Source organism: Alligator mississippiensis, chromosome 1 (assembly GCF_030867095.1).
Source record: "Alligator mississippiensis isolate rAllMis1 chromosome 1, rAllMis1, whole genome shotgun sequence".
In the NCBI taxonomy this organism is placed as follows: Eukaryota; Metazoa; Chordata; order Crocodylia; family Alligatoridae; genus Alligator; species Alligator mississippiensis.
Window position 1 is genome coordinate 288,566,325 of NC_081824.1, and position 72,089 is coordinate 288,638,413.

General features: G+C 44.2%; 2 long non-coding RNA genes across 2 annotated transcripts; both read right to left on the bottom strand.

Moving 5' to 3' along the window:
• Positions 1 to 4,070: 4,070 nt before the first annotated feature.
• LOC109280349 (uncharacterized) lies at positions 4,071 to 46,650 on the bottom strand. Its single transcript, XR_009461736.1, has 4 exons — positions 46,573 to 46,650; positions 12,605 to 12,678; positions 10,807 to 10,959; positions 4,071 to 5,091 (listed from the first exon to the last, which is right to left on the bottom strand). It is a non-coding gene; the product is annotated as an uncharacterized LOC109280349 (long non-coding RNA).
• Positions 46,651 to 53,483: 6,833 nt separating this feature from the next.
• Positions 53,484 to 64,704, bottom strand: LOC106738275 (uncharacterized). Its single transcript, XR_009459061.1, has 3 exons — positions 64,646 to 64,704; positions 61,179 to 61,260; positions 53,484 to 58,864 (listed from the first exon to the last, which is right to left on the bottom strand). It is a non-coding gene; the product is annotated as an uncharacterized LOC106738275 (long non-coding RNA).
• Positions 64,705 to 72,089: the final 7,385 nt, after the last annotated feature.

The following is a 72,089-nucleotide window of genomic DNA, read 5'->3' on the forward strand; positions in this document are numbered from 1 at the left end:
TCTCCCCTCCTTTTACCTTGCTGTCCACTATCACACATGGAAGTAGTGGTGTTGATTTAGAGGCTGGCTACATAGCAGATTTATGCCCTTTAGAGAATTCCCATCAGGAAAATTCACAGATGAGAAAATATGGTATGGAGAAACTGGCCCTTAGGATTCAATGCTGCACGGGAAAGATTCAATAGGATAGATGTAATTTTAGAAAACTGAGTTTCATTGCTTTGGTATGAGTTACATATGAAAAAATAAAGATGATAAAGATAAATTAGAAATTGAAAAATAGACACAACTGAGCAGAATATAAGATGCTATATATTTCATACATCATTTAGATACAGTCATTTACATTTAGGATAAGTCAGTGTCATGATGGTTAATATGATTTCATAGAAATGGAATGTTTGTAAAGCCCAAAATAGCATTGATCCTGTGCAACAAGTGTTATAATTACTTTGCTTAGGCAGTATACTTCCTCAAATTTAGTCCTCAAAATATGTTAAATTGTTAAAAAAGTTAATGAAGGCATTAGAAGGAAGTTGTGGTTCCTGATTTCTTACCTCTTGGCAATGAAAAAACAAAACAGACCCACTGGAAGCTTAAGCTGCGTAAATCAAGTACTTGATTTACATGATATTTCTGTAAGCAGAAGATGCAGTTCTTTTACACATCAAACACAAGGTGCCACTCTTTACTTTCAATGTCCTGTGTTGCCTATCATAATCTTCTGTCTTATCCCTCTCATTCACTATTCCTAGATTGACTCCCACCTCTCATTGGACCATAATACTAGCCTCCATGGCTTACTTGTTCAAATAGGATATATTCACACATCTTCCCATGCTGCCCCTTATGTTGCAACTGCTTCAGGGTAGAGATTGAAGCACCAGGACAGAGACTTGAGCTTGTGTAGGGGTTTTTGTAGAGAACTAACAATGGCTCAAGGGAGAACACTAGGTTTTCTGAACTGAACCTATAAGTCTCTGTAATAACTGTTTGGCTATTTTTTTACCAAGCAACTGGAGTGTGTGTGTGTGTGTGTGTGTGTGTACATACACACACACACACACACACACATATGCACACACACAGAAAATGATGAAATCTGAATAATAAGAAATTTAGAAATGTCATCACATTGTCTTATGGGAGTTGTAATTCAGCTTTTTTTCTTGCACATGACTACAGTCGCTTGGTAAAAAAATGGCCAAACAATTATTACAGAGACTTATAGGTTCAGTTGACTATCTTACAAGAAGAGCTGGTTTGATTTTACTGAATTGACAGGTCCACTACATTTTGTGGAGAAATTTGAGATTCTTGGTTTTGGTTCTGATAGAAACCCCCTACTGCTAGGTTCTCTAGAAACGCAGGACAACATTTCAATCTCTACCCTGAAGCAGTTGCAACATAAGGGGGAGAGAGAGAGAAAGAGAGAGAGAGAGAAATTGCCTTTTTGGTGGAAAACAGATTTTTTTATGACAATTTGTTTAGTAAATACCTAGTATGACTAGGATTGTAGGTTGCAGCAAGGCTTGTGGAAAGGTTGGTTAAGTCCTCTTAAAAGAAGAAAGAATTCAAGCAGAGTTAGAGAGACCACTGAGAATCTCTCCTTGATAAAGCAGAAATACATCTTTAGGCTTGTTTTGCATTTTCAAGTTCTCTTCCTTCTCCTCTCAAGGTAGCAAACCAGTGAAATCGGAGAAAATCTGGACTGGGGCAAGGGAATCTCCAGGAAGATAAATCTTCCTTTACTTGCCTTGAAACAACTCTGCTTCTTATAATTAATGATTAAAACAACAATTAAAGAAATTAGAAGAAGAATTACAATAGTAAAAGTTGAGTGTGTTAGGAAACGTCAAGAACATAGTTATTTAAATGTGGCAGGCAAAACTTATCTGGGATGTTTTTGGTTAGCCTAATGTGGTCTAATGTGCCAATTTATTAGGAAATCCAATTTATGTTTTTGCAGGTAAAAATCAGGCTTAGCACAAGAACTGGATGTTTGAGGGGAAGAACTAGATGGCAGAGTATTCATCTTGGACAAGTATTTGACCCAGCTCTTTGTGATGAAACATCCAGGAACAGACGAAGGGAAGGGTGTGAGAGGGGTATGGAGGCTTTGGGCAGTGGAATCTGTTTCTGAACAGACCCATCGATTCTTCTGGTTCCCTCCTTGCTGGCTTTCCTGAAGCAATCTATTTCAGCCCTCAGTTACACAACTCTCCTGTGGCCTTTGGAGTACAATTTCTTCCCCTAAAGCTTGAGTTCAGGTGCCCAGTGCCCAGCCTCCCTATTCAAGCCAAATACTGTGAATAAAAATTCGCTCTTAGTTTTTAGGTCATCACCATGGCTGCATTTCTTATGGAACTATATAATTTCTTAAATAAAGGAAACATATCCATTTTTCCAATATTCAGCATTGGATTGAATTAAAAAGAAATTTAAAAGATATTGTGGTGAAAAGAAGAATCAACCATTCATTTTCTGGGAAATTACTAATGGAAACACACATCAAAATAAAAAAGGAACCAAAATTAAAACCGGAAATTATGTCTGTGTATTTTCTTTGAAACAATGTGGAAGTAGTCAAGACATGGTCAAACTGAAAGTGCTGCCTCATTTTCTAGGATTCTATGATTCTACGTGGATCATGGCATACGGACACCATACTCTCCCCATCAACTGGAACATCCCTCCTCAGTCTCAGTGCAAGGGGCATTGGCCATGAGCTACTCCACTAATTCAATGGTAAATTTCTCAGTGAGAAACTGGGAAGCATTTCAGAATCCCTTATAGCCCCTTCAAGATGCCAGTCAGTAAGGGGTAAAGGGATTATCAGACTACAAACAATTAGTCTCAAAACTACTGGTTTCCCACACTATTTTGCAAACTGTTGAAATATAAGTTTGCAAATGAGTGGCTCACTGAAATCTCCTGCAGAATGGGAACTGTGATGCTCTTCTAACAAACTCCTCTCCAGGAGGAGTTTTTCTAACAAAAACAAATGAACAAAAACCTGATTTTTATTATTTTGTTTTGTTTTTACAGATACATATTTTGAGGAAGCAGAAATATTATTTTACCCAGCAGGGAATGCAGAGTAATTTGACTCTTCGTATAATGTTTCAGAGACAAAGTGATTTAAGTCTAATATATCACCAGGCTCCAGGTTTTCTCTGTTTAAAAATTGTAGCTTCTCTGACAAAAATAGCAAGTTCTCTGATTAAAACCCCCCAAATCAGCATTTTTCCATGATGAAAATGAAACATCCATATATATTTGCACACATATACACATACACACACACATATATACATATACACACACATATCTGTGTGTGTATGTTTGTATATGTGTATGTGTATATGTATATAGGTATCAGCTGAATATAATGTTTTATTAATATTGTTACCAGATTTGCCCATCACTTTGGGCTGTGCTCATTTACTAGGGGTATGTTTCTGGCCTCTCTGTAATTCTGTAAATGTGCTGCTTGTGTTACTTGTATTTCTATACAGAGCTGTATATCTCCCTTCTGCAAGTCCTCATCCCCAATGGAGCTACCTTGCAGGACTCAGTTTCAATGGGGCTGGGTTCCTCCAGTCACCAAATCAGTCAAATACACACATACACACACAGATTAACGTGACATGCCTGACCCAGCCGGGTTGATCAGCATGGACAGGCTGACACCCTCATATCAATTCATTAAGGTAACAACAAAATGCAGTCAGACACAAGCACAGATAAACAGAATACCTCCGAACCTAGCTGGGTGTCCAGCTGACAACCTCATGGGCCAACATTCAGTTCGTTAGGGCACGTCTGAGCCAAACTGGGTCAATCAGGCTGTACAAGCTGATCGATCCCCTTATGTGTCTCAAACTCAGCATGTTCCAGTCCTTTGCCCTAACTGTCTTAGTAGTAACCCCCTTGATGAGCACCCACTGTGGTTTTGGGCATTACAGGGATCTTTGGCTTGGGTAAAAGAAGCATTGCTGCAGAGCAAAGTGGGAGGTCTTGGGGAAGAAAGAGTAGGTGAGGTGCATAGAAAAAGTATAGCAACCAGCTTGACCATAAAAGCTATTTATTGCCAGGTATATGAACTTATGATGAAACCAGAATAATAGCCATACAAGAGAGAGACAAATAAACAGTTACAATATTACACAGTTTCAGTTAGGGTTTTGGGGAAGTCTAGCTCAAGTTTGACTAGCAAAAGGCAGGTTTAGAAAGCTGTGCCTGGAGTAAGAGAATAAAAGTCAGGGTCCTGGAGTCAGAGAAAGAGAGAGAGAGAGAGAGAGAGTTGGAGTCTCACCACTCAGCGAAGCTTGAACCAGTCAAGGTTCCCAGGTATTTGTTGGAGTTTGTAGACATGCAGAGTCTTCAGCGCGACCAGTGGAGGGATTCTAAGCAGAAAAGGAGTGGAACTGGTGCAGCTTTTGGATCCAAGCACCAGGACAGAAACTTGAGCTTGTGTAAGGGTTTTTGTAGAGAACTAACAATGGCTCAAGGGAGAACACTAGGTTTTTTTTTAGGGGTAAACAGTGGTTCATATGCTGGATAATAGGAATTGATCACTGCTGGCTATAGGTGGCATTACTCTGAGAGAGCTCACAATACAGACAGGAAAACTCAGTGTTTGGGATACCAATAGAGGAGTCATTACTAGAATTGGTCTGATAAATGCTGAGCTGGGTGTGTGTAGATATGGGTTGATTAGCATTTGGAGCAAGGATTCCCCATCATTCAGTGCTCCCCTGCTTTTCTGATCCCAGAATTCAGTGCGGTCCTTGCCTTGGAATCTCTGTTCTCCATCCTGAATGCTAATGAAGGTGCTTTCCTGCCCCGTCTCCCATTTAAATGAGTTGTCATCTGGTTCCATCTTGGATGCAATTGAGACCAGGGGAGTTGCTTCATTCTTATCACCCTTGTCTGGAGGGCTTTAGGTGCATCTCCCACTGCATCTTCTTTGTCTTCTGTTATTCCTTCCTCTAATCAGTTCTTGTTCAGGCAGAGGTGGGGAGGGGGAGAGCTCTTTGTGAGTCAGACAGGCTGCATTTTGTGCCAGGCTTCCCCAGGAACACGGAGCTGAGAGGTAACAATATATTTACAATTTTAAAGCAGTTTGGAAGTCTGCAAGGCCTCAATCACTACAATAAAATAATTTCTAAATGCCTGTGCATTTTGGAATTTGATTTGGGGTTTTTTTCATGGAAAATCAGAGCTCCTTTTACCCCCTTGGCTCACCAGGATGTGGGTCCAGCTTTGGTTGTCCCCACACTTCTTTGTGATGCTAAGCAGCCATGATATGCCAGTGCCCTACCCATGCCATTGCCCCTCACTGAAAACCCCCAGCCACCTGGACCTACCAGTGCCCTTCACTCAGGACCCCCAGCCCTCCAGCCCTGCCAGTGCCCCTCACTCCACACCTACAGCCCCCTGGCTCTGCTGGTGCCTTTCACTCTCCACGCACAGCTCCTTGACCCTCCCAGCCTTGCTGGGGGCTGGGACCAGTTGCTAGGGTTATGGGGTCAGGAACCCAGGTCCACAGCCCTCTGCTCCCACCAGTAGCACCCAAGGCCCAACTGCCACCCATGGGAGGAAGAGGTGGTTGCTGTGGCTGGAGCAGAGCATGGAGCAGAGTGCTCTCCTTCCCCCATGGGTGGCATGGCTTGAGTGGAGCCTGTGGCAGGGGGGCATATTCAGGATGTCCACTGTGGGCTCAGGGATCCCCACCCTGCTGTACTTCCACTGGGGCCCTCTTCAGCCAAGTGGCTGGGACCCACCATAGCAGGGCAGAGCAGGGCAAGGAGGCTCACTGCCACTTTTGGGAGCCCCACATCACCATGGTGAAGTGCCACCTGCCCACCTGGCAGCAATACAGGGCACAACTCCATGTCACCATCCCCACTGCTGACAGGCAGGCAAGGAGTGCCTCATCAAGGTGGCACAGGGCTCCCTTCTGTAGCACCAAGCCTCCCCGCCCATGCTGCCTTGTCATGTCTGGTCCCACCCACTGGGTTGCAGAGGCCCTGGAGGGAGGGCAGCAGGCCAGGGAGCCCTGAGCCTGCAGTGAGCAGCCTGCCCCGCCATGAACAAATCTGGGGGGCATGTGCCCCCAGTGCCTTCCCTAGGAGTATGCACAGTGGTGAGGAGCCAGCCTCCCACTGCCTCCTGGATGAGTAACCCACTCCCCACCTGGGCCCTGCAGCTGCACATTCTCACCCCAGCCCTGGACCCCAAGCTCCATGCGTTGTCCCAGCTGGACAGCACCACTAGGCGCCAGCCCTGCTCAACTCCTTCCCTCATTATAGGGGCCTCAACTGCCCCACCTCTGACTTATCTGCGGGGAGCTGCTCTCCATGCTGCCTTGCTGCCATGTACATGTGCGGGTGCACATGACACATCACATTCCCTGCCTGTTCACTGTCCTCCTGCTCCCCACAGCCCCTTGCAGGCTGGAATTCTGCCAGCCTGCAAGGGAAAGCCTGCAGTTTCCTGTATTTTTCCCCTTAAAAGAGAAAATCTGTTTTTCTCCTTAAAATGAGAAAATTCACATTTTTCCACCTTTTTCTGTTGCAAATGGAAAGCCTAGATCCCTGGTTATAACTACTACTTAGAAGGTGAGATATGACAACTTTTCAGTACAGGTTTTCATTTCTGAATGAACTAATAATGTTTGTACTAAAACTCTATGCTGGTCTGATCCATCACACAGCATGCTATTTTAGCACACATTGAAACTTTAAAAATTTTTAAAGTCATAGCCTCATAAGTGGAAAATGGAAAGGCTCTATCTCAGTGGCAGCTTCCAGGAGCATTCTGGTGGCCCCAATAAAGAATCAATTAAATTAAACAATCCTAACATTTTGTATAAATACCACTGAGTTCTATCATCTGCTTTTAGTAGTTGCTGCTACTATACACTAGAGATGATTTTAATGAATGAAGTAAGGTATTTGAGATGAAAAAAATGAACTATTTCAGCTCCAAACTGAACATTTTCAATTTGGATCAGCCACTGGGATTCCTCCAGGGAGCTGTCACTTGAAGGACTCACATACTCAATCCTCCTCCAGAGATGAGCTACCCTTGTCAGCCTAAATTTCCCACAGTGCATCACAGTTTCCCCTCTAGGGAGCCCAGTCCATAAAGGGACCACGAGCATAGGGCATAACTGACCTACAACTCCCATTCAGCATCATGTTGATATGTCCCATTTGAAAATATGAAAAAAAATGTTCGTGAATATCAGCCAAAACCCATAATATTTCATTTAAAAAACAAAATGTATCAAACGGTACATATCAACATGATGCTGAATGGGAATTGTAGTTCAGTTATGTCCTGTGCTTGTGGTCCCTTTATGGATTGGGCTCCCCAGAGAAGAAACTAGGCAAACATTTTTTTTGTTTTCATATTTTTAGTTAAACTTTTATACAGAAGGCATACTTTTTATTTTTAAGTAAAAAATCCCCTTTTTCAGTACCAAATCAGTTTCAATGGAAATTAAAAAAAAAAAAAAACTACTATAAAATCACAGTGAACATAGTATTATAATTTTATTTAAACATTAAAAAAGAAAACAATAGATTTGGAATGACTTACTACACCATCTGTGCTGAAGAAGAAACAATCATTTGCTATTATTTAAAGAAATAATGCTTGTGATTGCGAACTAACAGACTGTGCAATTAATCAAAACTGACAGTTCTCATAAGATGGAAAAACTGGAGGCCCAACTTTGCATGAAGGAATAAGAGTCTGTATGTGCAACTTTGGCCCTACTGATCAGATCAGGACATCATTTAAGCTAATGTCTACATGGCATCAGAAGAGCATGAACACTCACTTAAGTGTTATCCTGAACAGTGATACGCTCCTGAATCAGGGACTAGAATAGGAAAAAGAAAATATTCCAATTAGAAATAAACCTTAATAGAAAAGTTTAGATGTGAAATAGGAATGGGATTTTCATTTTTTGAAAATCCATGGAAATTAGACTCGCTGCCAGCCTTTGCCCCATTGTAAAATAACAGCTCTCTCAATGCCAGGGTTTTAATGATGGCAGAACACTATCATGGCCTTCTTTGCACAAGTGAACCTCAGTATCTATGGAGAAGATACATTTCTTTAGTAAGTGCAGACCCTGGATCTTTGTGTGAAGTTTCTCTTTTGACATTTCTAATATCTTTGATCCTAACAATGAAAAAAGCAGCCTGTCATGAAAAACATGTCAGCGTTTAAATACTGCATTTGTTATTTGCAAAGGGAAACTTTTACACAAGTATTTTGTAATATGCGGTTTAATTTTACCAAACCTTTACAGTTTGGAAAACTGTTTAGTTTTCTATGCTTGATTACCTATTACATTAAACTGTTCCAGTCCATGTGATTTCACCACTGTTTTAGAAACTATATTTCTTGACACACATTTTAAATGAAAGGCACGCATACACACATAGATACATACAAACATGGATAGGTGTGCCAATACTATTGGCAAATGCACAGCACTAATCAATGTAGAAAAACTCCAATTTCCCATTATATTTCTTACAAAGCCCCTGAAGTATTTTCAAATCAACCCCTTTGGTTTTCCTGATTATTGGAAACAGGTAGAGGTTCCCAAAGCTCTTTATTCTATGTCTTCAGCATCTGCTATATACCCTAAAACTTGATAACTTCTTATAGGGTAACATTTTCAAGAGTCTAAGGCTAGGGACAGACATTCAAAAAGCATGAGCCTGAATTGATCCAATCTTTGCAGGTTAGTCTAACCTGGCTAGGATGAATTGGTTTTGTAACCAGACAGATATCCCAGCAGAGCAGACACATGCCTGCCGTGGCTCAGGCTAGAAGCCCAGGGGCGCTAGAGCAGCCCTCCTTTCCTTCCACAATACTAAGCTGAGGGGGGCACAGCCAGGCCCCGGCAAGATGCTCTGATTAGGGAGGGGTTCCCCCCTTTCTGAGCAGCCCAGCAGGGAATGTTTATCACCTCTAAGTCCGTGTTTATCACCCCTTTAAGAAAACAGAGCAACATTACCAGCTATCTGTTGATTCTGCCTTTGTCCCGTGTGCCACAGCTCGGAGGTAGCCAGCATGTGGTCTGCTGGCTAATGCTGATATGTCTGTGAGGGACGGGGAATGCCTGCTTAGCAGAGAGCTGTGGGGAGGGAAACAGAAGCCAGGCAAGTGGGGAGGGGCCAGCCCAGAAAGCATGCTGGGATGCTGGGGGAGTCTGAAGTAATTTAAACCAGCAAGGGGTCTGAGACAGACATTGCATAAACCAGTTTGAGCCAAATCAGTTAAGTCTGATACTACATTCAACCAGGTTTATCTCAAGCTGGTTTCAGCCATTCTCAAACTGGTTTAGGTGCACTGAACATCTGTTCTGTTACAGATTTAAACCAGTTTCTGATCACTTAATCCAGTTTATGTGTAATGTCTGTCCCTAACCTAAGGGATTTACTGCCTAAGTCTCAGTGAAATTCAACAAGAACTGAGTTGCTAACTCATTCAGTCCACTCAAAAAAGCCCAGTTTTCTTAACTGCATATTGATAGCTAGAGATGGAGCAAAATCTTGTTTGGGCCTCTCAGTGCCTCAAGGAAGCTGGCTTTCCTTCTTCACAGGGCATCTTTTGCTGGCAATAGCAACACTGCCAAATTTGCTAAGCACAGCTGGAAAAAGAGTGCATCTGTATGCAAGTCAACAGTGCTAATCCATACTGGGTAGGTGAAAACTGGATGTATATGTGCACACAAAACACACACATTATGTGCCATGTATGTTATTTTCTTATTTTCTAAGATGGCATCTTTCTTTCCCAGGTCATCTTTAAACAAGCATTGTTTCAGTGGCTAACTGCTAATCATTCACTATGATAACTGATAAGTCTGTGTAATGACCCTTTTCCATCTCTTTGTAAATTATTTATCCCACAGAGTCAGAGTTAATTTTGCTATTTTTGTCCTTATTTAAGCACCCAGTTTCAGAGGGTTCTAAGCCTCCTCTGCATTTGCTTAACCTCAGTTCCCTATACTGTCTTTCCCCCTAAAGCTCTATTATGAACTCCTGCTTTAGAACTCATTGGAAAAATGGAACTAATGAGCGTTTCTTTTCTTCTAATTTTCTAAAATCAAATCAGGACCTTTACAAATCTCCTTCCAGTCTCTCATACAAAAATGGCTTCTGGAAAGGGGCCAGACCCTTTTTAGGAGACAAGCCAGAAGAGGCATAATCTTTAATTACATTAAAAAAAAAACACCTGTACAGTTCCCAGCTGTTCTGATTGTTACTTTCCCACATTAATCAATCCAACAAAACCTGAGCGATACAGGATGCTGCATCTAAAGCCAGAGAGCTATGTTTTGTTTTACTTCTAAATCAGAGGTGGATTAGGGCTTTGCAAAAAGAGGTTATTTTCATAGACAGGACAAGCATAAGATTTGTATTTTTTAACTTCAGGTGAGAAACTGTAAAATACAATTCAGAAGAATTCTTTTTAAAATAAACTGTTATGATGATCCCAGAATAAGACAGCCTGTTGGAATGTAAACAATGATATAGGCTAGAGAGAAACAAACATAAGACAGATTCCCCCCGCCACTTTCATAATACCCCACAATCTCAAACTTGTATTATTCCTCCAGAATTTCAGGTATCTGAGTCCCTGCTCTAATAATGCTTCTCCAAAAGTGTTCCTCTTACCCTGGGGATCCTGCAGTTACAGATCCCACATCCTGTCTAAATGAGTTCAACTTATAAATGATCACAAGATGCTGGGGAAAAGGTCACTTACATAATACTGCAGGAGGCTCTGAAGTAGGATGGGCTGTGGGAGCATGTAGAAAGTCACAATCTTCCTCAGGTGACCTTAGTTCCAGAAGGAATAAGTGGCCAGCTTTCTCTAGGATACACTTCCTAGACAGTTCAAGAGGCAGAAGTTCACCACCTTTTGGAAAAGAAAGACATGGATTCTTGGAGCAGGTGTTGAGGGACAAGCAAGAGGTTCCAAGGTAATATGGAGGTGGTCCATTCTGGATAGGAACCAGACAAAGTATGCTAGGACTTCTGGAGGAAACACAGGGACCAGGTGTCCAGCTTTGATTCCTAGCAGCAAGTATTGTTTTGCCTGCTCAATGAAAGACTCTCAGCTTCTCCCCAGACAGGAGGGTCAGTGATCTGTCCTAGCACCAGTCTTAGCTTAGGCTAATCCAAAGGGATTGTCCCTGATTCCTGATGGCAGGTGAGAACCTATCAATGGTACAAGGAGGAACCTGGGACTGTTAACATCCTAAGCCCAGGCTTTCTTTTCAGATTACTGGGAAACAAACTCTAAACCAGGAGTTCATCTATTACATCTGGCCTAATACATCCCTATCCCACTGAGGTCAGGGGGATAGCCCTATAGCAGACCATGTTAAGGGAAGGAAGAAAGAGCATTTGCTCTCTTATACGTGTCAGAGTAAAGCATTTTTCCCCCACCTACAGGTACTTAGGCAGTGGACTATCAACATCTCCTCTTGAAGGTTCTCCAGGAATATGAATTTAACAAGAATATTTAATATTTATAGATTCATAGATTCATAGATGTTAGGGTCGGAAGGGACCTCAATAGATCATCAAGTCCGACCCCCTGCATAAGCAGGAAAGAGTGCTGGGTCTAGATGACCCCAGCTAGATGCTCATCTAACCTCCTTTTGAAGACCCCCAGGGTAGGGGAGAGCACCACCTCCCTTGGGAGCCCGTTCCAGACCTTGGCCACTCTCACTGTGAAGAAGTTCTTCCTAATGTCCAATCTAAATCTGCTCTCTGCTAGCTTGTGGCCATTGTTTCTTGTAACCCCCGGGGGCGCCTTGGTGAATAAAACCTCACCAATTCCCTTCTGTGCCCCCGTGATGAACTTATAGGCAGCCACAAGGTCGCCTCTCAACCTTCTCTTGCGGAGGCTGAAAAGATCCAGTTTCTTTTTTGTTCAGTTGGGGACTGGGACACCTATCTTTTTATTTCCCAGGAAAATGTCTTAACTGTCATAGTCTACAATCATTCTTACAATGCCTATGCTCACACTTATACACTTTCTCACTCACTTGCCAAATTACATTTTAATTTAATGCAAAGTAAAACAACTGTCACAGAAGACTGAAACCGTCTACCTCATAATACCTTATAACTGAGGGTGACAATGGTTTTAAATTAGGGCCTCCAACAGCCCAGGTGAAACCACTCAAACTACTAAGGTATTTATGTAATGTTATTGGCCATCTTTTGTGGGACTTAGGCATGTTTTGGTCCTACTAAGTTAAACTGTCCCCGCTGCCGTTTTGAAGCATGGGACTCTGAATAAATGAGATGCTGCAGGCACTTGAATTAGATCGGCTGTCAAGTATTTGAGAGATAAGTATCTGAAGACTGCTATTATGTCCCCCTGAACCTCTTGTCAGAGAAAAGGAACCTCTGCTATACCACTACTGTATCAGGATTTCAGTTGAGAAGATAGCTGATGGTAGTGGAAGGGATGTACAAACACCTGGAATTGGTTTGCCCTGCTGCAATTTGCAAAGTGGAGAACAGATAAGGGCAGAAATGGGCATCACCTCTGAAGATAGCTGGATTATCCTCCAAGTATCAACACAGTCCATGTTCCATGACACTTTTGTGGATGCTTTTCCTAAGGATAAAACAAAGATGGTATGTAGATGAAGATGTCTCTATCCCAGGGATTAGGAATGCTGCCAACCAGGCTCTGTAACAGGGACTCAGAATCTTTCCCAGTTCCCAGTTACCTACACGTCTCTTACATCCATAAAGGAAGCAAGGGCTTCCATCTCAGCATGTCTGACAGATTGATGTCACCTGTCCCTGCTCCTCTTCAGGCTGATTTGACTGCAAGCTACATCCATGGTTAGGGGGCTAGTCTTTGTGAATAATGTAAAAAAGTCCAGTTCAGGTCTCAGCCCTATGTATCCTGTCCAATAGATCATTTCTGCCAGTCTTAATTTCCTGTCTCTAAAATAAGGATAATAGTTCTTTACCTGCTGTTGGAAAGATGATATAATCATCTGTGGGGATAGACTATGTTAGTGGAAGAGAAGAAAAGGATCAAAATAGAGAAGAAAAGAGGATAGGACAGAACCTTTGGCGACAGAAGAACCTCAGGGCTCTTGCCAATGCCAAGTCCTGTGCCACCTGTTCCTCTTCTGGTCTTCCCCAGCAGGGAGCATGGCTGGAGGTTAGAGACAGAGTTTTCCCATCTCATTATAGGCCCCAAGCACTTCAGGAATCTGTCTGCAGGTTTGGAGGTCATGATGTTTCCTGGCAGAGGAGAGGCCGAGAACGTGAGAGACTGTATTAGTCTCTGGAAATGGAGACTCACTCCACTGAGAGGAATGCTCCATAAGAGAAGAGAGGTAAATTTTGACCTGTGCAGCTTACACACATTAGTAAGCTGAGCCTTACAAAACACTAGTGATGCCATTAAGCCAATTTTACAGAAATGACACTGGGAGGCTGAAGTGAGGGGCCCAAGATGAGCCCACAAACCAGTGTCAGAAAGAAACACTTCTCCAAAAATAAGCAACCTTGTCTATTTCTAGAAATGAGATATGTCTTCACTATGAGATAGTTATATTAGCTTTTTCTCCATTTTTATCACTGCATTCATAGATTACTTACTAAATCCCCAGATGAAACTAATTAATTTATAAAACAAATTATATGTTACAGAAAATCATCCTCCATCTCTGGTGCATAACAGCAAAAATGTGGCTTTGATTCTGATTACAGACACAGGATATAGTCTGTCTAGACCTTCAAGAAATGTATCTCTGAAGTGAGTTCACAACTCTGAAATACAAACCACCTCAAGAATACATGCCAAGAAAGAAAAATAAGAATTACTTTTTCCCTTTTACTTTAATACACTTGCTTTTGTAACTTGTAAAATTGAAGTTACTCTAAAGCAAGGCTATGGACTGGAATAGCTGGAGTGTATCTGATATGACACTACATATCCCACACCGAGTTAGATATCAGTGGACATTGTCCACCCCCCCCCCCCCCCTTAGCACCTCAAAAAGTGTCATGATATTCACTTTTCATTCCATCCAGGAAGAGCACACACCAACTGCTGAAACTTCCTTAGCCTGACGAAGGGTTTTTGAACCCGAAAGCTTGCTTAATAACTATTCTCCAACCATTTGGGTTGGTCTAATAAAAGATATCAAATTCACCCAAGGAACCTTGTCTGCCTATGATATTCACTAGAAATGTTTAGACTGTAAATAATTTCAGCTACATAAAATGAAAAGAGAGTTGCTTACTCTCTGCGTTGTCTATGTAAATACAAGATTCATAGGGTGCTTATACACATGATGGGCTTTAGTCCTTTGGGTTGCATTCTTTGCCCCTAAATTGAAATAGTGTGTTTTTAATTGAAACAGTAGGTTTTATTTTTTATATCACTGCATATGGACATTTGTACACACAACATTATTTGCCCTTTCTTGCACTGCAATGGCATGACTGTTTACATGAGTGAGTTTTCCAGATACCTTAAAAGTGTTTCTGGTGTATTAAAGTAAAACTCCTTGGACGTAGTTTAGTTTGGCTCATTATGGCTTTGGAGCATCTCACCAATGTTCATAAGCACTTGGTTTTTGAACAAATTAAGCCCGGTCCCTGGCCAGCACTGCAGGGAAGAGGAACCCCAGCTGAATCTTGACTTGTATAGGGACAGAAGAGAAAGGCTCCCTGTGTCCTCTCCACCTTCATGTTCATTTGTGTAACAACCTTCCACAATCTGACCCAAAGAAATATGTCCAGATGTCTAAAGTAGAGAAAGAACCTTAAACCTACAACACAAAGATAAGAAGGGAGGGGGACTTATCTGAGAAGAGGAAGAGAGAGGAAATATGGGAGGAAAGAAAAAACAGAGACAGGCAGACAGACTGATGAGAACAAATGTGTGTGTTCTGGCAATAAAAGGAGAAATAATAAGACACTTAACAGAGAAAGCCAAGTACAGAGATCTGCCAAAGGTACTGGGAAATTGGTCCAGCCAAGAAATCTGTCAGTCTAACATTCTTTTTCCTTTTAAAGATCCATTCAGTTTGATGTAACAAAGGATTGAATCCATAACAATGGAAAAGCATCTCCTCTATTTATTGCAGTCTGAGTCAATAGTTCTTCAAAATCAATTGCTTTTTGCATTTAGAGGGGAAAAGACAGTTTTGATGTCCAAATTTTTGGCTGCACAAGAATGAGATTCATTAAAGGGGACTGATTTTTGGCAGGTGCTGGACCCCATGGCAATGTGCGAGAGCTTAGGCGATGGGCGGGGGGGCAGGTGGGAGCACTGGCACCCCGCCCTGCAAGTACTGGCTGGGGAGTGGAGCACTATGGCGCTCTCAGAAATGGCTGCAGCCACTTCCGGGGGGTGGGGGGGGGGGGCTCTCCCTGTTAAACAGGATCAGCTGAGGGGGATGCTTGGTCGAATACTGTTGGGGAAAAAATAGCTTATCACTGGGGGCGAAAAAGGATAATTTAAAATGTTTTACTAAACATGGGCAGAGATTTCCATCACCAGAATAAAATTGTCAGTTAGCTATGCTAATACTATTGGCAATTGTTAATGTCAAGGTTTTCTATTTATTTCCTCTGATGCATGGGCATGTGCACATGCATACACAGTCTTGCACTCTTCCAGATGAGACCCTCCCTGAGTTTGTCTGTAGACTCAGGGCATCTCTACACCAGCATAGGACCACACTAAGAGCATAATACGGTGTACCTGCTCCACCTGCCCTGCACCCAGCTGGACACAGAGCACAATGGAGCTGCCTTATTTGCAAGTACCAACAAGCTTGTTATCTTGAGCATATTGGGGCAATTAAAGCTCCACATGAAGGCAGCTAGATTGCAGCCATTTCTGGGTGTAGTACACATGAAACAGGCACACCATGCTTCGCTCTGGTTCTCATGCCCCAAAAGGTATTCAGTGTAAGCCCCCCTTTTAGCTTTGAATTTAAAAAGCAAAAAGCTTTCATGGATGTTTCACAGGAATAAAATATCTTTGCAAGTACAAAATAAAGCAAACTCAACAAGCCAAATCCACAGTGTAAATCAACTAAAGCCCATCTGAAATGAATGCTACAGGAACTTCCATCAGGTAAGATCTGACCTAACAAAAACAGGAGAGCTTGATTGAGATAAATGTTTCCTTGCAGTAATACACTAATACATGTGAACCAGAAAGTGAAATACAAAACTGAGTACAAACTCACTACAATGAGACATGTATTTACAGGCACCCTCTCCCTGGGCCACCTGCATTAATGGCTGGAACCATCCCAGTCCCCACGATATTTCCTTTCTCTTCCCATGCTAACTCCCTCTATATTAAGTGACCAATGGTGACAGTTATTAACAGGTTTCACTGTACAAACAAAACTTCCCTTTGTATTTTAATTGTCCTACTTCCAAGTAAAGGAAAGTGCAGGATATTTGATGGTGTTTTGTTACCCTTGCGGTGTAGCTATCAAATCTGACTGGAAACCTTCATTAAAGACTTTATCTGTTCTTTACCCTTTAATATGGATTCTTGCTGTAGTAATTCAAAACTCCTAGATACGTGGGAAGGTAGTAAGGAGTTGTCTCTACTTGTACAGAAACCAAATCACAAGGCCCCAATAATTATCCAGAGCCCATAGGCAAAGGAAGTTTTGAGGTTCCATAAAGGTTAAAAAAGTCATAAGTGATTTTTCCCCTTATAAAAATACAGTCCATACTCCCCTAGCTACAGTAACTATATAGAAAGCCCAGATTCCCCCTTGCAATAAAGATGGATAGGTAGACTCTGTACTGTGATAAAGGTCTGCTTTCCTTGATGTCTTTCTTACTTCTTTCTTCTGCCTTCTATCTGGGACTCCCCTAAAGGCATGGGGATATTTAAGACCTATCTCCCTAACTTGGTTCAGATGGTCTTCTCCTGCCCTCCTTTGCTCTGTATCAGCAACATAAAGGCTTCCTATACACACGCTAAAGGAAGTGAGGGCAGGGGGGGGAGGGGAGGAGAGGTGTTACTTGGAACAGTTTCTGGACAGTCACTCTAATTAAAACAGTGCATTGTCAGATGTATTAAGGCGCTGTGCATTTTAAAATGGCTGTAGGATGCTTTATGTAAAGCTCATTCGATGAGGTTTAGATAAAGCGCCCTCACCGCCAATTTGAAAGTAATGGGGGCTTAATACACGTGGCGGTGAGGCAACACTGGAGTGTTATAATTAGAATGAGAACAAGTACACGTATAGGCATCCAAATAGACTAAAAGATGGCTAAAAGACACAGCTAGGGATTCCTCTTGTGGCAGGGAATCACATTTAGCCAGAAATATGTTTCAGTCTTGGGAATAAAAGATATGCTGGGAGACAAATAAAGAACAAAAAGAGTTATGGTCAGAGAATATGTTCCAATGATTCTAACTGGTATACAGACTCCTGAAGCTATGGACAGATGGTTATAGTTTAGAACAAATTAAAAGGCATTCAAAAGTATGCTAAGGGACTAAACCATCCCTACCTGTCCACAGAGTTTATGGCAGTATAGAGAAGTGCCATACAACCCTATTTGCCATACAACCCAATGTTGCTACCAATACATAGCACAGTTCTATAGACTGTGTATAGCTGCATATATCATCTTGATCCTTAGAGTGTAGAAGGGGTATGTCTCAAGGCTTGACACTTTCAATCTGGCATATAATGGTGAAATAGCTGTTTTGTCTGAAGATTGTTTCTTGAAATAGCTTAGCCCTTCTAAGCTTTTGATAATAAATTCTGCTTTTATTACGATGTCAAGTGGAGAAGGGCAATTACTGTTCTTGAAGTATTTATCACTAGAATGGAGTGAAAAAGTTTTGCCCAAAAAAGGCATAATTTGGATTCATTGTTTATTACTCTCATATTTTCATCACCAGCGCAGTTTACCATCAGCATATGGCAGCCTTAATGTAAAGGGAAAAAGAAAATTGCATAACATGGATTGGAGATAGATGGGTGTTTTCAAATGCAATAAAAGTAGATGAAATTTGACTTCAGAAGACAATGTATGGCATGCATAATTATTTACAGTATTTGTGCCTTTAATTATGGAATTGTAGAGTTGGAAGGAACCTTAAGGATCATCAAGTCCAACTCCCTGCATGAATGCAAGATTCATTTTTCCTAAATCACTTGAGACCAATGTTTTTCAGCCTCCTCTTGAAAACATCCATTGAAGGAAATTCCACAACTTGCCTGGGCAGCTTGTTCCATTATCCTACTGTTTTTGCACTTAGAAAGTTCAAGTCTCAGGGAAAACTAAGCTTTGTTACAATTTAAACTTCTAGTTTTTTGTGGTGCCCTATGTAGCAAAGGAGAATAACATTTCTCCATATTCTTTCTGGTAGCCTTTCAAATGTTTGAAAACTGCTATTAAAGGGCACCTATACACATAACGGACCTCTGCTCTGATGTGCTAATTAACACGCATCAAACAGACTCAATTAATCAAATCTTCTGTGAGTCTGCTGGAGTGTGCTAATTAGCACACTCCAGCGGCTTCCACATCACATGTATTCAGCATCCCCACATTTCAAAACTGCAGCACGGACACTTTAACTAAAGCTTGTTGAATAAATTTTAGTTAAAGCACCCCACCACCATTTTGAAGCATGGGACACTGAATACATGTGACACTGCAGGCGCTTTAATTAGAGTAGCTCTGAGATCTGCTCCAGTTAAAGAGCATTCCACCTCTACCCCAGAGCACAGGTATAGTTGCCCAAAGTTTGCAACAAAGTTTTGACTAGCAAAAAGCTACAAGTTGCACACACTTATTTTTGTCAAATAAGGCAACTTCAAGACCATATGGACCTGAAATATTATAAACAAATGCAAGGATTTGGATATAAAAAGCAGCTCATAAAATATTGGTCATGTAATAAAGTTTCAATCTTTGGCTTTCTCTCTTAAGAGTTTCATTTAAGACAGGGAAGAAAAACTGAAAAAATATTAATGAGTAGTTAGTTTAATTCCTATAAAGTGCAGTTTCTTTTTATTACGTAGGGCAATGTACCAATGCTTCCTTAAAGCATGGTTTGAAAAAGTGTGACGAAGGAGGCAGTACAAATAGAATGTTTCCACAGACTTTGGGATTGTGTCCTCCCAGTGCAGTATGATGAATTGCTGTACAATGGGACTGGAACATAAATCTCTGGGAGCTAATTATTAAGCAGCATTTTGACTGCCTGGAGGAAACCAGTGTAGTTTCGTATACTGCTTTCTACTACGCATCTTTTTTTAATTAAGGGGCAGTTTGTAAAATCAATCTGCATATACAACCCCAAACATCAATATGCCTTTTATGTATAGAATAACTGTATGACATGCCTTTTGCTGAGAAGTGCTACTATTTTATTTTTCATTCTTCTTTAAAAGTAAATAAGACCCATGTCAGGACTAGCCCTGCCGGGAGATCATAACACCCAATGCCTGGCTAGCTTAAACTCAACCCAATTCTTCTGAACTGCTACCCTGTATCTGGCCTGTCATGCCTTGATGGAACAACCAATAATGAGGAAGGTATTCTGAGGCCTAGAGTCCTACCCTTTTTATATTTGTCCAGGGCCCGACCCTCTTGGTCCAGACCTACTGCTAGCTTCAGTCCTAGGCCCACTCATTCAGGCCATGGCTCCTTGGCAGCAGCAGCTTGGCTGAGGATTAAGCCCCACAGTCAGCTCTCTGCACTCCCAGCCTTGAAGGGGTTAGATCCCTGGCTTTCTCTCACTCCTGGTGTATGATCCCCTTGCCAAAAAGAGGTTGATCTTGCTGGGCTCTATATGGTGCCTGCAATGCAACCTCCACCTCCCCTTAGAGCCACCTGCAGTACTGCGGTCAAACAAAAATACAAGCAACCACTTCAAACTAAAATAGTGCCCATCCAGGCATTTGCACATAAAATCAACATAAACTGAAATCCTTTAGCCCTTCTGGGTTCTGTGGCAGGGTAAAAGGAGAAATAAAGAAAACCTTCACAGTCCTTACCCACCAGGGTCTCCCTTATTCCTTCTGGACACAACTGTGGTTTGTCTGGGAGTCCTGCCTACTCCCCAGTCAGGTCTAGAATGCCCCCCAACCTAAGGGAAAGCCTATTTCCTTCCCTGAGCTTCTCCCCTTCCAGTCAGCCTGGTCTATTGTCTCGTCTGAGCACAAGGGTTTCTCATTAGTCCCAGACCTGCCAGTGCCTGCCCTTTGGCTGTAATCCCTTCAATGTCCCAGGACAGAGCAACTTGTTGTTACATGGATCTTATACTTTCCCCTCTTGCTGCTTGCCACCTGGGGCTTCTCCCTGGGGGCCCCTGCAGTTAGCTCCTTTTTCCCCTGCCACAAAGATCCTGCTCTTAAAGGGTTCTTGCTGGTCCTTATGGCCCTGTAGCCTTCCCACAGTAACAAGGCAAGGGTTTCCCTGTTACAGACCTCAAATGCCAATGTTGTCATAGGTGGTTCAAAAGGGTTTTTATAGGGTTTTTTTGCATAGCACTTTGTATCAGTGTGCCTCACACTCTTGATTGTATTTATCCTCATAATACCTCCTGGGGAGGAAGGACGTGCTATTAACCCCATTTTATGAATGGGGAACTGAGACACGGATACTCTAAGTGACTTCCTTCAGGTTACAGGATCTGAAGCCCAAACTCCCAAGTCCTAGCTTAGACCCTAACCTAACCTATTCTTCCTTTCTAACACAGAAAAGAAGAAACATATTTTTAAGTGGCATATGCAGGGGATTTTCTACTAAGCAGGCTCACCTTCTAGAAGCATTTCATTGTTCTTTGTCGTGATGGAAACAGATTCATGTTGTAGACAGGCAGAGAGTGTACAACAGCCAATGTATAGCATGTGTATAGCAATAGTGCTTCCCCTGGTCTAACAGCTACTGTGAGATGAAACAGTACGTATCCCATTCTGCCACCTGCCTTACCCCTTGAGCAGTTAATTCCCATCAGTCACTCAAAAAAAAAAATGAGGCCTGTAACTAGGACTCATTTCTGCTCCCCAACACATTACCCAAAAGGAACAAGAACATTCTAGTTCATATAAAATAATTAATTAATTAAATAAATGAACAGTATAGCCCTATGAAAACACACTTTGGATCTTAAAATATTTATTGTCCCTCTGCTTTGTATGGTGATAATTAATTTGAGGAAAAACCTCTCCATTGATGTAAGTTGATAAAAAAGATCATGACAAATTTGGGGTTGATTATTCCATAGGAGAATCCAATTAACATCTTATTTCTGTGTAGTTAATGTACAACAGTGACTTTTGTATAAATGTGTTTGTATTTTCTATTAATACTTTGCATTAAACATGCTACACCAGCTGCTCATTACACCACTTTTAATACAGCCTTTCCATCATGTGTTGATACAATCCTTGATACAATCCACGAGCATTGTAAGAAGGGTTTTGCCTACTTCATAGAGGGTGCATCTACACGAGTCTAAAATCACCTTTTTTAAGGGTGCATTAAGAATGCGGGTCTACACATGTGCTGCCTTAATGTGCCTTAAAAATGGTGATTTTAGACTAATTGTGCCTAAATTTGATGCCTGCCTAAAGCAAGTATCTAATTTAGGCGCAAATAGTTAAGGAACCTTAAGGGAAGTGTAGATGTCTTAAGCTGCCTTAACACTGTGTATGTTGACAGAGCAGGCTGGAGCCAAGCCCACAGGGCCCCAAGCTGCTGCAGAGCACCACAAAGAAGTGGTGGGTGTTGTTCTCCATGGTGCATATGTTGGAGCTGGAGCGGCAGTTCCAGCAGCAGCAGTACCTGTCTGTGTGCCAACTGACTAAGTCCCAAGTTGGTCAGCACACTGACAACTACCACTGCTGCCAGAACTGCCACTCCAGCTCCAGTGTCTGCACCTTGGAGAAGAGCACTCGCTGTTTCTTTTTCTTGGCAGCACCTGGTGGCAGTGCAGGGTGCTGTGGGCTTGGCTTTGGCCCATTCTCAACTGACACTGGGGAGACAGGAACACAGGGAGGGGGTTCGATTTGGGGCTGGGCCAATTGCATCCAGGGGGACTGGAGGTTCCCACCCTCTCAGCCAACACTGGGCTGCAGCACTGGGCTATGCTGCCACTCAGTACCCCGTGGCCAGGCTCAGCACTGGGTTCTAGTTCTGTTTCTAGCTGCCTCAAGTCACTAAACATGGCCCGGGGTCTTGGGCACACCCTCTGCTCACTTGAAGCTGAGCCGTCTCTGATTGTAGTCCAGTGGCCCCGGCTCTGCACATGGCACTGACAGACCCCACAGCCCCTGGGTGCACCCCGCCCCTTTCTCTGCTCTCCCTGGCCAGGAATGCACTCATTGTTTGCACTACACCTGGCCACTTTCCCAGTGCAGCAGCTGCCCACCACCCACAGGCCCTGATGTAGCTGCGCATATGGGGGGAGGGCTGTCCAGGCTGCTGCCCAGGGCAGTCTGCAAAAGTACTTGCCCAGTGAGCCATGTCAAGGCACCTTAAGGTGTGCACATGTAGATGAGCACCTAAATCACCTTAATGCACCTTAGGCTAAAATGCATTAAGTTTGGGCATGTGTATATTCATGTGTAGACACACCCAGAGTGTATTATATGAGCCACACTGAGCTCCAAAAGCTAAAAAAAATAATTAAAAAAATCAGGAACAAATGCAATTTTCCAAACTGTTCTTTCTGCTATTTTGATAATCATTTTATTCTCCATCAGAATATATATGTAGGAAGCCATATTCAGAAAAGGAGTAGTATTTTCATTCTTTGCTGCCATTTTATTTAAGCAGTGACTTAGCTAAATGGTCATACTTTACACTTTAGAAAATAGTTTCTCTCTCTCATTTCAATTAACTTCCTGTCAATAAGAAAATCCCACAAACATTACAGTGAGATCTGTTCCCTATGAAAGATGTTCTGGGAACCAATAGTTTAATATTCTTTTAACAACTGCCTGTAAGGCTTGATTTCACTGAAGCTTACCTTAAATTATAATTCCACTGTTGTCCCTAACTCAAGTTCTGTGCATACCCAAACACCTATAGTTCAGTCTGATAATATTTTTAACTTTTAACTGTCTTTGAACAGCTACACACTACACATACCACTTGTACCCACATTCATATTAGTATTCCAGTTATAAATGGTTTGGTGCTAGGACTTCTAGGGGTATATCTGTCAAAATGAACATTTATTCCTTCAGAGAAAAGAAAAAAAAAGTCTACTTATTTTTTAGATCAGAACATGGCCATGCCTTGCTTTCATTTCATTTTTATACATCATCCAGTTCAGAAGTTCATCCAGCAAAATGCCAAACCCTTAAGTACAGTAAGTAAAAAAATCACATTTATATCCCATTAGGAGGGCTAACGACAATCAAACCTCAGCCATTTTACTAGTATTGATTCCAAAAACATTTTAGAAAGCTCTGGGGTTTATTACTAATGGAATCTCATCTATTGATGCAAAGGAGATATTTCATCATCAGGTAACTGAATAGCAGATCAAGGAATGGAAAGAGCTGGTGAGCTATGCAACTTACCACAAAATCTCAGCAAATCTCAGCAACTGAATTCTGCCTGCTTGAAAAGTTATCAAATTCCTCCAGCCCAGAGAAAGAAATATTAAGGTACACATTATCATGATGGTGGACTGGGACACAGATGCTTACTAACAACAGACTTGATTTTTCACATCTCCTCCCATGAATGGATGGGAACAGGATGCCCAACAAAGAAGTCCAACTAAGGACTTTTCCTCTTAATACAGCTGTCTGAAATATTGTTTTCATGAATGTGCTTGGGGTCAAGGAAGTGTCATGTCTTTCACCCTTACCTGAGGCTTAACATACCCCTCATTGAAAGTAACAGCTTCTTTAGCTGTATTGGCCCTAACTCCAAAATTGATCCCCCACTCAGAGTACAGTTAACATGAAGGGAACCTGCCACTTGGCTTACATGGTTGCAAAACCCAGCTGTTCCCTGGGAACCATCCTTGAACAGACCTATGGACAATGGACCTTGGATGTCTTCTCCTTATCCCACCACAACGTTTCTAGTGCTGTTGTTTATTCCTAAGATTCCACCCCCTTCTTCTACAGTGGTCTTTTCTGATGCTTTCCTCATCACCTCCTGCTCCCAATCTAATCATTAGAAGCATGTCACTCAGGACTGGTTCCAGATTCAGGGCAGTAGCAGGGACCTGGCTGAACACTTCAGAATTAGAACAAGTACTCAGACTTTAGGTGTCTGATGTCATGCACACCACTCTAGTTAAGCCTTGCATTGCCAGCTTCCTTGAAGCAGTCTCTGCTTCTCCTAAGATCCTGTTCTTTGAATGACATACTAGATATTAACAATAAACCTGGACTGTTCTTACAGCCAGCTAGTGGTGCACACAGTAGGAAGTATGTTTTAATGTTGTTAGACAGAACTTGGCTGAGCTGTGCAGAAAATGAAGTTCACATTGAAATGCAAGGGTAAAGGCTGGGTGTGTATCCACTGGTGCATAGTGGGCTAGTGTAGAATGAATAAGGAGAAAGGCCAGAATAGAGAGGCACTATAACTGCAAGGTAGCTCTGAAGGATGACTATTTAAGCATAATCACAGATATGTACTTTTTATCTGCCTCCTTACTGTGAAGTAGGTTAAAAGGAATATAGTTCAAAATGGCACACAAGCACACCCCCATCATTAAGTCATGGCATACAAGTATACATTTAATAAGCACATAAAACATTTGGATCAGGGTTTTCATGTAGAAGTTAGGTGCCTTAGGCAACAATTATAGCTAGCTTGAAAAGCAGGGGTTCTAGCTAATGGGAATTTTGTGTTCTGAAAATGTGGTTTTGGCCCAAGCTGAAAGGAACCATCCCCCTCACTGGCCTTTTATTTATTTATTTATTTATTTATTTTTACATACACATCAAAAAGGATCCTAAAGGTACTTAATGAAATTGACTAATAACACCAGTAAAATAGACAAGAACAAATGTCACAGCAGCCGCAGGGTTTTCCAAGGGTCCCCAGTCATGACCAGACCTGCTAATGGACTCCTCGGTAACTGGGAACAGAGCTCCCTGGGTTCCCAGATCCAGGACATACCTTCCATAAATCTAGGTAGATTCAATCTTCCTTGAATTCAGCAAAAGTTTATTGAACCAGAAGGGTTTTAAACAAAAGATGTCAGACTCTATAAGCCAGCATTTTCTGACAAACCTTCGCTTCATTAAAAAATTTCTGACCAACAGTAGCAACAACACTTGTATCAACATTCAGAAAGCATGAAGTATAGCTTTACCCATAACCTTATTGTATAGAAAGTAATCGGTGCAAGCTGTGCTGATGATCTATTGAACTGGTTAAAACTATCAGGTCAGTGATCTTGTAAATATTGTATTATGCTTTGCTGAGTTCCAGAATTAATATTACATTATACCCATACATATTTCTTTATATAAAGATGTTAATCTCTTTACTAATTTGTTTAAAATATCTGTTAAAAACATGACCTTTATTAAATATCTTTATAGTTTCAAGTCATCCTTAAAGCTAGATTTCCCACTGAGTCTCCAAAATGAAGGCAACAGAAAGCCCCTGAGTATTGCAACATGGTGTCACAAAATGTAGCCTTTCCCTGAAGGCATCACTAGTACTGGAATAGCAGTAACTTCCTTGGAACCCTTTCATGTAACCAGCCCATACAGTACTCTGAGAAAGAACACACCGCTGAAACCAGTTTGTCCGGTAATGCTTTTTGCTATCCTATTTGAGAAAAAAGGATTGGCCTTCATTTAAGCACCTAGTGGGAATTCCCTTCAAGATTTTATGGAAAAAATGAGGAATAGGAATATACATTATAGCTTTCTTCGTAACTAGTAGAGGATTTTCCATAGATGGCAATTAATCATTTGTTTTACGAATTCTGGTGATTCACTGCTGATTTTAACAATACATGTTTAGATGGGAAGGAAGATGAGAAAGATTTCCCATCTAATTTTCCTGGTTTTTTGCCATGGAATCATTTGGTAGATTCGTTTTTTAAAATAAATTTTATTTAGGTATATTTCCAAGGGCAACTTGATCTAATAAGAAAATATATTTTTAAATATTTTTTAAAATATCTGTTGCACTGTAGATGAGTATTAGGGCTGTGTGAAATTTCACCCCGTATTTCATTCTGAAGCTGCTTTGATGCGTTTCAAGCTTGAAACAGTGAAATTAAACAAAACCAAAAGCCTTTGAAATAGCTTTTAAATTAAACAAGGGCACTTGAAACATTTCAAAAGTTTCAAAAAAATTTGAGTTTCAAAGCCACGCTTACTTGGCTTCAGTTCTGGTCCCAGCCAGCAGCAGTAGCTTCCAGTCATATGGCAGGCAGATCGGGGCCTGCCTGCACCCCAGGGAGGGCTGCAGGGCTGTGCTGGACTCCTCCCAGGTGTGCAGGCCCCCAATCTGCCTGCCGGATGACTGGAGGCTGCTGCTACTGCCAGCTGGGATTGGTGCTGGGGGCAGCCTGCAGCCAGCACCAGGAAGATTGGTGCTGCCACTGGCCCCAGACAGCAGCACCAGCCTCTGTCATCTGGCAGGCAGATCAGGCCCACCCGGATCCCCAGAAGAGTTGCAGGGGCTGTGCCAGATGCAGGGCCCTGATTTGCCTCCTGGATCACAGGAGGCTGGTGCTGCCACCTGGGGCCAGTGGCAGGCCGGCTTGGGGTAAATCAGCTCATGCGGGGACCTGCCCCAGGCCCCAGGATCAGGGCAGGGGCGGGTCCCTACATGAGTTGATTTGCACCGGGCCACGCACCCTCCTCAGGCCAACTTCGGTAAGGAGTCTGGAGCACACCAGCTCATGCAGGAACCCACCACCACCCTGATCCCGGGGCAGGGGAGGGTCCCACATGAGCTGACTTGCCCCAGGCACTCTCCTTGGGCTGGCTCTGGTACGGGGCCCAAGGCATATCAGCTCATAGGGGGACCCATCATCATGGGTATCACATCATGGACTTATGGGAACACTTCTCAGAATGGCCCACTCATATGTAGAACTCCTTGGAAATTATTGACCAAAACTGTATTTCAGAGCAAAATGAAGATTTGGTGACCAAGCAGGGCACCAGGGCTTGTTTTGGAGGCAATACTATCAGCAGTTGGAAGGAGCTTCTGCCACTAAGGCTATCAGGAAGTGAGTCCAGCTGCCATGCTGCCTCAGCCACACTGTGCATTTGGGGGTGGCAGGACCAGCCACGCCACCACAGCCCAGGCTGCCCCCTATGCCTGGGCCAGGCAGGGCCAAAAATCCTGCCATGGACCAGACAAAATCCCTTGGCAGGCCACATCTAGCCTATAGGCTGCAGTTTGTCCACCCATAATTTAAAGTATAACTTTCATTGGCTTCACTAGGGTAGGACTAATTCTCTAGACTTTTTAAAGTAGGTCCGTATTTTAACATGATTGTATTTCTGCAACTAAAAGTGGAACAAAGAATCTATAGGTCTGTACAGAACATAACAGTTCTGATAAGCTCTCCCAGGTTAGAACTATATACATAATTCAAAACTGCAGCCTGGAAATATTGCTGTGATTATTTGTTAAGGTAGCAGCAAGCACTTCATCATTAGGAACAAAAAATACAAACCATCACTAGCTCTGACACATTTTGATTCCAGAAACTGTTGCTTCTTACTTGATTACATCCTGCAGTGAAGAAATTTAAATTCTAAACAGGAATGATTCAGTTTACTTTGTGAAATGTGAAATGAATGCTGCAGTGTTCTCATGATGCCATTTGTAATTATTTTGAGAATGTCTGTTAAAAACCTATATATGCAAATGAAAATGAGCACATTGTTAAAGTCTTATGGAGCAGTTTTAAAGGTTTTACTGTGTTGGCAATAGATACCAAAATATGTAAGCGAGTATTTTCCCAAGGTGAGTCCCTGTGAGTCATAAAAAATGATAAAAGTTAATCATGGAAAATATCTGTGCAGTAATCAAATGTAGAAAGTAATGAGTAAATTGCACAGAAAATGTGTCTAATACACAAGCTCTTTTTCTAATATCAAATACAAAAGTAAATTTTGAAGTCTTTTACTCGCTCATTACTCAGTCAAGTTCCCACTGAGTAACTCATTTAAGTTCCTAGCAGACTTTGTCTCAGGGAAATGGGGAGCTGGATCCCTTGGGAAGCCAGGCTGAGGGGGAAAGGAGTCCAGGAGAGCTGATTGTATTTTAAAGAAACCTTACTGCGGGCACAGAAGTAAACCATCCTGATGCTCAGGAAGAATAGCAAATGTGGCAAGTAACCAGCTTGGCTTAGCATATAATTCTTTGGTGAGCTTAAACACAAAAAGGAAGCATATAAGAAGTGGAATCTTGGACAAACAACTTTGGAAGAGTATAAGAATATTTCTCAGGGGGAACAGAAACTGAGTGGGTCCTTTACTGTTCTTGGGTTTTTTTTCCAACACTTTTTAAAAAGAAAGCTGTGTTTTTCCTGTCAGTGTGATCCATCACTGTGCAGGGAAACACATACATTACACACACTTACACACATACATCATAGAAGAAGTCAGATATTATTAAACAGAACACCACACAGAAGAAGTCAGACAGTCATAGAATAATAATAAGAGATTATATATAGTTATTATTAGTTATAGTTACATACAGTGGCGATACATAGGGGGGTGCACAGGGGTGCACATGCACTCCCTATGAGCGCAGGCCAGGGAGTGGGGGCACCAGGGAAAGTGCTGCTGGCTCTTCCAGGAGCACTGCTCGTGCTTCCTGGTTGGTGCGATTGGCTGCAGGGGACCCAGCCACTCTCTGCAAGATTGGCTGTGGAGGGACACCCCCACCTCACTGACTGGCTGCTGAAGGGGCACATGCCCCCCAGACTCAGATGGCACCAGTTGCCCATAGTTACATACAGACTAAAGACAGCACAGAAGAAGTCAGATAGAGATTCAGATTATTAAACAAAACACAGAAGTCAGACAGTCATAGAAGGAGAAGAAGAAGAAGAGATATTATTTTAGTTACACACACAACAGTAAACACAACACAGAAGAAGTAGTCAGACACAGTCATACATCAGAGAAGAAGAAGAGATATATTATTAGTTAGTTATATACAAAGACACATTTTCCAGCAAAGGAAAGATTAATATGAAGTGTGCTGGAAAGGCAGGTGCCAGGTCTTCTGACAGGGGAGGGAGAGAGGCTACAGGGGGTAGGGGAGAGCTAGAGCTGCAAGTTACCTCCCCTGGAAACATAGATGCATCCTCTTTCCTGGCAGCCGTAAGTCTTCTGCTGCCAGTGGAAGGAAGGAGGTGGGAGCAGTACCTGTCCCTGCACCTGCACCACCTTCCCTAACAATCAAAATAGCCACCAGCAGCAGAATGACAGTCTCCTCCACCCCAATTTAATCTCCCAGAATGAGCCTTCCATTGCCAGAGGGGGAGCTGGATCTGAAACCAGGGAACCCAAGTGCCCTAGCTAAAGAAATTCTGGGGACCAAGGGGAAATCTAATTTTGTGCTCCACACCCCTCAAAGAGAAGGAGCCTCAGGAAATCACCTCAGAGGAGGTTATGGAGGCAAGTGGCTCAGCTGAGTCAGTTTCTCCTGTTGTTGTGCCTCTGCCTGCTGAGAAGGGGGATAAGGCAGGATCCCCACCCTAAACCCAGAAGCAGGGGAGTAGTGTAGTGCAGGATCATTCTGAGGTGGCAGGTGATCTCAAGTATGCTACCTGCCAGCACTGCTGAAGGCAGATCAGCTGGGGCAAGTAGGTGAAACACTTAACTAGCACAGCAATGCTGCTGCATCTCAGGAGGCAGCACACCCTTGCCCTTCTTCCTCCTCAGCCTGGCATCAGTGGAAACACTGCCCAGAGGGAAGTCCCCCACTTGCTCCAAAGCCCCCATCCCCCTCCAGAGCAGAGGCACGCCATCCTGGAGCAGTGGGGGAAAGCCACAGACAAAGGGAGTACTTTTAAGGGTGAGCAAGGTCACCCAGAGCATGGGAGAGATGCTTGCTTTGGATGGCCAGCCCTTCTCCTTTGTTGAGTGGGCAGGGTTTAGGTAGCTCATGGCACCCATGGCCTCATCCTACCATGTTCCCACATGCACCACCTTTATCAGGACAGTGGTGCCCTCCCTGTATGAGGTATGCAGGGAGTACTTTAGGGAGGAGTACTTGAGGGAGGCTACCTGCAGGGCTGCAGGTAGACTTGCACTTCACCTCGGACATCTGGAGCAAACAGGATGGAGATCATGCCTACTTCTCCCTCACAGGGCACTAGTGCAATCAGTCAGGCAGTTGGTAGACTCTCCTCCAAACCAAGGTGGTGGACGTGTCCCGCACAGCAAGGGAGATCATGGTGGCCATGAACTGCATGGTGCAGGGGTGGCTCATTGGGCAGGCCGAGCAGACTCATGGGTTAATGGTCACCGACAGTGAGGCCAATATGGTCAAGGTTGTCTGTGATGCCAACTTGGTTCACATCCATTGTGTGGCACACAAGCTGCACCTCATAGTCAGGGATACCTTGGAGGGGGACAGGGCTGCTGGTGATGGCATCATCACTACCACACAGCTGATTTCAAAATGCAGGAAGGTGGTAGGCTACTTCCACCGCAGCATCAAGGGGGGCAAGATGCTGCAGGAGGAACAGGCAGAGCTGAGCATCCCACAGCACAAAACCATGCAGGGTGTAGAGACTCAGTGGAATTCCACATATCTGATGCTGGAAAGGCTAGTGGAGCAACAGCAGGCCATCCATGAGATGACCTGGCTCAGGAAGATTGGGATCATCAGCTCCCTTAACAAAGCTGAGTGGGATATTATCTTCCAAGATCTTGGTGGTCCTCAAGCCCTTCCTCGAGGCCACCGAGACCCTAAGCACTGGCGATGCCCTCCTTAGCCAAGTGATCCCTGTAGAATGGAGAAGTTCCAGGGAAACAATGTTCCTGGCTGGGACAAGTCACTGTCACCAGATTTGCAGGCACTGGTAAGGTGTCTGAAGAAGGGCATCAGGAAACGGTTGGGTCTGTTGCGATTCAGTATGGTCCACGTGCTGGTGGGCATGTGCAACCCAAGAGTGAAGAGGAGAATGTGCACTGGCAACACCAAAACACTGATCACTAGATGGAGGTGCTGGTCAACAGTCAGGAAGGCAGAAGGGCAGAGGTGAAACGATGTGGAAGAGGGAGATCCACTTTCCCATGCCAGCATTCCCAGCACTAGCCAGTCTCCTCCACATCAGCCACTGCCAATGTGGGCCAAGGGCATGGCTTCAATGTTGGGGTCCAGACACACCAGACCCCAGCCTCAGGCAGGTAGTGCTGAGGCATCGGTGGTTACCTATCTCACCAAGGACATGGAGCCGTTGGATGATGATCCCTTGGTCTATTGGACAACCCACAGCCACATCTGGCAGGGTCTGGCCACAGTTGCCAGGGAACACCCGCCCTGTCCACTCACCAGTGTTCCAAGTGAGATGGTGTTCAGCATTGCTGGTGATGTTGTGACACCCCACTGCACCTGCTTGGATCCTGGTTTGGTGGAGCAGCTGGTGTTCCTCAAGGTGAACCTCCAGCTGTTGGGGTTCCCCAAGCTCCACTTGCAGACAGAATGAGTGCCATCCTCCTCACTCCATCTGCATCTATTTCTGTCCACATGGCTTATTTTTTTAAACCAGTTAATGCTCAGTCTCAGAGCTGGAGTCAGCACTCACTGAATCATCAGCCAGCAGGGGAAGAACATGTTCCTACTGAGCTTCCATGTCAGGACAAACTTGGAGGTATGGGCTGGAGCTATGGGGAAGGAGGAGGCCCTGGGCATGACCACTAAAACTGTGTTCTGCCAGGGTCAGGAGGCCTGGTGGGACTGCTGGTGGCGCAGCAGCCCCAGGAAATACCAGGACCAAGGATCCCCCTGGTGAAAGGCAGGTAGGAGGCACCATAACCTCTACCCACCACATTCATGCACACAGTGCTGACTTTGGAAAGCCCAGACCCATCACGTCTTTGACAGGCCTGAGGCTTACTGGTTGCAGTGTAGTGGTGAGGCTCCAGGTAAGCTCAGCTTAGCTGCTGGGATGCCAGCTTTCGGGTTTCAAAACCTTTCGTCAGGCTAAGGAAGCACCTTGCAGTTGGTGTGCATGCTGTTCCTAGGTGGAAGGAATAGTAAAGAAGCCAGAGGCTGGCCTGGCATGCAATGCAGGCAAGAAAGCCAGTCAGTGAAAATAGAAATGGAGGCATCAGGGGGTGAGAGAGACAGGCTGGGGCACAGGGAGTAGGGGGATGTAGCAGGTAAAAGTGGAGAGGTACCTGAGGAGTCAGATGTCTGGCAGCTTGTAGTGTGTCATAAATCCAATAGATAAAGAGCCCCCACTGTCATTTTGAAGTAAAGGGACATTGATAAATGAGATGCTGCAGGCGCTTGAATTAGAGGCAAGAGCCACTCTAATTAAAGTACCCCTCCTGCCCCCAGAGCATGTGTATAGATGCCCCCTGTGCCTAAATGGCATATACACAGCCACATAACTGCAATTTTTGGTGCATAGGTACAGTTTGGGATTCTATTTTCCCCTGTGACAAAATAGAGCTACCCTGCACACACACTGCTGGAAGCAGAATAGAGAAGGACCCTCCCACCTTTTACACCAAGAGTATTGTGATTAGGGTGATTGTCCAGAGTAGAGGAGATTCAGGTCATAGGCCCTTTTTGTCCAGTGAGGTTTGAACCTGAATCACCTGCTGCTCAGGGGAATGTGCTAACCCCCAGGCCACAAGCTAGAGATTTCCCAGACCTCACTCTGGTGTTTCTCTTGAAGCTATCTACTGCACTCTGCACGTAGTTAGTATTTCATGGATAAACAGCACAGGAGAAATTCCTGCTCTGTTGAGAGCAGGGACTCTGGCTCAAATGGGAAATGGCTCAAATGGGCCACCTCCCTTCCTGGGCATGCTCCATCTGACTATGACGCACACTCTCTGGGTTGTTCTCTTCCTCCTGGTCCCACATATCTCCCTTAGTATTTAATGAATTTAAATCCCTCTTTCTGTTTTTTGTTAATGTTTTTGTTTTATATCTCCAAAGTGACTTGGCCTATCTCCTCCATATTTGCTTTATCTTGTTGGTTTTCCTGAAGAGTAATACCTTGCAGGAGGTCTTCAACAGGGTTGTCTGATTCAGACAAAAACGGGAAAGAATCAAAAACATATAAAGGGAATATACATCTTCCTAATTAAGGAAGAGGATGACAGTCAGGCAAAGGAAGGAAGTGGAAGGTCTGTCCTGGGAAGCTGTACAACCTGTGGGAATTCAAGGGAAGAGTTCCTGCTTAGACTCAGCAGGGATATAAGAAGGAAGAAGTAAAAGGCTGCAGGAAGGTCCCTGAAGGTCCCTTGTCTCTCCCTTACTTCCCCTCAGCTGCAACTAAAAATCCTAAGTGCATCTATTTCTAACTGCTATGCTACCTGATATTAGATCACCTGATATTTACATTACCCCTTAACTATATAAACAAATAAATAATGTATATTTATTATTTGCCTCTTTCCACAGCTAGTATATGTAAATATACAACTTGGGAAAACAGCATTTACAACTAACTTCTAGCATTGTATTATCCACACATTTTATACCACCAAGCCTAGCAGTCATCTCAATTCTGTTTAGTAAAATATTCATCTAGGCCACTAACACACTGGGAGAAACCCTATATAACTCTGGTATAATGTAAGACATCTAGGGACCAGATTCCTTCCAAACCCTTTACTACACATTGAATAAACAATGTGTAAATTGACAGGAAGCATTGAACAGAAGACCCATCACAGAACGAAGCATACAAAGGATGAGGGGGTACAGTGCAAGCTGGATTGAGAAAGAATGAATGACAAAGGGTTACATCAGCAGAAGTGGAAAAATGGCCACATTTCTCAACTTTTCATCTGCAGCTGTCATACAAAAAAGGTTAAAAGAGTAGAATTCTCTCTCTCTCTCTCATACATCCACACACACATACACAGAGGAAAGAATAGATTTGTTAGTTTGTCTTTGTTTTCAACCAGGTGGGATTAGCTAATCTGCAGTAAAACACAACATTTTAAATGGCTTCCATGTTTGGTTATTTACGGGGAAGATAGGAAGAAAGCTTGCATCATACATCTGGATAATCTATGCTAATGAGGGATAGAACATTTAATAAAGATGTTGAAGTAGCAGAACAGGCTGGAGTATTATCTCTCTAAGATAATATGGTATTTTCTGAATGTGTAAGTGGTAATTGGAAATGATAGCTATCATTTGTGCCAGTCCAAATAGCAGTGCATTACACAATCAAAAACAAAAGTAACATTTGAATGGCTAAATCAAGTACATCAAGGTTTAATCTGAAAATTGTATTTACTTGTCAAATATAAACTGGGGAGAGAGAAGCTTTCTGTGATCCAGGAGCGCCACCTGCTGAATAAATGTCAGTGCATGATTCAGATTTTTTAAATAAGATGATATTACCAGCTCCCTCTTCTAAACTGTTCAGAACTAGAAGACTGATAAACTAAAACATTCCTTTATTACATGGAAACTACTCTCTTAATCTGTGCCAGGGGAATACATCTCTTTCAGAATCTCTAGCCAAAGAGCTTGAATCAGAAAGAAGCATATATACTCAATTTAAAGGAGAAATTAATCCTTGTAGAAAATGTACTCCCTTACTAGTACCACAGAACCATAACTGCAGTTAAACATTTGGTAAGAGCAGAAGTCAAAGTGATTTTTATATAGCATAGAACAGAATGGAATAGCAAAATGAATAAAGTAATAAAAATCTGCAATCTCTGAAGACAAGGCATATGTACCTTATAGGTGTGATAAAGTTTTGAGCTTCCTTACACACTTTATCCACATGACATTTCTTTATAAAGGAGTTTTACAAAAATAAATTTGCATTATTTCAGGGGAGCCATATTAAATTATTTTACAATCACTTGTACTTTTCTTTTCACTTTACTACCAGCATGTTCATCACAAAACCTAACCCCCAGAATCAAAAGAACAACTGTTAACATTTTGTTTATGTATTTTTGCAGCTGTAAATTCTGGTCATCAGAGTGCATTTGTCATTTGCCCCTCCCCCCATCCCCAACAATATCTATTTTAATACAGGCATTGATATGTGACAGGGAGTAATAGGGAACTGGGAATGTCCATTACTATGAATTATTAATATTGCAATAGCATCTTTGCTAGGTGCTATAGAGGTGAATGAAGCAACAGAATTCCTGCCCCAAAAGCCACACATCCAAGAACTCTAGAAAAGACATGAGAGTCAGCTACACAAACAGGGTTGGGATAGCACAAAGGACAGGTAATATAGTTATGACTTTTACAAAAAAGGTAAATCTTGGAGCTGGCTCTCCAGACCTGAATTTTGGAGAAAGTATTATTTGGAATCACATTATGTGGCCTGAGGTCTATTCCAAGACTCTGAATTTAAGAGAAATTCAAAATCTAAATCTGGATTTCACAGTTTCAATCCATCCACAAAAGAGGTATTGGTTCCAGATACATCTAATATATTTTGTACATTTGGTATGATATAAATCAACCCAGTAGCCCATTGTGGGCTAACCAAGACAATATTCAAAGATAGATACTGCTGGATAGGCATAGAATCTATCAGCAGACTACTAGCTATTTCTAATGTAAATGAACTGTGAGTGGGATGACACGCTGCTTCTTACTGGCCTGCTGAAAAACACTTCAGATTTAAAATTTAACTGGCTAAATTATCCCAGAGGATAATATGGAAAATGCACTTTCATCTGGAATAATTTTGACAAGTTTCCTATCTGCATCAAAACTATTCTTTCACTTCTGAGAGAGTCATGCATGTCAAATGTAAGCCCTAAGCCGGTGGTTTTCAACCTTTTTTTCATTTTCAGACTCCTAAAAACTTTTGAATGGAGGAGTAGACCTCTTTGGAGATTTCAAATCGAGTTGTGGACCTGTTCGAATTGTAAGTGTGGGTATTCGCACACTTTTGATTGATCATAGTCATCTTTCATGGACCCCTTAGACATAGTTTGCAAACTCCCAGGTGTCCACAGACCACAGATTCAAAACCACTGCCCTAAGCAATCACATATATCTGGTCATCTAACACCCCCAGGATCAGTAGCGAGCATTACCATAGAAAGTGAGTTCACCGCCCTATAACCTGCTACTGCTCAGGCTTGCTCAGTCTGACTTCCTCTATCTCCGCAGCCTTACCTAGCTTTGCTCTGTGCTAAAAAGATCCTGTGGCATTATGTAGATTCAGAAATTTACATGTTGCTAAAATGTAGTACAGATTTTGAATGGAATAGTGTTTCAGGGAACTTTTCATTATATCAGTTCTTTATACAAAACCAAGATAACAAGATATATGTAACAAAATACCATAAAAACTCACAGGCAGTATTTAAAAATCAGCTTAACTTGTGAGACAGAAGGTGGGAAAGTGTTGGAATAATATGAATTGGGGAAAAAACCCCTTATAAACAGAAAAAAAAAGAGGGGGGAAGGGAGAAGATCCTATTAAAGGAGTGAGGCGATGATAACAAGTGTCAAAGACTCAAGTTTCCTCTATAAATATAATACAGCTAAAGGAATCCGATATGATGAGAGAACTGTTAGAGATCACACAAAGAGAGAATATGATTCCATGCCCAATAGCATTTTGTGGAGATAATGGGTTTCTACACATGCGCAGGGAGCTGGCTCTGACGCGCTGGAAATCCAGTTCATTGGAGCAGACTTGATTAATCCAGTCCACTGGAGCATGGAAATAAATGCACTCCACCAGACTCTGTTGTCACATGTATTAGTATCCCTGGGCCAAAAAATGGCAATCAGGCACTTTGAATTAAGTTAGTTCAAAGTGCCCTACTGCCATTTTTTAGCATGGGGGATGCTGATTCATGTGATGCTTGGGCTTTTAATTAAAAGTCCTCACTAATTAAAGTGCCCCCCATGCCTCCCACACCACATGTAAAAATACCCCATGTTTCTTTCCCTGTGCACTTGTGTTTGGAAACATCGTGTTGTCTCATGCCCTGCAGATGTGGGTGAGTCCATTATTACACTCCATGAATTCACATTTTTTCAGAGGGTTGTTTTTCTTTTTTTTTTTTTTTTTTGGCTTGTTTTGTTTTAAAGTTTGTAATCTGCAAAAAGTAAAAGGATTCACTTTCCAGTGATAGCCCCGAAATGCTGTGTGATCTTCATTTCTTTCTGGGCCTCTATTTATTCTCCTAACCTTTATCTTTTTTTTATGTTGTGGGTGGAGCTGTGCAAATGATTGATTTTTCACTTTACATCCTGATCTAAAAAACTGAGGAGGGAGGAGAGGGGGGACAGCAGTGCAACCTGAACCTGAATTTGATTTGATTTTTCAGTTCCTCTCATCCACCCAAAAAAACCTGAAACATTTTGTTTAATCTAAGAGGTCCCATTTTTCCAAAAGGAAATGTTTTGTTTCAGGCTCTGAAAGAAGATCAAAGGAATTAAGGGCTAGATTCTCAAAACCATTAATAGTGCAACTGCCCTCCTATCCAGTAGCTAAATGGTTAAACCACACATTGAGGATGGGATGTCAGAGTTCAATTCCCACCTGTACATGATGCAATTTCAGTCCACATCTCATGGCTCCCAAGTAGACAGTCTAACCATCACACTACAGAAATCCCCACTTTCTTCCTTTATGACTATTTAATATTGTCTGCAAAGTAGAAAAATACTAACAGGGGATGCTGGGGAAGACACACCTCAGAATATAACCCTGTGATTAAGGTATTTTCCTAATAGGAAGACTGTCTTGGTTCAAATATCTTTGTCCATGATCAGGAACAGCATGCATGTAAAGCTAACCATTGCTGTAGGTCTCCATCAACCATTCCCATTTCAACTGTTTTCTACTTTGTATAAAACATATACTTAAATAATTATTGTCACACACAGTGAGAATGACTCTAAGCTGGGTGGTGAGGATATTCAGACAAAAGATAGGACAGCTGGCTCCAGATGTTGATCCAGTTAACATTTAACTGTTTATATGAAGTAGAGCAGCAGAAGAGCATCCCACTTTAGCATATTCCAAGGTGGCCAACATGCAACACGTATGCCGTAAGTGGCACAGACAACCTCTGTGTGGGGCACATGGCAGATCAGAGAACGTACAGGCAGCACAGAGGTAGATAGGGCAGAGGCGGGGAAAGACAGCAGCAGATCAGACAGGGAGCACAGGACAGGGAAGAAAAAGTAGAGCAGAAAATCAGAAGGAAACTGGAGTGGCACTCAGGGAGGGGTTTTGAGCTAATTTGTGACACACCTGCCAAAAATGTTGGCTCTCACTGGCATATCCTATCTACCCTAATCATTAGTTCACCCATCTGGGAACTGGGAAATATTGGTTAGAATCCCCTGAAGCAAAAAAGTAATTGAACCCATGTCTCTCATTATGGGTGAGTGCTTTAAAGTCCTGTGCTATTGGATAAAATAAGTGGTGGGGTCATTACTCAAATCCTAACATATTTTCTATCCAAAAAAAACCTGGCAAATTCAACCCACATTTGCTAATAGTTTCAGGAAGGTCAAAAGTGGCAAATTTGGCAAATAAATTTATCCTACTGCTAACTAAAAGCTCTTTGGAGCATGAGTTCTCTTTACTAAGCATGCAGTACACCAAGGCCCTGATCTTAGAGCTTGTAGGAAAGACAAATCATTATAATATTATTTAATAATAAGCAGGTCCATCTATTTGCTAAGGAACATTCCTACTTATTAATGAATGGTCAAATGAGTTTCTTGCCATAGTTGCACTAAAAAAAACCTAATAGCTATTATGCTGGGTCTAATCCTGGCCCAACTGAAGTTAGTTTAGCATTTAGCCATTACAAAACAAATCCAAGACAAGCTTTTATTTAATAAAGGTGCAATTCATACTACCTCCCTGTTTAAAGATTTGAGCACATAGGCCACATCCAGATGAGCACAGCCATCTGTGGTGACACACACTGTGTGCATTCAGGCGTTCTCCGTGCTGTTACCTTGCAACATGGAGGGCTTTTTTGACCCTGGGAGATGCTGGGGTCAAAAAAACCTGCACAGAAAAGAAGCGGAGCAGTGCGTATAGCAGGTTCCCAGCTGCAGATGCACCATGGCTGAAGCTTCTCAAGCCCCCAGAACCCGAGGTAAGGCTGCTGGGGCCAGTATAGTTGCTGGTCCCAGCCTCTCCTACCCCACTGGGGTAACCTGCCATGTGCCAGAGCATGTGTGGCACAGGCATTCTCTGGGGACAAGCAGAAGTGGCACAAGGTGAAGCAAACATCTGTGCTCATGTGGATGCAGCCACAGGGAATGAACATCCAGTAAAAAAGTTCTTAGTCTTTAAAAATAAGTGGAAAAACGTAATGGAAGTTCTTAGGGTTTTTGGTTGTAGCTGTGTTGGTCTAAGGCATAGGCAGGCAAGATTCTTCAAGTAGATATCACATCTACTCAATAAAATATATCACATCTATTCAAAGAACCTTGCCATGGAAGTTCTTAGGCTTTGAGACTAAGTGAAGAAGTACTAGAGGACAAGCATTTAGCTCAGGAGTCAAGAATAACAGGACTTGACTAAAAGGTCTTACCAACAGTCCTGAAAAGTCATGGCTTTTTATTCTCTCTCTCTCTTTCTCTCTCTCAAAAAATAAACCCCAACCCCTCCCAAGCTGTAGTTTGAAACACTGCATTTCCCAACCCATACCATTGTGGAAATTCTTCCTTCAAGGTTTCCCTGTGTTAAAGACAGCAAATGACTATAGACAAGCAACAGGTAGCAAGAACAACAGTCTGATTGTAGATCTGTGTACACTCCCCATCTCCAGCTAGTTACAAACCCTTCCTAGGACTAGAACTTTGCTGAAGTCTGTCTAAGGAAACTTGGCTAGATGCAAATAAATATTTAACTCCTTTGTTGCTTCTATACTGAATATGCAGCAACAGTATTTACTACTGATTCAAATGAATGGATTGGCCATACTGGACACATCTGCACAGGTGCTTTAATGTACAGTAGACTATTTTACTGTACGTGAAAGCATCACATAAAAAAACATGATATTATGCTAATACACAGCAACCTAGTGTACTGCTCATTAAGCATCACTCAAAAAGCATGCAAATGCACATTAATTTAGTACCTTACATTGGGAGGTATTTATACACACACATTTGTCTGCTCTGACAAGCCAGAGATCCAGTGTGTCAGAGCAGATTCAATTAATCAAGTCTGCTCCACATGGGAGGTGACACGCCGGCGCAGCAGCTCATGCATTTGTATAAATAGTGAAATGTGCGTCAGCACTGAGAATATGCCAGCAACGTGCTTTTGAACTAAAAAAGCTTCAATGTGTTTTATTTCAAAGCACACCACTGTAGCACAAGCATGTGTACAAATGCCTGAAAGTACTAATTTTAATGTGCCTTAGAAAAGACACATTAATACACATGTAGATGTGCCGACTAAATACACAAGCTAAACAAAGTAGTTTTCAGGCATGTATGATATTTCATTCAGAATTGTTTTATGCATGCCTCCAGTTCATACTAAAACCCCAGATTTTTCCAGTTCTTTTTATTTGTGGCATGCTTAATGTCCAATCCCCCTTCAACCTCAAGTCTGCCATCATAGTTAACTTGAGCTTGGGGCTTTTGTTGCAGTGGGGTTCTTTTTCCCAGTCAGAGGAATGCTTACAGGTTTTTACATACAACATTATTACTGTCCTACCCCAGTGTGCTCCGACATGCAAGGGCCACATTCTGGCCTCAGGGGCTCAGCAGATGCTTTAAAATACTTAAACTATTAAAACTTATAATGTATGATTAAAAATAAGGATCCTTCAAATCATTAAAGACTCAGCAGAATTTGCCAACTATTTTCCACTTTGTGTGTCCCATTCTGTATGTGTGTTAGAAATGTTTCCTAATCTATGCAATTATTTCTCATAAAATCAGTTGCATGGTATGCAAGGCCAATAATGTTCCAAAGAAGTTAATAAATAAAGATATAACATTCTAGAAGTCTCCACTGGTTTACAGCGTTCATAAATTATGGTTGCCCTGCGAGTTTCAGTCTTATGGCACCCCACACACACCCATTTTTTTTTTTATTTTGTCAGCCATACCACAGAAGACCTCTGCTTCTTTGTGTGTTCTTGCAGAAGGCTTGATTGTCTTTTCAACTACATTTTAAGCTTTATCTAATTTTCTGGATTTTCTTACTGGAATGAAAAAGCTGATATTTCTGGGGATTTATCTAGCATAAAATTTGTCTCCTGAGAACAAAACAGGAAGGTCAATACAATGTTCTAAGGGGAAGCTGGAGTTTGCATTATTCTCTCAAGCAATATTGAAAACACTCTAAAGTGCATCTTAGAGTATTGTTAAACATTTAATTTTAGGTGGCTTCTTGAACTCTTGGTTGCTCCACACATTAACACCTGAAACTAATTTTAAGTACACATTAGGGGGTTAAAATTATACCACTCCAGGGCAGGTTTATCTCTATTCCATGTTACACAGATCGTGTTCCATTAATGTGTTCCTTCATGTTCCTGCCCCCCAAACCTCCAAATCGCTCACATACCCTGACCTAAAGCAGGGATAGGGATAGAAGCCCATCCTGGCTCACCAGCCCTGTAGTAGCAATTCACAGCTGTCAGCAGCAGCAGTCTCTCACAGTCAAAGATGATCCAGATACTGTTAGTAATGACAAGATCATGATCTGCACATTTACTGAGTAAAAGGATACCATTGGAATTGGCCTTTCCTACTCCTTCCTTCCCACTGGTGCCCCTCCACATGTTAAAGTCTCAGCCATCTCTCGCATTGAAGTTTTAAGGAGGGAGATCTTGTCCTCTTTTGGGATGATAGTCAAGATTTCATCAAGGTCAGCATAAAACTGTTCTTTCTATTCTTCCTTGACATTGAGTGTTGAGTTATATGCATTGATGATGGTAGCAAACAAATTGTTGGTCAGTTGGAAGCAGAGAGTCATGAGGTGCTTGTTAATGCCAACATGGAATTTGATCATCTGGCTGACAAGCTGATTCTTAATGGTGAAACCAACACCGTGTATTTGCCTGTCATTTGCAGGTTTCCCTTTATAGAAAAATGTATAGCCACCCCTATCCTCTTTCAGATGGCCTTTCTCTGCACATCTGGTCTCACTGAGAGCAGTGATATTGATGGTATATCACGACAGTTCTTGGGCGGCAATAGCTGTTCTACGTTCAGGTCACTGTTCAGGTCATCTACTAAGGTTCATACATTCCAGGATGCAAAGGATATTTGAGTGACCCTGCAGGAAATAGCTATCCAGTTGGGTAAAGTAAGGTGGAACAACCTATGTTTGGGACACCTTTTCTAGCTCCCTCCCCATGCCGGGTGAGCAAAAGGGATCCTAAAAAGGACTCCTCAGTCACAATTGCAGCTGTTGAATCACTGTCCAATCTCAACTGTGTGTGGATCCATGTCTAGGGACTCCCAGTGATCACTTCATCTATCCCCATTGCCACAGGAATTTGTATTGTTATTAGTAGGTATTGGTTATTGTAGTAGACATTGGACCAGTGGGAGAAGCCTGAACTTGACTTGTTTTATGTGAGGAGGCCCTTACATATCAGCTGCATGGATCTTGTCAGAGGAGAAACCTGTGTCCAGTGGCAAGGAGATCCAAGACAACTGGGGTTACTCTTCCACTTCAGCCTTCATCTGCCTTCACATCCATTGAGACATATGCCTTCTGTATCTGTCTGCTCCACCACTGAGTTCTCTGTGTTGTGTTGGATTGCTCTTCATGTAATACCTCATCTTTGACCTTACCACAACAGGTAGCCCTACCAGGAGTACAACACTCCTGGTGGTGTTGTTCTTAGGGTCATCATTACACACAAGCCTCTCCACCCTGTCAAGGTGGCAGTCCATAGGGAGGACTCATAGCTGTAGCTCCTAGGCAGGCCCTTGCTTGCTAGCTTTCTAGTGGAAAGTCACAGCTGTGTAGGCGGGGGACAGTCGGAGAAAGGTTTTAGCCTTAACATGTGACTGTTCCAAACTTGAGCTAGCACTGATCAACATTTGGGAAGCTCAAAGGACAACATGTAAGAAGGCCCTTACTAACTCTTACACTTGAGAAGCTCAGAAAGGAGACATGTCTTAAATAGGTGCAGTGACAGAACTTGGTTATTTGACTCCTAACCCAGAGCCCTGTCAATTAGGATCATGTGACCTCCCTTTACAGTTATGGTTACAAAAAGGTTTGGAATTCTAGAGAATAGAATGAAGATAATGGAAGAATTAATTATTTAATTAATTATTTAATTAATTAGCACATTGGATTTTTTTTTTTCTTATCATCTCTCCTGCTATGGAATTTTAAAAAAGGAACACTTGAGTTGTATCCTCATTGGCACATACATTTTATTATTTATTGTCTGCATTAAGGGCTCTAATTTGGAGTCCAGTTTGGTCACATAAAACAGTTGTACTTTAGAAAGGCAGTTTATTAGCTGTAGAATTCCCCACCAACTTTCATTCTCAAGTTTACATAGATTTTAGCATTAAGGACTAAAGTAAAACACATTCTTAGTAAATAAACTAAAGATGTGAATGGAGGTAGAGGTGGGAATAGGCAAATGTTTTTGGTTTCTAGATCAACCTTCCTCATTCACTTCTGCTCAGTAACCTTTAGCACCATTTTATATGACTGCATTTTCTTTTCAGGCCTAATAAACCATTCTGTTGATACCTTGCTTTCTGTCATAAAGCAATGGGATTCAATACATTGCCTGAGCTTTCCTAATAGGGAAAGAGTGACTTAGTGGGGCTGGCTCACCCCATTTTGAAGTTTTCTTTCAAGGTAGGAAAATCAAATAGAAAGACTGAAAAATCATAAAGGTCAAAGGGACTATTCTAGTCAAGGGAAAGGAACAGAAAATGGCAACTAGTGTTCAGATGAGGTAAAAGAGAAAACAGAGGGACACACATGTTTATAAAATCTCACCCCTAAATAGCCTACGGCGTCTCTGATGCTTCAAACAATTATATTGCAAGTCTGAATCATTATCTAGATGTCAGTTGTCAACAATCTCTTCTCCCCATCTAGAGAGAAGTCTGGAGTCATTTAGGGGGAACATGCATATTTTTTTACAAAGGCAAGAGATATTTTTATGGTTTTTGACCTTTAGTAAAAAGTTTGTGTGCTAGAATGCCAGTGTTAGATAGCTGCTGAAAAGTACTTACCTTTTAATTTTATGAATATATGTAATTGTCTCTCTTTAACAGAGATTGCTGATGGCAGAGAATTAGGCCAAAAATGTGAAGTGCAGTAAGGAAATGAAGGCTACGTCTATACTACTTCCTGCATAAGTGCAGGACAACCACTGGGAAATAAGCTCAAGGATAAATAATATGCCTGTTCTACATGCACTCAAGCTTGTGAATTAGGCAGTATACTTGGCCCTGAAAGAGCCCTAAACCCATGCTACAACACCATGCTCAGGCCCCCCATACACAGAGCTTGGAAAGTAATGTTCAGGGCTCCTCAGATCTTCCCTGAGCCATCTACACTGCTTTATTCACAGGCTTGGGCTCAGGTGGGACTTATTTCTTAGCAGCAGTCTTAGGTTTACACTGGAAGATGTATAGATATTGGTATGTGACTTTGATTCTTAAGAGACCCTAGCAGGAATGTCCCTGTTTCTGTGGCTTTAAGACTTTTGTTGAGCAGGTGCTTGACTACAGTAGGGCTCTATATGATCACAGAGGTCTGCCCAAGGAGATGCCTTGCAAAATTAGGGCCTATGATGATATTATCAAATTTACTCTGACTTTTTAGAAAAATGAAGGTGGAATTGTCTTCTGGGGTTTAGGTTGTAGCCGTGTTGGTCTAAGGATATAGGCAGACAAGGTTCCTTGGGTGAATTTGATATCTTTTATTAGACCAACCCAAATGGTTGGAGAATAGTTATTAAGCAAGCTTTCGGGTTCAAAAACCCTTCGTCAGGCTAAGGAAGCTGCAGCAGTTGGTGTGTGCTCTTCCTGGATGGAATGAAAAGTAAACAAGCCAGGGGCTGGGCTGGGCTGGGCTGGGGAGTCAGTTGCCAGGCAGATTGTAATGTATCAAAAATCCAATGTCTATGTTTAGTCCCTGATCTCTAGTATCCAGCAGGTTGATGAAATGGAGCTCATAGGCTCGTCTCTGGGATGTGTTGTGTAAATTTCCCTTGAGGATCAGGACTGAGAGATTGGAGAGAGAGTGGCCCTCCTAGATTCATAGATTCATAGATGTTAGGGTCAGAAGGGACCTCAATAGATCATCAAGTCCGACCCCCTGCATAAGCAGGAAAGAGTGCTGGGTCTAAATGACCCCAGCTAGATACTTGTCTAACCTCCTTTTGAAGACCCCCAGGGTAGGGGAGAGCACCACCTCCCTTGGGAGCCCGTTCCAGACCTTGGCCACTCGAACTGTGAAGAAGTTCTTCCTAATGTCCAGTCTAAATCTGCTCTCTGCTAGCTTGTGGCCATTGTTTCTTGTAACCCCCGGGGGCGCCTTGGTGAATAAATCCTCACCAATTCCCTTCTGTGCCCCCGTGATGAACTTATAGGCAGCCACAAGGTCGCCTCTCAACCTTCTCTTGCGGAGGCTGAAAAGGTCCAGTTTCTCTAGTCTCTCCTCGTAGGGCTTGGTCTGCAGGCCCTTGACCATACGAGTTGCCCTTCGCTGTACCCTCTCCAGGTTATCCGCATCCTTCTTGAAGTGCGGCGCCCAGAATTGCACGCAGTACTCCAACTGCGGTCTGACCAATGCCCTATAGAGGGGAAGTATCACCTCCCTGGACCTATTTGTCATGCATCTGCTGATGCACGATAAAGTGCCATTGGCTTTTCTGATGGCTTCGTCACACTGCCGGCTCATGTTCATCTTGGAGTCCACTAGGACTCCAAGATCCCTTTCCACCTCCGTGCCACCCAGCAGGTCATTCCCTAGGCTGTAGGTGTGCTGGACATTTTTCCTCCCTAGGTGCAGCACTTTGCATTTCTCCTTGTTGAACTGCATCCTGTTGTTTTCTGCCCACTTGTCCAGCCTATCCAGGTCTGCTTGCAGCTGTTCCCTGCCCTCTGGCGTGTCCACTTCTCCCCATAGCTTTGTGTCATCTGCAAACTTGGACAGAGTACATTTCACTCCCACGTCCAAGTCGCTGATGAAGACATTAAAGAGTATCGGTCCAAGGACCGAACCCTGCGGGACCCCACTACCCACACCCTTCCAGGTTGAGACCGACCCATCTACCACGACTCTTTGGGTGCGACCCTCTAGCCAATTCGCCACCCACCGGACTGTGCAGTCATCCACATCACAGCCTCTTAATTTGTTCACCAGTATGGGGTGGGATACCGTATCGAAGGCCTTCCTGAAGTCCAGGTATACGACATCCACCCCTCCTCCTGTGTCCAGGCGTTTCGTAACCTGGTCATAGAAAGAGACTAGGTTGGTCAGGCACGATCTGCCCGCCACAAACCCATGCTGGTTTCCCCTCAGCATAATTTGCCCTGCCGGGCTCTCACAAATGTGAGCCTTGATAATTTTTTCAAATACTTTACCAAGGATGGAGGTGAGACTGACTGGCCTATAGTTGCCCGGGTCCTCCTTCCTCCCCTTTTTGAAAATGGGGACCACGTTAGCCCTTTTCCAGTCCTCCGGGACTTGGCCCGTGCGCCACGAGCATTCGAATATTCCCGCCAGTGGCTCTGCAATGACGTCGGCCAGTGCCTTCAGCACCCTCGGATGGAGCCCATCCGGGCCTGCCGACTTAAAGGCATCCAGTTCTTCCAAATGACTCTGCACTACCTCAGGATCTACGCATGGAAGTCTGTCGCCTTGCTGCTGCCTCTCTACAACCCCAGTGAGAGACTTGTCGTGCCCCTCGCTTAGGAACACTGAGGCAAAGAACTCGTTGAGGAGTTCAGCCTTGTCCCCCCTATCTGTCACCAATTGCTTCTGCCCATTTAGCAGGGGTCCTATTCCTCCCTGGGCCTTCCTTTTACTCCCAATATATCTAAAAAACAATTTCTTGTTGTCCTTTACTTGGGTTGCCATCCTCAGCTCCATGGTAGCTTTGGCCCGCCTAACTGCCTCCCTACAAGCACGAGCAGAGGAGGTATATTCATCTTTAGTGATCTCACCCTTTTTCCACTTTTTATGTGCTCCCCTTTTGGCCCTTAGGCTGCCCTGGATTTCTCTGGTCAGCCATGGAAGCCTCCTGGCCCCTTTCCCTCTTTTGCCTCGCTCGGGGATCGTCTTGCTTTGTGCCCAAAGGATCGTTTCCTTTAGGCACAGCCACCCTTCTTGGGCACCCATCCCATCAAAACTCCTACTCTGCAGTGCTTCCTTGACTAATCGCCTGAGTGCAATGAGATCAGCTTTCCTAAAGTCTAGCACTTTCACCCTACTAGTTACCTTACCCACTCGCCGTCTTATGTTGAATTCTATCATAAGGTGATCACTGTCTCCCAGATAGCTACCGATTTGGAGGTCCCCTATCATGTCATCTCCCGTTGCCAATACCAGATCCAGTATGGCATTCCCCCTAGTGGGACCATACACCTCCTGTGTCAGGTGGAGGTCCTGTACACAAGTTAGAAACCTGCGTGAGCGATGGGACCTTGCTGTCTGCGTCTCCCAGCAGATGTCCGGGTAGTTTAGGTCCCCCATGACTTCTGCCTCTTTAGCTTTTATGGTGTCCGAGAGTTGCCTCAGGAGCCCCGCATCTATTTCTTCCCCTTGGTGTGGGGGTCTGTAACAGACCCCTACCACCAAATCCCTTTCTCCTTGCCCCCCATGTAGCCTAACCCACAATCCTTCTACTTCCTCAGCCTTGGATTCTGTCTTGATGAGGGTTGATGTATATTGCTCACTGACATAAAGTGCAACCCCCCCCCTTTCTTCCCCGACCTGTCCTTTCTGTACAATCTATAGCCCTCAATATGTACCGCCCAGTCATGGGATGAATCCCACCAGGTCTCTGTTAGCCCCACTAAGTCATAGGTGTTTAGTGCAAGCAGGAGTGCTAGTTCATCCTGCTTGTTCCCCATGCTCCTAGCATTAGTATATAGGCACTTGATCCCTGCGACTGGTGCCTTTGCTGCCCCCCCGCTCCCAGTCCCATGGGGCCCATTGTTTCTTACCTTCTTGTTCCTTACCTGTTCTGATGTGCTGGCCTCCCCATGGCTTTCAGGTTCCCAATGTTCTCCTTCTTCAGGCTGGGCTGTCCTTGTGGGTGCCACATGGTTTGGTGGTCCACAGCTTCCCCTGCCCTCGTACTCCCCTCCCCCCGACGAGCCTAGTTTAAAGCCCGCCGGAGGAGATCCGCCAACCTAGAAGAAAACACACGCTTACCTTTGGGGGACAGGTGAAGCCCATCCCAGCTGAGCATGTCCCTCGTCGTGATGTGCGGGTCATGGTCCAGGAAGCCGAAGCCTGCCTCGAGACACCACTGCCGAAGCCGCCAGTTGGTCTCTCGGATGCAGTTCTCCTGCCGTCTTCCTCGTCCGGTCACTGGTAGGATGGAAGAGAAAACCACCTGGGCACTGAACTCCTTCAGCACGCCGCCCAGAGCACAGTAGTCCGCCATCAAGTGATCGGGGGTTCTCCTGGCCGCATCATTAGTACCCACATGGACTAGGACCATGGGGTAATAATCGGTGGGCTTGATCCTGGCCTGGATTACCTCCGTCACATCCCGAATCTTTGCTCCAGGGAGGCAGCATACCTCTCGTGCCGAGGGGTCCTGGCGACAGATGGGTCCTTCCGTACCTCTCAGGATGGAGTCTCCTATGACGAGCACACGTCGCCTCTTCCTCTGGGTCATCGTGGATCTCTTGATCTGTTTGGGGTGTGAAGAACGTGGTGTTTCTTCTTGCCCAAGGGTGTCCTCCTCCCCTTCCATCTCCTGCAGAGTCGCCAGGGCCTCGTACATGTTCACCAGTCGGACTGGAGAAGCTGGTACCGGTTCTCTGCGTGCCGCTCCGGTCCTGGCTGTGACCGTCTGCCACTCTGCTGTGGAGGGTATTCCCCGGGGTGCTTCTTCCTTTGGTGCCTGGGCCTGCAGGGAAAGGAAATAACTGTCAATTTCATCCTCCACCTCCCTGATCCCCCTCAGCCTGCTAACCTCCTCCCGGAGCTCCCTCACCTGTGCCTCCAGGGCCCTAAGACGGGCACCTGCTGGACAGGTGTGAGGGCCCCCAATCTCTGCCCCCCCCGGCCCTGCTGGGGATCCCCCACAGGCCAGGAGGTAGGGGGACACCAGCTCCCCCATGGGCTCGGTCTGGGTGGAGGCCTCAGACCTGCCCCGGGTATCCTTGTCCCCCTGGGCAGAGGCCCTAGCAGTACTCCTCGTCGACACCATTCTACAAGCTGCTGTTTATAGACCTGCGCGGTGTCTACGCCCTACCCCTACAGGAGTCCCACTCCTGGCCCTCCTGGCCCGCCCTCCGGCGCGAACGCCCGCGCAAACGCCGGCGTGCTCTTACAGAGCGCGCCTGTTTGCGCGCTCTGTTCGCGCTGCGCGGCTCGGGAGCGCGGCTCCCTACCGGCTCAGCTATATGGGACCCGGGGGGTCCCCATTTCTCCTGTGAGAAATGTGCCCCCATCAGTAATTGGGTGTTTCTGTCTTTGATGGATTTCCAGTGTGCGTTCATTCTGGTGTGCAGTTGTTGTCTGGTCTCTCCTACATATCTTCCATCAGGGCATTTGGTGCATTGGATGAGGTATACTACATTCCTGGAGGTGCAGCTGTAAGATCCTGCGATGCTGATGGCTCTGTTGTGGGGTGTAGTAATAGTGGAGGTGATGGAGATGTGGGGGGCAGGTTTTGCATTTCTTGTCATGGCACGGTCTGGATCCTTTTGGTGTGTTCTGGGGCTGAGGAAGTTTGCTTCTGGTGATGAGGTTGGCGAGGTTCGGTGCTTGTCTGAAGGCTAGGATGGGTGGCTCTGGGAAGATTTTTTTAAGAATAGGGTCTTTTTCTAATATGGGTTGCAATTTTTTGAGGATTTTCCGTACAGGTTCAAGGGATGGGTGATAGGTCATAACCAGCGGTGTGCGATTTGTGGGTGTTTTTCTTCTGTACTGCAGCAGTTCTTCACATGGTATCCAGGTGGCTCTTTCAAACGTGCGATCTACCTCTCTGGAGGAGTGTCCTTGCTGGGTGAAAGCCTTTTTAAGATTGGTGAGGTGGCGATCCCGGGTGTTCTCTTCAGTACAGATGCGGTGGTATCTGAGGGCTTGGCTGTATATCACAGCTTTTTTGGTGTGTTTCGGGTGATTGCTGGTTCTGTGCAGATATGTGTGTTGGTCTGTGGGTTTCTTGTATACTGTGGTCTGTATTTTACCCTTCTGGATACTGATCATTGTGCCTAAAAAGGGGATGTTGGTGCTGGAGTATTCTAAAGGAAGTCGGATGGAGGGATGGTGACTGTTGAATTTCTGGTGGAACTCAATCAGAGATTGCAGATTCTCACTCCAAATGATGAAGATGTCATCAATATATCATAAGTACAGCAAGGGTTTGATGGTGCAGTTCTTGAGGAAGTCTTCTTCCAGGTGGCTCATAAAAAGGTTGGCATACTGTGGGGCCATTTTAGTGCCTATAGCTGTTCCCATCATCTGGAGGAAGTGTTGATTATTAAAAGTGAAATTGTTGTGTGTGAGGATGAAGTGTATAAACTCAGTGATATCTTTGAGTCTGTATTCTGGGTTGTAATCTTGTTCCTGTAGATATGTAAGGCAGGCATGGATGCCATCCTGGTGTGGGATGTTGGTGTATAGGCTGGTAACGTCCGTGGTGGCTAGGAGTGTGTTGCTGGGAAGGTGGTCTATGTTTTTAAGTTTCCGTAGCAAGTCTGTGGTGTCTTGGACAAAACTTGCTCTGTGGGTGACAAGCGGTTTTAGGATGAATTCAACAAAACCTGATATTTCCTCAGTTAGGGTCCCATGGTTGGATATGATAGGTCTGCCAGGGTTCCCTTGTTTGTGGATTTTCGGGAGCATGTAAAAAGTCCCTGGGTTAGGTAGTGGGGGGATCAAGGTCTGTAGTTTTTTCTTGTAATCTCAGTGGAAATGATTTGATGGTATTGTTGAGTTTTTTGGTGAAAAGGGGAGTAGGATCTTCTTGTAGTTCTTTGTAGTAGGTGGTGTCAGAGAGCTGTCTGTTGGCTTCCTTTATGTAATCCTCACGGTTTAGGATGACTATGGCTCCTCCTTTATCTGCTGGTTTTATTACTATTTGGTGGTTGGATCTTAGAGATTCTATGGCCTTTTTCTCTGGTAGAGACAGGTTGTTGTGGTGGCGGGTGTTGCTGATTATTTCATTGTTCATTCTTTCCCTGAAGTAGTCCATCTAGCGGTCAAGGTTAGGGTTTCGTCCACTGCGAGGTGTCCAATCTGATGGTTTTTTGGGTTTTTTTGGCATTGATCTTTTCTTGAATGTTGTCAGAGGATGAGTTGTTTTTGGGAGTGAGTTCAGTTTGGTTGTGGAAATATTCCTTGAGGCTCAGGCGTCGGAAGAATTCTTCTAGTTCTCCACATTGAAGTATTTTATTAGGGTATTTTTCTGGACAGAAATTTAGGCCTTTAGAAAGGACAGATTTTTCAGTTTTGGTAAGTGTGTGTGTGGAGAGATTGATAATATTTGTGGGTTGGTTGCTGCTTGCAGTTTCATCAAGTCTGAGGTTGGAAGGTCGTAAGGTGTTGGTGTTGTTCCTCTGATGGTTGTTTTGTGGCTGGGGAGCTTGTTCTTGGAGTAATTTGTCCCATTTCTTCTTTTTATGTAGGATGAAAGCTGTAGAAAGTTTTTCGTAGTCTCTTTGTATCTGCTGTATATTGTCAGGGAACATGCATGGATTTCTATCTTTTAAGTTGTTGTAGTGTATGACGATTTCCTTCCTGAGTTGGTCTCTTTTGGAGTAGAGTAGGTGAAGTAGATGATTTCTAATTTTCTCTGAAGTTCTTCTGCATAGCTGTGCAGCATATTTGGAGTTGTGTGTAGTAGTCAGGGGATTGTAGATGTTTAGTCCTCGGGGAATTGTCTTCTGAGTATCTGAGTCCAGTCCTACACCTATTGGAAATTTCCCAGATTTTGCAGTATTGACAATCAATAATTTTATACACATTAACATGTTTGACAAGAAGAGAAAATAAGTAGGTGTGCATCAATAGAGATTTTGAGGCCCGATACCAATAGCTGATTTTTAAGGAGACATATAGATCAATACCGATCCAATTTCCAATACAGCTGCACTGAGCTGGTAAGTCTGTTGTGGTAAAAGGGGAGGGAGGAGAGAAGGGCATGGGGAGGCAGATCAGGGCCCCACACTGTGAGAGAGGGAGTGGGGCCGGGCTGGGGTAGGTGCTGCCCAGCTGGGGTGGGGCAGGGCTGGGACAGAGCTGCAGCTCTTCCAGGGGAGTGTGGTGGGGGAGGGTGGCTCCTGCCACAGCTCCCGCTGCTCATCCAGGGAGTTTAAAATTGAAAAGGTGGAGATTCTGACCAGTTACAGAACTATGCACAGATTTTTAGAAATCAAAACCTATGTGAAAAATACCAACGTTTCCCCAAATTGTAGAGTTTTTCAAGACCTTTTGCTGATCTTCTGTTTTCCTCTTCTTCCATACTAAAGCTACCTTGACTAAAGTAGTTTTCCTGCTTCAGCACCCTCTTTAGCACACCCATTGAGCAAACACATCAAGTTCTCTGAAGCTAACAGTTTCTCTTGTTTGTTCAACAGTTTGTTCCAGACAGGGTGGATGATATGAGAATGCCTTGCAAACTGCACAATAAAGCATTGAAAGACAGAATAATCACATAAAATTAACTAGAAATCATAAATTGTAAAGTGATGGACTCTTCAGATTGTCACACAAGTGCATAAGCAGTGACAGAAAAATGCCTGAGGATATTGTAACATTGATCCATAGGACCACATTAGCTACAGCATGAGTGATACCTGAATTCTATTAAAAAAGGACATCATTTCCCAGAAACAGGCAAGACTGAGTTAAGATCCAGAAAACAAATATCATTTCCATTGCCAGCACACCTTCTGAAGAAAGGAGCAGCAAAACACATTTCACACACCAACCTTATTTGGCCCTGCCATAAAAGAGCAAGAGTAGCCATCAGGCATTGCACATGTGAAGTTTTTGCTTCTCCTGCCAAGATTTAAATACCAATAGGGGTGAAATCCTGAAATTTAGGTTGTCAATTCCATCTTATCAGCAGCTCAGTTTGCTATTACAGAGAATCAAACATGTAAGGGTAACAACCAAGTCTTTTATTCTTTATACAAACTGGAACAAGAGAGACAGAAAAAAAACCCAATAATTTGAAATCAAGTCCCTCAGAGCTTGAAGGACTTGAACTTTCCTTCTGGAAAAATTAATTGGCACAAAAAATCATTTAAAGATTTTTAGCAAATGGAATTCTGCTAAATAATTTTTCATAAACAATTTTATACTATATATATAGGCTCAAGAATTCTTTAAAAAATAATGTATAACCTCAGCTTTAATTTTTGTTCCCAGACTCTCATACTATTCCTTTTATAGTTAAGGGACAGCCACCTGGCATATTTTCCATATATCTTTTTCCACTCAGTAGCTATGGTCTAAGAGTTGTCAGCACAACTCAGAAGTGTCTGAGCCTACAAAAAAGTGGCTGTAAGATACCTGACAATTGATGAGGGCCAGGTGAGTCCTCTAGTACATAGAGTAGCCTAAAAACTGGATCTGGATAGTTCAGAAGGCCAAGGACCTCATAGGGTGAGAATGTGTTGAATATTCCTTTTATGCTGGCTACAGTGAGTGAGAAGATAGTACTGTGATATGGCCAAGAGTAGCACAAGGATTTCTGCAGCCATAGGCAAATGCATTTGCCACCCTCCCTTGTAACATACCTGGGATCTGGGAAGGGCAGGCACCAGATAGCCCTGGAGCTGCCCTGCTCATTTCTGCATATGCCCAGACTCCTGAGGTAGCACCTCAGTGAGCATTTGCAAGTTGTGTGCACACTGTGTAGCTGCCCCTCTCAATTTGCTGCCCCAGGCAGCCACCAGTCCTGCTTGGCCAGTTACACTGGTCCTGGATATGGCAGCTGTACTTCACTTGTTCCTGAGAGGATCCTTTTTCTACTGTTGAATCCAGTCTTAGGGCACCTTTGTGACAAGGGAGCAGTACAAAATAACCCAATGAACCAGAAGATCTGGCTTACTTTGTGCAAGATAAAAGTAGGTCAGAAAGGAAACCTACTCACTGCTGCAAACAGTATAACAGCATAATTCCATTTTACTAGGCTCAGAGTTTATGTAAGACACTAACTTTGGCTGCGTCACACCTAAACTATAGAAACAACATTTGACTTCTGGTAAAAAGGCTTAGCTCATCTACTGAACAGCAGAAATAATCATTTGGCAGTCATTTAACTGTAGAGAGAAACAAAACATATAACCAGTGGCTGAAGTCCTTTTGCATGACCTGGGTCACCTTCTAGGAGCTCCTTGACCAGCTCCACCTGCATCTGAAGCAGCAGGCCACCACCATGCGGTGGTTCCTCCCCATGGACACCTGGCTGACCATTACCCTCCTATGTCTGCCAGCCTGTGCTATGTTGGCCATCTCTTCAGCATGGGCAAGAAGACTGCTGGGAAGGGTGTCCTGGAGGTCTGTTGTGTCTTCCAGAATGTGTTGGGGCACACTGTGCTCTGTGTGTACAACCCCTGGAGCTGGTGGTGAAGTTCCATGCCCTGGGCTTCCTCCAATGTATTTGGGCCCTAGATGGTACCCACATCCCCATCACCCTGCAGTAACCACCTCTAACACAGCCAGCAGGCCTTTCACACTGTCATGCTTCATGCACATGGCAGCATAAAAAAACTGTCAACAACCACAGTGCTTTCACCAATGTCAGTGCCAGTTGGGTGGGCAGCACCCACAATGCCTATGTCTTCCTCAACTCCACCATACCAGCCCTGGTGGAAAATGGGTGCTTGGCACCAGGAGTGCCATACCTCCAGCTGGATGTGGTGGTGGTCCCACCGCTCCTCATCGGGGACCCCATCTACTCACTTCTCCCCTGGCTTATGTGGCCCTATACCGGCCAGCCAGACCCCCACGAGGTACAGTTCAACAATTGTCTGGGCTGGACCTGTGTGCTGGTGGAGTGCACCTTTGGCTGCCTCAAGGGATGCTGGTACACCCTGACCACTTGCTTTGAAGTCACCAAGACCAACATCTTCAGGGTTATTGTTGCAGTCTGCGTGCTGCATAACATCTGTGAGGCCTGGGCAGAGGAAGCTCAGTGGGTGGAGGACACCTGACACCAGGAGTGCCAGCTGCAGTGACAGTGACAGTGACAGGATACCATCTTGACCCTGGTGGTCACCTTCATGTTGCCCACTTCCAGCTGCTGGATGCAGCCCTACCTGCCCCCTGGCAGCTGCCTGTTGTCCATCAGCAAACCCCTCAGTGGGCATGGGCTGAAGTGCAGCAGCACCTACACTGGCCAGGTGCCCCTGCCCCAGCACCTGTCCCGGGACCCCTGCCAGCCATCCCCCAGTCTGGGCCTTGCCCTGCCACTCAGACCAATTCCATGTGTCCCCAGAGCAGAAGCTGCCTGCAGCAGGGCCAGTACTGTGCATGTATCCAGCACCCAGTGGTCTTCCTCTGTCGCCTCCACTGCTTTGCCCACCATGGCAGCCTGCCCCTCCTCAGCCTCCAAGTGTCTCTCCTCAAGGGCCAGAATCCTGTCTGCCTGGTCCTTCTGCCAGCCCTCTCCACCTTGTGTGTGACATCTTCTGTGCGCCAAGCCTATGATTCCGCAAGCCACTCTTCAGCCACAGTGACCAGGTGGTCCAGCAGCTGGCGTCAGTCCTAGGTCCTCAGCTGCCAGACTGGCGGTGACCTTGATAGTGCATCCCTGTTGTCAACTGGTGCCTCTCCCCTGCATTCAGCTTCAGGACCTACAGAGTCAGGAAAAAGAGGCAGTTTGTGAGTTTTCAACATTTCCGAGATAACATGCACTATACCAGGGAATTGTGCACTGCCCAGCCTCAGATAGGGGGTTGTGTTTGCATGGGTGCTGAGGGACCATGGTAAGTCAGCCGGGCAGGTCCTGGCACAGGTGGCTGCCAAATAACCCCCCATCCTTACTTGCTCAGCATGGGCAGATGTACTGCTGGTGCTGGCTGCAAGCAGCCTGCCTTCCCTGCCCTCTTCCCAGGCTGAAACAGACTTGGCTCCTGGCAGCACCTACTGCTATGGCTCCAGACTCACTCCCCAACCTTGTCCTTCTGCAAGCCAGGCCATCTCCTTCAATGCTGCCATGCTGTCTCCTCCCCACAGTGTGGGGCTCACAGAGTGGGTGTGGCAGGTGTGCCCAGTGACCTGAGTCTTTTCCCACAGTGCCCAGGTTCAGGAGCCAGGGGGCTCCCAGACAACTAGCATGTGGAGCTGGTGACACCTCTGCCCTATGCCCAGGGGGCCTCTCTGGAGAAGTACCCTGGGGCGGGCTCCCCCCAAGCCTCCCTGCTCCCTGTGCCTCTAATGAGAGTGTCCTCGGCATCTGCAAGGAGCTGTTTGTGTGGACCAAGGGGTGCCCATCCCACCTTGAACTGCTCTGTTGCTACTCACTATGGTGGCTCAAATGCACCTGAGAACCTGGTTCAGGACCCTGAGCTTTGACAGTCTGGTGGGCAAGCTCTCACTTACCCACAATGTCCACCTGCCTGGAGGGCTACCTGTGGCTACACTACATGTCCCTGCCTCCCAAAGCCAAGGACAACATCACCACCGGCATTGATGCATTCTCCATAAGAGGGGCCCATGCTTGCCTATCTGAGGGTGGGCACAGACTGCTCAATAAAGTTTTGCCCTGTCTCCCACCACCCTGCATGCTGTGGGAAAGGGACTCTTGGGCCCAGGGAGAACACAGCTGGGCAGGGCAGAACGGGTGGGCAGAGGTGTGGAGGGCCCTACCCCCTGTGAGGGGCTTACTGGGTGGGCATGGCAAGTGGACCCAGTGGCCTAAGTCTGTCCCCACTGGTGAAGATGTGAAGCTCCCAGTAGTGTCCTTGAGTGCAGGGGCATGGAGTCTGGCTGCCTGGGCAGAGGATCCCTCCTGGGAGAAGCTGGAGCTGCTGAAGGATGGCAGTGCCATGGCTGGGCTGGCCTTCCAGGCAGGGCTGCACACCTAGAACTGGCAGGGCAGATGTTGGATGAGACTGGGGGTAGGGAATGTTGTAGGACGGGGTCCTAGCACCCAAAGAGGTATTCCTCTGCTGATGCTGCCTCATTGAGGCTGCCAGGCTGCAGCAGAGGCTTGTGCAGGCTTCCCTTGTTAAAATGTATGGCATGGCTTTGGCCAGGGTCCTGGGGCACCATGATTTGGTCCAGGTGCAGCATAAAGGGAAAGGACTTGCTGGCAGTTGTGGTCGGTGATGGTCACCCACTGTGTGCATAACAGCTTCACGTTTACGCAGCACGGGCATGCTGACAGGTCATGCCCTTGCTCCTACACACAGCCTAACAAGACCTCATATACATAGGCAGAGGAGCACCTGCTGCAGGAAAACCAGCAGAAGACCTCAGTCTCACCCCACAATGCCATGAGGTCTGCAGTCTCCTCCTGGGACCAGTTCTGACTCTGGGAGGTGGTGTGTGGCATTAGGGATGATGCCAGTATGGCTCCCTCGATGGCCCACAGGGCCTCCATGCTGCCAGGAGGCCCTGGGTGCTGCCAGGCTTGGGCAGGTGTCTTTGGTGCTCAGTGTAGCAACACAGTACAGGACAAACAGGTGGGTGGAAAGGCTGTGCCAGGAATGAGTGCCAGGGTCCAGGCAGGCTGCTGTGGTTGGCTGGGGGCCACTGGAGTGGGACCTAGTGACCAGAGGCTGACTGCAGGTGGTCCAGAGTTTTGCTGGGCTTGAGCAGGTGCCTGCAACATCCAGTGCAGGGGCATGGTGTGTGCCAGGCAGGTAGGAGGCAGAGCTCTGTCAGGGACCAGTGTCGGGGTCCAGGTAGGCTGCTGCAGCTGGCCAGGGGCCACTGATGAGGATCCCAGTGACCAGAGGCTGGCTGCAGGTGGTTCAGGGGCCCAGAGTCCCTTTTAAGGGCCAGGCAAAGAGCTGCCCCAGCGGTAGGGCAGGAGAAATTCCAAGTCCCATGGCCTTGGGGCTAGCCAGCAGGAGGACGCCTGGTAGTGGGGCTGACCAGGAACAAATTTACTCCCAGGCAGCAGCTACACGTGCTTTACTATGCAGTAACTACTTTGCATTTAAGTTGCTACCTACCAGTTAATTTGCATTTACAGGTAGCAAATTAACCATGGAGTAGACCAATTTACCGTTCAGTAAGCATCTGCATGTGTAGATGGTGACACTTACTGCACAGTAAGTTGGACTACTGCTCAGTAAGGCATCTCATATAGACGTGTCCTCTGTTCACAATACCAAAGTAGCATTTCTTACCTCAGTTCTCTTTTCTGTAGGCTTGATTTCCAGTTTTATTAATGCTCTTCCTTGTCACCCAGACAGTCAAATGGAGAAGTCATGAGTCACTCACTGACATGGGTACAGTCAGACACCAGAATGAACATCCTTCTCCCCGATCCTCTTTGGCAGCGTAAGAATCTTGTAGTAAGCTTATCCCAAGTTCAGGCAAAAGGGCAGAATCAGAGCAATAACCAGAGCAATACTATTGCCATTTCCTGCTATCCATGACCTATGAGGCTGATGAATCTTACACCGAGACCTAGATAGAACCTTGCCTGCTTCCAGAAAACATGGAGTACAAGAATGGCTTAAAACAGCATAACACCACGAGAACTGTCATTTCTTGGGTCAGACCATAGAATCATAGAAAATTACAGTAGGAAGGTACTTCAGGAGGTCATCTAGTCCAACCCCCTGCTCAAAGCAGGACCATCTCCAACTAGATCATTCCACTGAGGGCTTTGTCACCCTCCTAATGAGAAAGTTTTTCCTAATACCCAACTTAAACCTCCCTTGCTGCAATGTGAGATCATTGCTCCTTGTTCTGTCATATGTCACCACTGAGAACAGTCCAGCTTCATCCTCTTTGGAACCACTCTTCAGGTAGTTAAAGGCTGCTATCAAATCCATTCTCAGTCCTCTGTCCTCTAAACTAAATACTTCCAGTTCCCTCAGCCTCTCTTCATAGGTCAGTTGCCCCCAGCCCCCCAAACCATTATTGTTGCTTTCCACTGGACTCTCTCCAACTTGTCCATGTCCTTTCTATAGTGGGAGGCCCAAAACTGGACACAGCCTCACCAGTACAAAATAAAGCAGAACAATTACTTCCCTTAGTCTTCTGGCAACACTCCTACTAATGCAGCCCAGTATGCTGTTAGCCTTCTTGGTATCAAGGGCACACTGCTGACTCATATTCAATTTATTGTCCACTATAACCCCCAGGTCCTTTTCTGCAGAGCTGCTATTTGGCCAGTCAGTCCCCAGGCTGCAGCAATGCATGGGATTCTTCAGTCCTAAGTGCAGGACTTTGCACTTGTCCTTATTGAACCTCATGAGATTTCTTTTGGCCCAAACCATCTTTCCCAGTATCCCATGTTGCACAGTGGCAAACAAGGAATGCTGAAAGGTAGACCAAACAGAGTATGTCCAGGGTTTTTTCCCACTGTTTCTTTCCCACTTGCATCTTCCAGCATTTAAGGTCTTGGAAGTTCTCATTCAGAGGCTGTATCCCTTATTCCCATGCTCATTAGCTACTGATTCACCTTTCTTACGATAATTTGCACCTCCCCCACAAACCATCCCTTATAGGGTGGGTGTGCTAGCCTTGGCCCAAGCTCTCTGCCCCAGCTGAGCAGAGAAGTGGGCTCTAGCACTCCCCAACTTCTGGCCTGGGCCCCTGCAGTCATGTGGCTGCATTTCTAGAATCAAAAGTGAAGGTTTGTTCACTTGCTTATCAGTTCAAGCTATGCAGTTTAGACTAACATGCTAAGATTGAATCAGTTCAGCCTCAGGTTTTTTTGATTGTCTGTTTTAGTCTAAGAGCCTCTGATGGGATCCTTATCAAAGGGTTTTCATAAGTCCAGATATACTATGTTAACTGGGTCACTTTGATCCATCGGTTTATTGATACCCTCAAAGACATCTGAGTACGCTGGCGAGGCATGATTTCCCTTTGAAAAAACAATACCTTTTTGTCCCCAGCAAGTCATGTTCATCTTTGCACTGAATTTTTAAATTATTATTATTGTTTCTATTAGTTTTCCAGGAAACAGTTAGACTCACCAACCTGTAGTTACCTGGGTCCCCGATAGAGCTTTTTTTTTTAAATATGGAAGGTACATGTATAATCCTCCAGTCTTCTGGTACTGAGGCTGTTTTTAGTGATAGTTTGCATATTACAGTAAGGAGTTTGCCAATTTTTTATCTGAGTTCTTTCAGGATCTAAGGCCAAATACTATCAGGTCCTCACCATTTGCTACCATTTAGTTTACCATTTTCTCTATGACCTCATTGTGACAGGGTGGCCAAGATACCCTGCCACAGGAAAGTGAGGAAAAATATAAAGAAACAAAACTTCCCTGGGGATGCTGAAGAAACTGCACCAAGCTGAGGAGGGAAAGACACTGTGTCCTGATTAATTAAAGGAACCAGCTGGGGCTGGAGCAGTTCAAAGGCTGCACACCAAGCCCAGCTGCCAGAGTTTGAGCCCAGGACAAAGAAAATGAAGAAGAAAACCACGCTGAAAAAGTAAAAGGAAAACAGCTGTGTCCAGAAGACAGTGAATCAGATGCTGCCATGGGAGAAACAGTGGAGGAAAAAGGGAATTTGAAGGGACACCGAGGGATCATCCAGGGTCTGTCTGCAGAAAAGGAAAGCAAGGTGCAGATAGGGAAGACACAGAGAGAAGATGAAAGGAAGACCCAACTCTGAGGCTTGGAGGAAAGCCTCAGTCCCTAAACTTACCTGAGAAGAGCCAGCGAAGTGATGGAGGAGACCACTGTCAGTGGGTCCAGCCCTGAGGGGTGGATGTAACTGATTCAGGACCCTAGAAGAAAAAGGAGATGTAGATGAGATTACATCTCCAGGTGGGGTGAGTCCATCCCGACCCTGAAGGTAAGGACGGGATTAGAACTGAGAGGTGGCTGTCTTAGGACCCATGTGTAGAAAAACAGGACAAGCAGCCAACTTAGCAAAAGACCCCAACTAGGGGGTTCACAGGACTAAGACCAGACTCTCCGTTCAGTAGACAAGCAGCAACATGCCTGGAACATCTGGTTTGGTTAGGGCAAGGTATGGAGGTGGTAGAGCCCTGCAAAGATAAGTCGATCTCCTGAGCCTTTAACTAAGTTTTTTGACTCCCAACGTGCTTGGTATCTCTCTCTCTAACATCAAGGCATGGCAGAAGAATTTTCTAAACTCTTCCCTTCCAGTTTCCAGCATTCAGAGGTCTATGAAGTCCTACTTTGTGGGCATGTCTACACAAGATTCTTTACTGCGCAGTACCATAGTTTACTGTGCAATAAAGCACACACAACTACATGTGCCTATGCTTACTGCATAATAAATGATGCTACTTGCTAGTAAATTTGTTCCCTGAAAATGCAAGTAGCAAATTTACTCATGATTACTTACAGCATAGTAACACACATGTAGATGCCACCCAGGAGCAGATTTGGTCCTGGTCACTCGGGCCAGCTTGAAGCTAGCTTTGGGGTGAGCCTCTCCTGGCCCAGGGCTGGGCCAGCTCTATGCCTGTCTCAGCGTCAGGCCTTAAAAGCTTGCAGGTACTCAGAGCCCTGGGAGACATGCAGGTAGCCTGAGGCCACTTCAGTCCCCTATATTGCCCTGCATAGGCTGCAGGTTCACGGTTTTTGGTCTCTTCCTCCCCCGCCCCAACTTTCCCTTTGTAATTTGTAAAAAATTACAGAAGCAAAACAAAATAATATGTGCATATTTATCCCAAGTAGCTCCATCTCTACATTTTTGAGGTCTATAATATTCTCATTCAGGTTACCTTATCTGTTTATCACTGAGGCATAGGAACGTAGGGCTAGAAAGGACCTTATGAGCTCATTTAGTGCTCAGGGCAGGATCCTAACTAAACTATCCCAGTCAAGTGTCTGTTGCACTTGCTCTAAAGTTTCCAGGGATGGAGATTCCACAGCTTCTCTAGGTATCTTTTGCCAGGGTTTGACTATCTTCATAGTAAGAAAGTACTTCCTAAAATCCAACCTAAATTAATTTTGCTACAGCTCAAGGCTATTTCACCTATCCCATCTCCAATAGTCACAGAGACAGTCTATCTTCATCTTCTTTGCGAGCTCTCTTCAGGTACTTGAAGACTGTTCCACTCCGCCGTGGAAAGCTGATGTGAGTAGGTAGTGCATAGTCTATTTTATTTAAATACATACTGTAACAAGAAGCCAGACTGTTATTTTAAGAGCCAGCATCCAGCTAAGCTGGCTGTGTAAGACAGCAGCAGAGGAACACAGGCTGGCCCTTAAATAAAGGGGGAATTCCTGTGTGTGGCTGGGGATCCACATGACAGGCAGGGGTGGGGCTTTGAAGCATATAAACATAAGTCCTGAGACAGAAGAGGTAGTCTGGTCCTGCAGGGAGAGGAGCCCCTGGGGGAGTTTGGCTGCAGGAAATAGGCCCATGGATGCCCAAGCTACCCACAAAAACAAGACTGAGACAGCTAAGGGGGAAGTATACCGTATAGTGGGGTATTGCACCAGAGTGGGGGAGAACTTTTGTGGGAAGCACTTTTCTTATATTTCTGCTATGCTTAAGACCAGAGAACTGGACTGTGGCTATAGGGGTGTGTGGAGGCCATAGAGGCTCCTGAGAGGCACCCAGCATAGAGCTTCCTAGCCAGGCTCAGGGACCCCTGGGGCAGAGTAGTGCACCAGCCATCATGGCAGGGTCAGGGATCTCTGGGGTGGAGCAGCATGTCAGGCAACATGCCAAGGTCAGGAAGCCTAGGAGCTGCCACAAGAGACCAAGCTAAGGGGCCCAGAGCCTGAGAGGGTGAGACAGAGTTGAGGCCCAGAAGCGTGAGTCTGGCACAATGGACCTGGACTAGAGGCAGAGTCATAGAAAAGGGGCCAAAGCCAGGAAGGCTGAAACCCTGGCATAGGTCTGAGGCTTGAGGGGCCAATGCAGATTCAGGGCCAGTGGTGGTCCTCCAACTCTTGAGTCATCTATGAGACATGGGTGTGACTATGGGGGTGGCTGGAGATCACAATTCTAGCCCCTAAGAGGAAGTACACCCATGGATGCAATGACAGAGGTAACAGGCACCAAGCAGTAGGCCACTCCAGCTTCCATAGCAGCCTAACCTTTTATGTATATTTAACAGCAAGTCATGGCAGGAAAAAGCTAGGAGTCACAGGAGGTTGGGGAACACAGACAGGCCAGTTTGGCCATTAGAGGTACCAGACTCTGTGAAGGGAGACTTTCCAAGCCTATCACATATACATACATATTCACTCTAGTACTCAGATTACACTCAAGTTATCTGACATTTGGCCGCTGCTTTAAAAGGGAGATGATTTGGGAAATTTTCTACTCTCTCTCTGTTAGAAGTATTTATTACAAAAATAAAAAAAATAGCTGTGCAAGCTCTCTTGTGGCCTTTTCCTCTGACATCACTCTAGACACCTGTTGTCAAATATCACTCAAGTGCCAAGGAGATTCAAGCCTACTGTAAGCAGACACAATTCCTTTGACTTTAGCAGGGTTGCGCATGAAAGACAAATCTGGCTCAAAATCTCAAAGCGAAACCCCAGATGTTAAGTTTCAATTTAGAAAAAATGTGAATGTAGCATGGTTTTGAAAACAATCAGCGCATCAGTGCACCTCTCCAGAGAAATGAGCTCAGATTTGGATCCACAAAACTGGTTTAATGTGGAATTTAACCTACAAACCAGGTAAATGTTATGTGATTTCAATTTTCAGTGATTCATGGTAAAAATGTTATTGAATTCTGTGTTCTATATATTGATCCTAAATATATTTCTTACATTTCACTTTTTGTATCTCTATGAAAAGTGACCCAAGTTTCTAGAGTAAATTAATTTTAATTCCCTGAAGTCCTTGTAGGTGATGGAAACTTCTGTACCAAAGTATCAGACTGCATGTTTATTTGTATAAAAGTCTAAGAGTTACTCAAAGAACCAAGAGTAAAAGTTTAGGAGATACAGTACAATCTTTTTGAGGACAGTAAATCCGTACATTTTCTAGCTTTGAGTACAAATTATGTTGCAATCTGGAAGACAAGCAAAGATGAAAACTGGCAGAAAAGCTAACTGAAAACATAGAAGTCAAGGCAGGAACAGGTTGAGCAGGCAATGCATTTCAGCACAAAGTTGGAATGAGGAAAAAATGTCAAGAAAGATAAAAAATTAAGCTCTACAAGCAAACCTGACCTCAGAGGAGGTATATCACCAAGGTGTTATAGTACTGTGCCTCAATATCTGAAAGAAAAAAAATGTACTTAAGTAAACACACGCAAAAAATCTCTGTCCAGTGCTTTCAACATAGTGCTCATGAGCAAAAATGAATTCTTATTCCAGGATGACTAAAGAGTCAAGAAAGGAGCACATTAGTATACACTGCTACAAATAGTAGATTATTGTATTACATAGTTTCACTTCACATTCTTGAATGGCTTCATTGCTCAATAAATTAATGATGCACTCTTATGGAAGGGTTCTATGACATTTCATAAGATCCCAGTTGGGATCCATAAAAATGTCTGCATGATCTAAAGACCTATAGAATTTAATACTGAATATGGTCCTTTCTATAGGTAAATGAACTATAGTTTTATTCTCCTGTTATTGCATTGCCTTTCATAAAGTAGCTATGTAGCTAATAGCAGAATTAGCCTGATGGGTGGGTTTTATTTTAAACTATTCTGTAGCCACTTATAATTCTCTATACAATTATATAGGACATTATAATATTCCATTATATTCTACAGGGCTTATCCACAAGCATAACTAGGCAAATAAACAGTCTCATTCAATTGCAACTAATGCAATCAGTAGGACTACTCCTGAAGTTAAGTCTTTTGCACAATCAGATCATATAGCCTAAAGAAGTCCTTGCAATGCTTGTACCACAGTCCTTCATAGGTAATAGTTTGCTAAGGCTAAATAATGAGGTAACAAATACCTTGTTCATGAACAACAATCTGTACATTCCACTTTATGTTTTATGAACTGTATGTCCAGAGATACATTTATCTACATTATGTTCCTTAGAGACTTAACGGTTAGGCAATAAAACTGTCAGATGTTCAAGCAAGATATGTACTTGGCAGATAAATTCCAGAGAACCTTCAAATGCTTTAGTAAACCATGATAAATATATGCATGAATCTGCAATACTTGTGTCTTACAGTTTGTCAAACCTGAGCTTTTTGGTGCATCAATTGTAGCTCAGATTACTTCTTACACCATTGAAACAACCCATATATAATTGAACAAATAAAACAATTGATCAAAAGTTATACAATGAGAGAAGATAAACTTTCTCCAGGTCTGCTCAATCTTCTTATAAAATGCTTTTGAATGAGATGACCAGGTACTACATCAGGCTGTTTTTTTAACTTTAATAACTTGAGAATAATTTCCTTAAATCAGCTTTCACAATGAAGACAAAATGTGATTTGGATACTAACATAACAGCAAAGTAGGTTTACAAGAAGGAAAGAAACCACTACTTGAATTTCTTAGTACAAAGTAATACCCCTTCCCTAGCCCTTCTGTGCACATTTATGCAAGATAGAGAATGAAGGTGTGGGTTAAATAAATGCTGAGGGATCTAGGCACACTTCTATTATTATACTTTTATGGGCCCTTCCATTTCTTAAGAGAGGTTATGAGCATTATGTGTATCAGTGGGTGCATCTACGTGAGGTGCTTTACTGTGGAGCTGACTAATTTGCACTGTGGTAAAGTAAAAATAAACATAGCCAACAGATAAACTATAGAGAAGTATAAGTGAAAAATAAATAAGCCACAAATAAATACTAATAAACAACAGGTAAAATAATAGCAAAAGGGGGTCCCAGTAGAGCCCTAGGACTCTACTCATCTACTAATTTACAAACATGAGAGTTCACTAAAATATAAGACATGACATCACACCACTTCTGGCGCAAGAACCTCAAAGATAAACTTAATCCCAAGGGGAAACCCCAGTGCCCTAGGGGTTTTTTCCAAGCCCTTCAAGGAAGCTGGTAACTTCAGGGGGGCCCTCCCAGTAGGACCTCCACTTTCAGGATCCCTTAACTAACTGGGGGAACTCCCCCTCCCCTGTGGGAATCCTTTTTCCCCTGCAACTCATGACTCCCAGGCCTGGAGGGTGGCCCTCATCCTCTGCACCAAGCTGCTCTCACGCCTGCGGTGGGCTTCAGGAGGGGTTGCTGTCCCCTGGAACAGGGCTCGCTATGCCGGGCTTCCAGGGCCTCTGGCTCGGCCCTGCCCACTAGCTCAGTAGCCTGAGCACTGTCTGGCTCCCTCGACTCAACCTTTTACTATGGGTTGGAGGCCTGGGCTGCCTTGTGCAGCACTGGGCTCAATCTACTCCCAGACCCTTTGTGCAGTGCCTCCTGCACTGAGCTCCCAGCCTTGTGCCAGGGGTTGGGGACCTGACCCACCCAAGCGCTTCAAAGATCCTGCTCCATGCACCAGCCTGTGCACCATGTCTCTGGCCTCATGCCAGAGGTTGCAGACTTGAGCCACCTCATGCAGCTCCCAGAGTCTGGACACCATGTGCCCTGCTGCGCACTGACAGCCTAGGCACTGGAGCTGTCCGCTGTTCCCCGCTGATGGAAACCTTCAGGGGCACTTCCAGGCTACTGCTTTGCCCTGCTAAGCAGCTCTTCTAAGCCCCACTCTTCTCTGTTCTATGTCCCGGATGTGTTGCTCTCGTGCTGGGTACACAGCTCCTTTTATATGCTCCAGGACTCTGCCCCTGAAGTCTTCCGGACCTGACAGCGTTGCAGTCTTCAGTCAGATCTAGGGGGGGAGCTCCTCTCCCCCTCCCCTCAGGAAAGGGGCATGACTTAACTCCTCTTGCTGCCTCCTGATTGGTGGATGGGCTTGACCAATCAAAACAGCAAACTCTCAAGCCTGGGACTCAACCCAAGCTCTGAAAAGCAAGCCTGCTACACTGTATTCCTCTTGGTTGGGAATCCTCACAAATCCCATGTTTTCTTCTTGTGCAACAAGCTGATCCATTTTGTCTTCATGGAGAAGGTGGGAAAGGCCTCAGGGTTTGGGCCAGAGAGGTAAATTCCAAAGGAGCTGAAAAAGCTAAGGGTGTGCATGTTCTACCCAGTGAGCCCTCCCTTATGGGAGATGGGCATGCTATGCCATATGTTGTCCTCACTTCTCCTTCAATACTTAAGGAGCTTCAAGGATTTTGTCAAGTTCAAATCCAACTACCCCATGGTGAGGGAGAAAAAAAAATTATATCTGGAATGGGGATTTGCCCCAAGGGAAGTATGCTGTAACTGTCAGCTTCCAAGAAAACTTACAGGCTGCTCTGGAGGATGCCCCAACACTACCCCTAAGGGCCCCACCAACAGTAACAGATAGCAGTACCAGGTTCCTTAGTTCAGCGGGCAGCTCCTGGAGCAGGGAGCAATGTCCCATCCGCTGCTCCAATTGTGGAGCTGGGGCCAGGAGCTGCCTGCTGCCAGGGGAAAGGGACATTGTCCTGGCTGGGCTCTAAGCTCGGAGCCTGCCTTGGCAGCAGGCAACTCTTTGGGGAGGAGATTGTACTCCTATTTCCTGCTGCCCAGGTTAACCAGGAGCAAATTTGCTGCTGGCCAGCTATCTATACATGGACTACTGCACAGTCACTACCGCACATTCAGTTTGCTACCTACATTTGCAGGTAGCACATTAACCCTGAAGTTGACTAATTGACTACACAGTAAACATTGGCACATGTAGACAGTGACACTTTACCGTGCAGTCAATTAGTCAACTGCATGGTAAAGCGCCTTGTGCAGACACACCCAGTAAATGGTCCCAGTTTTTAAATTAAATTAATCAACTCCACCATAAAATAGTACTTTCAGTGACAGTACTATCCTAGGGTATAATAATTCACTCTGCCAATATGCACGTGTAGACAGTGAGAGTGGCTGGCTGGGGTGCAACATCGCTTTAGCAACATCGTGCCCCAGCCAGTCCTTTCAATGCCCAATGCTGCTACCCAGAACCCAGGACTGACCCCCTGGATTCTCCTGACAGCCTGGGGCTGCTCCATCTTGGCTCAAAGTAACATGGTCCCAGATGCACATACATACGCTGCACCTGGGTACAGCCGACTCCAGCACAAACTGCACCAGAGTTTATTTCATCGCCTTAATAACACAAGTAAATACATCTAGTGTGTTTTATGTAAGGTCTGGCTTAAAAGTGCTTCAGGAGAGGTAAAGGCACAAGCCTGACACCTAAAGCGGTTTACTTGCAGAGGACAGGAGAAAGGAGAGAAAAAAAACCTAATCATGTGCCATGACCAGGGATCCTGGTTTTCTCTGATTTAAAACTATCCCAAATTTTTGGTTAAAAAACAGTAACCCCAAATCCACATTTTTCCACGATTAAAATGAAACACCACTAATATATAGATATAGTGGTGTTTCATTTTAATCGTGGAAAAATGTGGATTTGGGGTTACTTTTTTTTACTGAAAATCTGGGATGGTATTAAATCAGAGAAAACCAGGATCTCTGGCCATAACCTAGGTGAGACTGACCCTTCCTAATTCCTGAGAGCTTTATTTTGCAATGTTAACATTCTTTTCACATAGTTCCAGGGTAAGGTCCCAGTTGGATAGATGTTGAATTTATTAAGTTATTAATTTTTAAATGAAACGTAAAAAAAATTAATTAAAGGCTTCAACACTGAGCAATCTATCAGGTAAGGGACTAATGTACTTAGCAGAAGGCCAGTATCCTAGGGATTGTCTACATGTGTCACTATGGCAATCTTGTTACTGCATTGTGATTTAGTACTTCCTTTTGGTACAACCATACATGTGGCTCATGGTTATTTTTAGCAATTTTTTACTTCACCATAGCGGCATGCTATACTGGGGGAGCATGTCACTAGAGTGAAGTAGCTAATGTGTCATGGTTCTTGCTTCCAGATGCCACATCACTGTAGCTCATTGCTATGGTGACGTAACGTCACATGTAGACACACCCCCAGAGAAGGAAATGGACAGCGGATGCCTTTAGCCATGTCTCCAAACAAAGATTTTGGAGGTGTGCAGCCATCCTCTCCCTTTTCTGCTACAACTGATTCCTGGAGTTCTTAACATTGCATATCCTCATGATGATACTTGACAGTAGATATATAGAGCTTGTGAAGAAAAAATGTGGGGATAGTTAGTGGGTGAAAATTGGTAATATTATGGAATGAGAAGAAATATTTATTCCAATTCAACTAAGAACAGATTTTTGTCAGATAGGTCTCAGACAGTTGTCAGGTGTTGAAATGGTAAACTAAAAGAGGTGGGAAAAGGAAATTATAATAAGTAAGGATCTAATCTGGAGTTTACTGAAGCCACTTGAAAGTCTTTCTACTGATATTAGCAGGATTTGGATTAGGCTCTGACTGCAGGTCTACATGGCTTTCCTTCCAATCCCATGCCTGCCACCCCAAAGACAAGCACCATCCACTTGCTTCTCTTCAGGCATCCAAGAAATTTGGAATTAGGCAGAATAGATAGCTCAGGAGTGGCCCTGAGCACCCCGCTCCAAAGTCAAACTCAGGCTCTCAGTTTCAGGAAAGCCTGAGAGTACTGGGGGTGCAGTAGGGTGCTAAGATCTATTTCAAGCTGTTTAGGACTCTCATGAGCTATCTACTGTGCCTCAGGGTGCAGACAAAAGTGCAGCTCCCAGCTGTAACTCTGAACGATTTCTGCAAAGCATTCTGAGTTACAATGTTACCCCAGACCAAACAGAAGTTCACTGTTGGTTCCAGGGGATGGGAAATCTAGCTGGGAGCGGGCAGCCTGCATCCAGGTTCCCATAGCAATGGCCAGGGTGCTCTGCCAGTGCTTCCTGCTTTCCGACTCGGCGGAGAGGCAATGGAGAGAGCTCAACCTTGGGGCTCTCCTGACAGTGCTGAAGGATGGAGCGGATGAATTGGAGCCATCCTACCCCAGGGGGGATCCAGTACCCCGCCCCACCCTCCAGGGGGGACTGAAAAAGCTCCAGACTGAACTCCCTCTGCTCCCTTTCCCCCTTCCCATTCTGAAAATAGTGACAGGCTGGCAGCTCCACAGACACAAGTTACATTTTGAAGTGTCCTTATCTGATACCTCATGCAATGAGGGGTCAGATTTTCACCTGCTTGGCCATTTTTGAAGCTGTTTGCAACTGTGCACTTGTGTTTGGTCACAGCTATAAGCTGCTTTCTATAGCCAGATTGGGAAAAAATTGTCACTTCCATCTGCACTGTATGTGCTTGTCTCTGGTGAGTCAGAGTGGGTGTGAGAGATCATGGCTACATCAGCAGCAGTCTGAGTGTCAGAAGGGAAGCCAGGAAGGCATGGCCCAAACAACAATAGGGCATTGGAATATTCTGTATATGGTAAGTGTGTGCTACTAATTGTGTAAACAGTACTTACATATCTGAATAAGAATGCTCATTGTGACAGGGCTTTAGCCTGTAGTTTCATGTTTTAAAACCTGGGAAAGACAAAGTGATACAAAATAGAAACAAAGGTATTGTTTCAAAATAATACACAACAAAAATAAATACATTGATGGTTCCTCTCCGTACATCTTTCTTAAAGTTTTGTCTTACTTTACATCTTTCTTGTGAGTCACTTCCTATGCTGGGAAGAGATATAAAATAAATATTTGTTCTTTTAAACTCAGCCTAAAAAAATGTATTAGCATCTTCAAGCTAGAGAAGTTTGACTGTAATTTTTATTACATTTGTTTAGGTCATGATGTGCCAAAAATATTCAATATTCAATAGGTTGTTCAGAAATCTACAATGATAGGCATCCTCAGAGCAATCTAATAAAAGGGAACATAATACTAAGCTAAAACAGTGAATTTAACAACAGGCTGAGTGCCTGTCTTATGTACTTGCTATTGATACAAACTGTCTGACGTTTGGATTTTTTTTTCAAAAGGGAGGGGACTTATTTCAAAGAAAAATGCTGACTTATCTCCCGTCTGGTATGTTATTTTCTCCTTTAATGTTGGGTCGACAACTCAGGCACACATTCAAGATATGTAGGAGCTATATTTTATTTCCCATGGCTTAAAAATAGCTAACATTTTTGGTTACAGAAACAAAGACTGGACCTTAAGAGGACTGGTTAAGAGGATGGCAAAGAGAAGATATCTTTATCACATTTGAATCAGTACAACTTGACCAGCATTGTAAGCAAAGAACTCGGTATATGCAAAGGACATACCTGGAACTACTTAAAAACAGAAAGATGGTAACAAGTATATTTCTTCAGAAAAGAAGTGGTGATCAGTTATAAAGGATGTTTCTTTAAAAGACTATATTTTTTAAGTTCAGTCATCAGGATTTCTTCTTTGTTTCCCTTCCCTAGATTCAAGACAGAATGTTTTTTCAAGTAAAAATAGAAAAGCACTGCTCAGTTGAATAGTCTGGTTTTAGTCAGATACAGCACCAAAAAATGATCCAAGTCTGGATCCCATGTTCTTTCCTTGAGCTGGGAAGTGAAAAGAAGCGACAGATGTGGAAACCTCCCTTCCCCCCTCCCTGAAAAGTGCTGTATTTCAGCTCAGCACACTCTTGCACCAAACACAGCATGTACCCAGAAGAATCGTGTCAGTTGGACTTGGCTCAC